Source organism: Perognathus longimembris, chromosome 6 (assembly GCF_023159225.1).
Source record: "Perognathus longimembris pacificus isolate PPM17 chromosome 6, ASM2315922v1, whole genome shotgun sequence".
In the NCBI taxonomy this organism is placed as follows: Eukaryota; Metazoa; Chordata; class Mammalia; order Rodentia; family Heteromyidae; genus Perognathus; species Perognathus longimembris.
In genome coordinates, this window is record NC_063166.1 from 65,897,040 (window position 1) to 65,968,231 (window position 71,192).

At 49.2% G+C, this 71,192-nt stretch overlaps 2 protein-coding genes across 2 annotated transcripts; one reads left to right on the top strand and one right to left on the bottom strand.

Moving 5' to 3' along the window:
* Positions 1-4,405: 4,405 nt before the first annotated feature.
* On the top strand, positions 4,406-9,971 carry Tmem74b (transmembrane protein 74B). The gene is made up of 2 exons (XM_048347437.1): positions 4,406-4,461; positions 8,045-9,971. The coding sequence occupies exon 2, from the start codon at positions 8,086-8,088 to the stop codon at positions 8,767-8,769; it is 684 nt and encodes a 227-aa protein (XP_048203394.1). The 5' UTR covers positions 4,406-4,461; positions 8,045-8,085; the 3' UTR covers positions 8,770-9,971.
* A 10,734-nt stretch (positions 9,972-20,705) lies between these two features.
* On the bottom strand, positions 20,706-42,003 carry Psmf1 (proteasome inhibitor subunit 1). The gene is made up of 7 exons (XM_048348943.1): positions 41,728-42,003; positions 39,152-39,304; positions 36,772-36,854; positions 30,869-31,054; positions 23,323-23,376; positions 22,166-22,324; positions 20,706-21,647 (listed from the first exon to the last, which is right to left on the bottom strand). The coding sequence occupies exons 1-7, from the start codon at positions 41,854-41,856 to the stop codon at positions 21,596-21,598; spliced, it is 816 nt and encodes a 271-aa protein (XP_048204900.1). The 5' UTR covers positions 41,857-42,003; the 3' UTR covers positions 20,706-21,595.
* Between the last annotated feature and the right edge of the window lie 29,189 nt (positions 42,004-71,192).

The following is a 71,192-nucleotide window of genomic DNA, read 5'->3' on the forward strand; positions in this document are numbered from 1 at the left end:
CAAAGAAGTCTGGATAGGAATTCAGTCATTGTGTCTTCTGTCTATGCCTGTTGACTGTGTCTTCATGGGCCATGAACACCTATATCCCTGCCTCTGTGTTCTGTATCCAGCACTGCCAGGACACTCATCACCCACCATGCCCCTGTTCCTACAGCAAGCAGGTGTGACTCCACTCCAGGGACATACTTGGCTGGTATAAAACTGATCAGAAGTGCTGAGGACAGTCCTCGGCCATGCAAAGTGAACCCAGAGCCTCTGGTCCCCTGGGAACTGCAAGTGGGGACATAGAGCTCCTCTCTGCTTCCCTTTTCTTTCCACAGGAGGAAGAAATTTTTCCTTTCCCCAAGGCTGGAAGCACCGGACAGAGCAAGCAGACAGGTTGACTGAAGACGTGTGTGTGTGTGTGTGTGTGTGTGTGTGTGTGTGTGTCTGTCTGTCTGTCTGTCTGTCTGTCTAAGGGTAGGTGCCTGTAGGCCTTTCCTTCAGAGTCCAGGTCCTGGTCACCGGTTCATTTCCTCAAATCTCTGACAAGGCTTCCCCACAAAGATACTAGACTCTAGGGAAAGCAGATGAGCCAGTAGCCACACCCAGCCAGATTCTGAGGCTGGCAGAAACTGAGTGAGGTGGGCCCCAGAAGGCAGGGGATATACCAGCCCTGGGACTCACAAACCCATGTGGAAGACAGGGATCCCACAGTCCGATTGTACTGAAGCCACTTCTGTGTGCCTGTAGGGGAGTCTTCTCTTTGACATTCAATCTCCCCCCGCCCCCAACTGGAAAAAATAAAATAGTAACAACTAAATAGTTAATACTATCAATTAAAATAAGAAATGCAAACAATCTCTCAAGAATTTTGCAAATGCTTTGAAAATTAAAATGAAACCTGACCTCATGATTTAGAGCACTGATGTGAAGTTTTTGTTTTGATTTGTTATTATTATTTTTTGTAGTACTGGAGTTTTAACTAAGAGCCTCATACTCGCTTCTGAAGCCCCACCCTCCAGTCTTTTCATTTTGTTGCATTATTACTTTTTAGATAGGATCTTGCTAATTTTGCCTGGACTATCCTTGAGCCTCAGTCCTTCTACCTATGACTCCTGCAGTAGCTGGCATCACAGGCTTGTGCTAGCACATCAGGTTTATTCATTGAGATGAGGCTGGCTTGAAAACCTGTGAGCCTATATGGAAAAGGAAAATCAAAGTGTATTTCCCATTAGATATTCATAATTCTTCCCAACTGTTGTTAAAAATGATAACAACTTGATTAATTGCTTGAGACAAGGTTGTTTTTTTCCTGAGCTATAGCCCTGACTAGCCTCGAAATCACAATCCTGAGATTACAGATAAGCACTACCATACCCAGAAACAAGTACAAAGATAGTTCCCTAGTATCTCCCCTGCCCAGAGTTTTTTTTAATTATTAGCGTCTTACATGAGTGCTGGACATTTGTTGCTGGTACACTGTCATTGGCTTAAGTTCATATTGCACTCACATTTCATGAGCTTAAGTACTATGACTATTTATTTTGTTGCTCTAATTTTTCTAGCTTTGGCCATTGGAGGCTCATAAATTTGGCCTGTATCCTTTGACAGTGCCTTATCAGTGTGTGCGTGTGTGCGTGTGTGTGTGTGTGTGTGTGTGTGTGTTGCATCTCTTTATTATTAGCCATTGTAAGATGCTGCAGGTTCATCTGGGTATCAACTTCCCCATTTATCCCAGGATCCCGAATTTCTCTTATTGGAGAGTGAGGTTAGGAACCAAATCTTGGCACTAGGTGGGTTCCCTGCCGTGGGACATCACTGCTGCTGGCCTTGCTCACCCAACAGAGCAAGGAGACATAGATGTGCATGTGTGCTGCCTGTGAACATTTTGCTTTAACCGACCTGGAACTGTTTTTCTATGTGACTGTCCACACCTACATTAAGCGAAGCCATCCATCCTGGTGTCTCCAGTTCTAATCCATTGCCACGTGGACCATTCTAGCTCCCTCGTGAGGGGTCACTTTGTCATAAGCAATGTTGCTTAGTAACCTAGAAAACATATGTTTATGTGTTTCTAGGAAACAACTTGACGAGTTATCAAAGGTGAAAAGTCATATGCAGAAGAAGAAAAGGGTTGGTTAACTGCCACCTGCCCTCCAGCCTGGCTCCGGGCCGTGCAGAGGATAAAGGACTAACTCTTTGGCCTACAAGACAAGGCCTGTAAGTACCATGGTTTGCTAACACCCAGTCCTCCATAGAGGCCACGCAGCTCTCTCTCACACCCAGATTCTTACATCCCCCTTCTACCCTGAGGCCTTTCTCCATGAGGGCTCTCTGCTCAAACTTGTCCTTGCTCTCTCCAGCTGCCCTCTATATATCTGCCGGATTTTGGCTCAATCCTCACTTCTTCAGGATCTTGTCCTCAAGATCAGCTCAGCTTGTTTGAAGCCTGTTCAACACAATGTCCTTTTGTTTGCTAGCACTTTCTACAGCGGTGATGTTACATTTACTTAGCCTTTTCTCCTAATGGAATATGATATGAGTTTCTTGATGGGGTCTACTAAGTTCAAGAGGTACTGACAGGTGTGCACGAAGTACCCATTCACTTTATTCTTCATTCAAAGAGTATCTATCAAGGGCCTCCTGGGGTGTTGATCCATTTTCTAGACTCTAAGGGTATGGGGGGGGGGAACAGGCAGAGCCCTTACCTAGTAACTCTCTTTTATTTCTTTGTGGAAGTGACAATAAAAGAAGTAAATTCATGTGAGGAACTGAAAAACGATACAGAGGAAAAAGTCACAGCAAAGGATGCTAGGGTAGCAGGATCTCACCTCTAATTCCACTTCTTCCTACCTCAACTTCCCAAGTGCTGGGATTATAAGTATGTACCACCATTCTCTCTCGGCAAATGATAATGCTTACTCCCTCCCTGCTGGGGATGAAATCCAGGACCTAGTGCGTACTAGGCAAGTACTCTACCACTGTGAGCTACATCTCCAGCTCACCAGACTTGTTACTGATGGTCGGAGATGGCATCTGCGGTGGACAACCTGAGGGAAGGGAGTGAGCTCTGGAGTTATCAGGAAGAAAATGTCCCAAGCACTACAGCCAGGGCTGCAAGGCTGTGAGTGGTGGCGCCTGGCATGCATGAGTCTGGTGCTAGGGCTAGCTTCTCTCTGGAGACCCTAACCACCTGCCAGGCCTTTAGAGAGCTGGAAGAGAAACCGACTCCTTCCAGGGTGGTCTCAGCCCTCCTAGGTCCTGAGGACAACACAGGCCCTTAAAGCCATGTCCATCAGACTCGAATGGGCGATGAAGTCCTGAAGCTCAGAATGAGATGCAAGGGGACTCACCTGAAGCCCTGCGACAGACTCTTCCTGGACAGCCAGCTCCTTCGATGGAGTTTCTGAGCTTGGTCTGGGCCCTCAAGAGGAAGTCTCTAGTTGAGGTCTGTGTTCAACTTAATCCATCCTAGCAAGAAAGGCTCGCTCACACTCACTATCTGCTCACCTGCACACTATGCTGGATTCTGGGGGTGTCCTGAGTGGGCCCTGTTCTCTTAAGAGCTGTCAGGCTGAAGGAGGTAGGCTGGCGCAAAACAGAAAACTACAACCAAGTGGCTTGGTCTAAAGAGCTTGGGGTGTACGGGAATATTCGGGGGCGGGCTTCAGGTGGGTCCCCTGGCCTCTATGTGTCTTTGCGTCCACCCCTGTCCATGGGGATAATGACGGAAGGCAGGGTGAGCAGAGGCAAAGAGGGAGCTTGATAGAGGGGCTTTGGGAGTGCACGGGGGGGGGGGGCTGTGAGAAAGCCAGGGGGCCTAGCAGCTGGGCCACGGAGGGCAAGGGTGTGCAGGGCGGGCTGGCAAGCCCAGAACACGCCTGTTTGCCGTGCAGTCCCCTCGGTCAGAGGTGGGGGTGGGGTGGGGTCCATCGGAGGTTTCCTTTCAACCTTCAGGTGGCGCCCACGAGCCATGGCGCCCGCCCTACGCGCGCGAGGACGCCGCGGGGAACCCCAGGACCTCAGAGCGGACCTTCGGCCCTACCCGGGGAGGGAGGCGTGGGAGCGGGGGAGCCGCGGGGCCGGGCGCAGCCGGAGCTCCGGACGGTGGGGGTGGGGGTGGGGTGGAGGCGGGGCGGGAGGGGTTTGGGTCCCGCTCCTCCCGCCGTCCCCCCACCCCGGTTCCCCGAACCCCGGGGGTGCCGGCGCTCCGGAGGCGCCCCGAGAGAGTGTGTGGGGGTGGGGAGGCCGGGTCGGCGCCCCCGCGCCCCAGCCCGAGGCCGTGGCCCGCCCGCCGGTCCCGCCCCGCGCTAACTCTCCGGGCGCCCTCGCCGGCGGCGGCGGGCGGAGCTCGCTCGGCGGCGCTGGAGGATCGCCGGCTCCCGCCCCTTCCCCGCCCCTCCCTTCCTCCCGCCCTCCCTCTCCGGAGCCCCCGGGCGGCCGGAGCCGCGGCGGTGTGGCCCCGCGCGGCGCGAGCAGGTACGTGCGCCGCGGCAGCGGCTCGGGGCCGGCGGGGAAGGTGGGCGGGAGCCGGGCCGGGCGAGGCCGGGGCGACCGGGCCCGGAGCCGCTGCCCCGACTCCGGCGGGCGGGCGCTGGGGAGGACGCAGCCCCGGGCCGCCCCGCGCCCTCCGTTCCCGCGTGGGGAGGCGGCGGGAGGCCCGGCGCAGGTAGGCGCGCCGGGCGCGATCGGCGCGGGGGGCGGCGTGGCGGCGGCTGGAGGCGGAGGCCCGAGGCGGCGGGGAGCCGCGGAGGACACGGCGCAGCCTGACCTCGCGGCCCGCCGAAGGACACGCGGCGCGGGGTGGGGGGGGGGGGACCCGGCGCGCTCGGATCCCCGCGGCGCCTGGGCAGCTCCGGGGCCTCCCTGCGGTGGGCGCTGCCCGGCCGGCCGGCTCCGGCCTGGCCCGGGCCCGCGGCGGCGTTGGCGGTCAAGGGCAGGGGTCGGGTGTGTGAACTGCGGGCCGGCGGGCGCGCGGGCGCGGCGGGCTGCCGGGGCTTTCTGCGCGGAACTTTGGGGATGACAGCGTGGACCTGCGTGTGCGTATCCGCGCGCGGGAGGCTTTGTGTACAACTCACGCGTGCGTGTGTCAGCCGATCGGGTTTGTGAAGCTTCGCCCAGCCTCGTGGGGTGTCGGTTTCCTGGGGTACCTACGCCATGGGCGGGGTGTCGGGCTCTGGGCAGGTCTGGGTGGACCAGCTGGGTCTGGCTTGGATCTCAGCAGTCCTAGAGGGACCAGGGAAGTCTTTCTTAACCGTTGGTCTGTCTGTCTGTCCTTGTGTCTGCCATTCTCTCTCCACTCCCAAACCCTCCTTGGTACCAGATCGGTGCACGGGTGTGTGGCCCACACTGCTGGCTCCCCATACCTGGGGGGTGTGCCTTTCAGGACCTGCCCCCCTGCAGATGGGTATGGTGGTGGTGGTTGTGGGGTGTAACCAGGGAGCACCAGAACGTGTCAGTTTATGTTTCTGATGTGTTTGGGTAATTCTTGGGGGCATGGCCTTGAGCACTGGTACTCTAATGAGAAAAAAAAAAACACATTCTAAAACCGAGGGTGGAGAGAACTCTGCTTCTTCCCCCCTCCCCCCAACTCTCATCCTACCCAAAAGTTTTGGGTTCTTGCAGGGTGAAAGAGAATCCTAGGCCAGGAATTTGAGTACGCAGATTTCCTCTGGGATCTGGGGGTGTCAGGAAAGGGATGGGATATGCTAGGGGACTGATGGGTAGAGCACATCTGAGCATCCATCACCCAGCTTAGCACCGTGGATGTCGTTTGTGGTGCGAAGAATACAAAGCCAGCCAGCTCTCCTGTCTCTCCTGAGCAGTCACCAGGGGATGAGAGCACCCCAGGTGGACCTTAGTGGCCTGGGTGACCCTTAGACTCACCACAGTCTTCAGGGTGCTCCATTACAGTTGGACCAAGTGGAGGGCGGGCCAGGGCCAGGAGCAGGATAAGCTGGGGAAGGAGGGTGGAGTGCTTTCACCTCACAGGACACACAGAGGTGCACCTGGCTCCCTCCCATGTGCCATGGAATCTGGGCATGTTTCCTGTTCCTGGTGAAGATGAACCAAGATATTCTTCATCCTGAATGAAAGCTGAGTTCAGAGTCTAGCACATAGTGGGTGCTCAGCAAACACTTATTGAGTACTCTAGAAAGAGGAACGAAGTGACAGATATGAGTTGTCTGTAGAAGCAGGTCTTGTACTCAGATGAAAGGCCCTGTGTGTGCTAAGAGGAGCTGTGCGCTGCCCATCCACGTTGTTCGGAAGGTCAGAAGATGGAAGCCCATGCCTTCTGGCATGGAACCTCTTGTCCTCAGCATTTCTGTCTCTATTTCATGTGTGCTCACTTCATTCATTTGCTCAGATTCATGCATACAACCACAGAGCACGAAAGAGCAAACCTGAGAGTGCAGAGAGCATCAGGTATGTGTGCATGCACGTGCATATGTGCACATGTGACGTGACAGCGCCAAGCCGCTCTGAGTCTGGGGGATGGTGTCTCTGGGGTGTGTGAGCGCTTGTGTGCTTGGGGGCCCTGGGTGTCTGTGCCCTCAGCACAGCAGAGCTACCTGCAATGTGTGGCTGTGCAGTGAGGGAAGGGTCTGTGGGGAAGACACTGGATCTGGGTGAGACAGGACTTGGCTGACAGCTGCACCCGAGTGTTAGGAAGGAATGGGGCCAGGGTGGACAGATTCTCCCATTTGGCAAGAGAAGAAAAAGCCAGGCATCCAAATAATATATGTGTGTGTGTGTGTGTGTGTGTGTGTGTGTGTGTGTGTATGTATGTATGTAACTAATTCACCGAAACCAGACAAGAAATGAAACAAAGCAAAAATTTGTGTGAGCCAAATCTGGCCATGGGGCTGTAGATAGGTATTGTTTGAGGGTGTGGTGTGTGTGTGTGTGTGTGTGTGTGTGTGTGTGTGTGTGCGCGCGCGCGCGTGTATGTGTGTGTTGGGACACCCCAGCTTTGCAGCTCAGAGTCCCCCTTCTTGCTCTCCGCTTTTCTCTCCTCCCCCTTTCCTTCCTCCCTCTCCCAGCTCTCCTATTCATCCTGACTCTCAAGTCTGCACCTCCCCCCACCTCTCTTCATCGCAGGGAATGAACACATAGCTCATTCTAGCCCCCATCAGGCCCCTGTTTGATGAGCCACTGCAGGGCCAGCCTGTGCTCAGGGACCAGTGTGATGTCAGCTCCCCCAGCCCATTGGCTTCCTGGTGGACCCTGATCTCCATTCTCTTTCTGCTTCTTTTTCATAATTCTGTCCTGCTGCCTTCTGAAACTCACCTGAATCTCAGCCCTCCGGGTTCTAGCACCTCACCATCACTCCCCTGGCTGCTTGGCCTGGCTTTCAGAGCCCTCTCTGAGCTGCCCTAGGGCCCTTCCTCCTTTCCTTTCCTGAATTCCCCCCTAGATCACCTAACTTCTGGGGAACCCCACCCTTCCTCTGATGTCTGACTCAAGGGACAGTGAGTCTTGGTGGCGTCCCTGGTTTCTCCCCTTTGTTCTCACCCTACCCCACCCTCACTACAGGTAAGGATGTTCATTCATTGGACCAGCCAGGGCCTCGTGTGTGCCTCATTCTTGAAGTCTTCACAGCCACCTTACGAGGGAGATGTTTTGTTATTCCCATTTCACAGATGAGGATACTGAGTCTGGGGAGGCTCCCACATCCCGTGCCTAAGCTCGAGTGCTGAAGATGGCCTCGAAGCCGATGGCTACCTCCCTCCCTCCCTCCATCACAGATACTTCTGTGGGTTGTCTCAGTCCCATGCTAGGCCTGCGCAGCAGGGAGTGCTGCTGTTCTATCACTCCATAAAGGGAGACACAGGCCTGGAGAGAAGTGACTTGCTCAGAACCACATGTCAGCCAGTGCTGGAGCAGGATCTCAGTGTGGCCCACACTGCTGTGTCATTATCCTCGTCCCCATCCCCTCCTCCGTGTGGCCAGCCAACCCCAGGAGGAGCTGTGCACAGGACAAGTGTGATGTCCCATCCCAACAGGCATTTACTTGGCAGAAGTCTGCTGAATTCAACTAATGTGCTGTTTTCTCTTCTAGCTGCCAAGGGGCCAAGGGATGAGCTGGGGTCCTCCTTCCCAATGGCATCGCCCCCTGGACTGGAACTGAAGACATTGAGCAATGGTCCCCAGGTCCCAAGGGGCCCAGTGGCCCCACCCAGAGTGGGTGTGGATAATGCCTGTTTCTTCTCTGAGGAGCATGAGACTCGATTCCAGAACCCTGGGGATGCCAGACTGGGTGGCTCCCCTGGCTCCCCAGGGCATGTTCCCTCTCTGCCTCGGTCTCAGAGGGACGATTTGTCCCTGCGTTCAGAGGAGGGGCCAGGCTTGGAGCCCATAAGCCGCCCAGTGGATTACGGCTTTGTTTCCGCCCTGGTTTTCCTGGTGAGTGGGATTCTCCTGGTGGTGACAGCCTATGCCATCCCCCGCGAGGCCCGTGTCAACCCGGACACAGTGACTGCGAGGGAGATGGAGCGCCTGGAGATGTACTACGCCCGCCTGGGCTCCCACCTGGACAAGTGCATCATCGCGGGCCTGGGGCTGCTCACGGTGGGCGGCATGCTCTTGTCTGTGCTGCTCATGGTCTCCCTGTGCAAGGGGGAGCTCTACCGCCGACAGACCTTCGTCCCAGGCAGGGGCTCCAGGAAGACTTATGGCTCCATTAACCTGCGCATGAGACAGCTCACTGGGGATGGGGGCCAGGCCCTGGTGGAGAATGAGGTTGTCCAAGCCTCAGAGACCAGCCACCCTCTCCAGGGCTCTTAAGTAGAAGCCCACCCTAGATGGCTACTCTGGCTGCAGGTCTAAGGCCCCCAGAGGCCTGAGCTCCACATAGTGCCCCACGGTGCTGGAGAGGGAGACAGAGCCTGAGCCCAGCCACACACATGCAGGCAAAGAGCTCACTGGTCTGTTTTGCAGCTTGAGGTTTTGCATAGGGTTTTGTTTGGGGGAGGGAATGGCTTCTGCTGCTAAAAATACAAAGTTCGGAAACCACGGCTCTTGGAAGATGAGGTCTCTTGGCATTTCCAAGGGCTGAGAGTTGTTTGAAAGATTGCCCAGGCCTGGGGAGAATTCTGGGACCTCCACTAGCCTCATCTGCCAGGTGAGGGTGGGCTGATCTGAGGAGAGGGGGGCTTCGAGCTCTAGCCTTCCAAGATGGCAGATGGCTGCTTGAAAACGGGGACCCCACTCAGCACTGGGGTGATCCCTGTAGCACAGCACTGACTGAACTGTAATCTTCCCTACTACAGACAAGGTGTCAGGCTTTATCCACAAAGTACGAGGTTAAACTGCATGAGCCCGAAGGGCCAGCCCTGCCCTGGACAAGGGGCCTCAGCCATCCCTTTAAGGATGACGGTCCAGGGGGCACTAGGCATTCTCAGTGCCACGTTCTGGCCCATCCTTGGTGATCAGGAAGTGGCGATCGTAGTTCTTCTAGAGTCCGTTGGTCCAGTTGGATTAAATTGATCATTTGCCAAAGCCTTAGTTTTGGTCTTGGGGTGTCACTTCCTTCTGTATGATTTCCCACAGTACAGGTGAGTGGGAGGCGTGAGGGCTTTGCTATGTCTGTGGCACAAGGTGGGCCATTATCCCCCCCTTTCTCAACTGTGTGTCCCTTGGGATTGACCTCTCATTCTGATAATAGAAAAGTTTTGTGTTTTTTTTTAAAAAGAATTCATTTTTTAAAATGCTGAATTTGTAATATTTGCTTCTCTTCTTAGTAGTAAAAATGCAGCCATAATTTGTTTGGGAGAGAAATCAGGCACATTTAAGTAGCCACTCCAGCCATATTGATCGCTGTTTGTTTTTGGTCCTGTGGAATATTTGCAGGCTCCTTCCAAATTCCCTTTACACTTCTGACAAGGAAGGGGTGCGGATTCTGGAGGTGAGAGGCTATGGGTGAGGACTGAGGGCTTTCAGAGCCCCTGGCCAGGAGTTGTGTCAGTGATCCCATGGGGGCTGAGGATCTTGGGCTGTCACAGGGTGGGGGGTGGGTGAAGTGGGGGTGGGGGAGGAGGAGACTGTGGACTGGAGATGCCCTGAGTCCCCGTAATAGGAGCCTTCGGTCTAGGGAGCTGAGCCTCTGGGGCAGCCTCTGAGATGGATCAAATATCTGCTCAGAGCTGATGGCCCAGTGATTGCTGAGGGGACAAAGATGGCAGAGCTTGGCCTCACAGGTTCTGTTGTGGCGTTGAGTGGGTGGGGCCTGCCCAGCGTGGTGGGAGGATCACAAACCCTGGGCTTGTGTGGGCATGTCAGTCTCTCTCAGGCTCCAAGCAAAGGAACAACTCGAGTGCCACCCCCGGTGAACCACCGTGGACCTGGACCATCCCTAATGATAGGCCCAGGCTTTGCAAATCCATAATGATCATAATAAAACTATCAACCCAAGCTGTACTGGTTCGTGTGACAGTGGGGGGCGGGGCTCATTTGGTTCTTAAACCTGTGGAGAGGCCGCACCTGAGATCATCCACTCACATCTGGTGAAATGCAATGAAAAAAAATCTGTGAGAAGATTAAATTCCAGGAATCTCAGGTTTTTCTCTAAACCAGAGAAGCCTGCTTTGCATGCTGATGTGGAAACGCCTTTAGGAAATGTGGATAATGGATCGAGGCAGTCATTACCTTGTCAGGGAATTAACAAAAACGTGAGAGATGCCAAAAAACATTTCCCTAGATTGCGGCTGAGCTCTCCCAAACTGGCAAATCCCAAACAGACTTAGGAAGGAGCCAGGTAGAACACAGATGCCTAAGAAGGTTCCTGTGGGGCTTTTCTCTTCCATCCAACAGGCTACCAGGGTCTCCAAACCTGGCTTTCCTTGCTGTGTCTGAACAGATGGTGATTTTGGAGCCGGTGAGACCTGGTGGTACTTGTGGCCAGCCTTCTGCCCCTTCTCACAGGTTACCCCGACCCACTGCAGATCCTGCTGGTCCCGCTTTTAGTCTCACCACAGCTCATTCTTTGGCTGTTGATACCCATGCGAGGTGCTCTTGGGGGTCATGGCTTTCTTTCTTGTCCCTCCCCCTGCCCCCTCCCCCCCTCCACTCAGCAGAAGCCTATTAAAGGGGCAGCTAGGTCAGGCCATCCCTCTGCTCTACATAATGTCCCTCTTGTTCTAGGCAAAACTCAGCCCGAGGTGGATGGAGACCGGACTAGCATAGCTCGTGTGTCCAGGCCCCTCCCTTGCACAGCCCCCTTCCAAGGCCTGGGTGTCTTCTGTATCTGTCATTTGCCTTCCTTTTCTTCCTAAGGACTGCTCCTAAATCCCATACACTTCAGGCTCACTCCCTCACCTTGGAGGCCACCTTGAAAATCGCCTCCTCGCCGAAGCCTTGGCTGGCCACTGGTTTAACGCTGCACCCACAACCCAGTGAGGACACCCAGCAGGTTGGGCCCTGGGCTTAGTACCGTTTCTCCCTCCTGCTGCCTCCTCCTGGACCATAGCCCCACAAGGACAGGCGGACAGGCATTGCAGTCCAGGCGGTTCATGTGGCTGACACACACAGGAGGTGTTCATTGAGGATGGATTTTCTAAGCCTCCACACAGGGTCCTGGAGCCCCATAGATCCTGCCAGTGCCCTGCAGGCCTGCTGCCAGTGGGTGGAGGGCAGCATCCGAATCCCAAAGACCCCATGGCTGGAAGTGTGGAAGGGGCTTGTCCCTGGCTCCTGAAGCTGCGGCTTGGGAACCCCCTTACTCCCTCTCTGGGGCCTTGGTACAGATTTATGTGGAAAAGTTAGAGGCGTTTCCCTAATGATGGACAGCCTCTTAGTCCTGCCAGAACACAGCCAGGTTCCAGCTACAGCTAGGAGACCTTTTCTGATACCCCCTCTGCCATGGACCTGAAGCCACCAGGCCTGGGCCTTAGGAAGCCTGGTGTCTGTCGCCTCCACTCATCTCAGGGGCTGGCTGGGATCCACCGCTATTGCTCCCTTTCTGAAAAATAAATATTACCTTCCCTGGGATTCTCTTTAACATGCCCTCCTCCTTGCACGTGTGCATCTGCTTGCATGCATGCTGGTGCATATACACAAACCCTTGCATGCACTCATCCTGTGTACACACACACACACACACACACACACACACACACACACAGAGCTTCTTCCTGTCTGACATTGCCCAGAAGCCAAGGACACATGCTCTGGGAAAGCAGCACCCAGCCAGGGCATCCTCTGGATGATTGACGATGTCGGCTTTCTCCACCAGCTACAGGCTGTGCATTTCCCGGCATGCTTCCCTCCCAGCCATCAGGTCTGCCCTCCCCAGGGTGGGCTGTCATCTCCCTCATACTCTCTGCACTGCTTCCCTGCCTCTTCCCTTGGGGCTAGGAGGACAATGTCTAGGACTTTTACCTGGGCACTTCGGGAGGGAACTAGGCACGCCAGGTCCTGCTCAGTGCTGATGTTGGGCAGGTAGTTCTACCTCCCAGTCTTCCAGAGTAAAACTGGCTAGGCGGAGGTCAAGATGTTGGAGTTGTGTGTCAGAGGGCAGAGGCAAGAGGAAAGTGGGGTGTCTTTAGAGAAGGCAGAGAGGCATGCATTCCTGCTGGGCCTGTTGTTTCTTCCCCTTTTTTCTCCACATGTAGACTCAGGTAGAGAGAGGAGCTTGCTGGGAACTTTTCCAGCTACTGGTGGTTAGTCACTGAAGGGATGTTAGCATTCGGGAGGGTGCCATCTATATTCAGGGATGGAGCTTGTGGAGTTTGGTGGGCTTTAAGCAAGAGGCTTCTACTCCTCCTATGGGGAGCTTCAATGCTCCATTGGCCAGAACCTGGCTACAGACAAGGACAACTATGGACTAAACACCATCTTCCTGGCCTGGATTGTCCAGGAGCAGATGGGTAGAGGTACCAGGCTACCTAGGAAGTGCAGAGAATGACAGGATGGCCACCTTCCTCCTCCAGCCTGTGGTGCGCACGCGTGTGCGCGCGCGCGCGCGCGCACACACACACACACACACACACACACACACACACACGCACATGCCTGCAATTGCGCTAGGGGATTCTAGAGCTGAGAGCAGAGCCCTCTGGTGGGACTCAATGAGATCTGTCTGATGGGATAGTCAGTCAATGCCTCTGGACTGCCAAGGTGCTGAGAAGGTGCCCAGTGCCTTGTAGACCGTTTGCTCAGCTGTGTAAGTGGCAGTGTAACTCTCAGCACCTTCGCCCTAAGGCTGTCCAGGAAGCACTTAGCACAGTGTGTACTCACTTGGTGCTTTCTGTGCCAGTGCTTCCTAATGGCTTGGTAAATGTCAGTGCTCATGTCCACTCATCCATCCATTCACATCTAATCTTCATTCTTCACACACAGTCCCTGTCCTAGGGCCACTGCCGGGCTGTCTGAGGAACGGGGCAGTCAGTGGTCCCTGCTGTGGTGTAGGAGGCACAAGGCTTGTGTGTGGAGTGGGAAGTGCAGGGGGTGGTGGGTAGCTGTGTGGGCTGGAGTTAGTAAGGCTGTTCTGGAAGCGGGGTGTCTAGTAGGAATCCCAAACAGTGAAGCTGTACCCAGTGCGGGGTGAGGAGGACACAGCCCCAGACACAGGCCAGTGTGAGCAGAGGCCTCTCCAGCAGGTGGAGTGGGGACGGGGTGGGGGGAGGGGGGTGCAGGCGTGTGAGACGGCACATGCTGGGGTGAGGTGGGGTGGCGCGGGTCCTTGTACCTGGCTCAGGGGTCACTGTGAAGACATCTACAGGTTCCAGGAGTAGCCACAGGTCTGCTTGCTCTTGGGTGGCCACAGATGTGTGGAGCTGCAAGGAGCTGCAAGGACAGGTGCAGTGGCGGGAGGACTGCAGTGCCTTGGCTCGCACCATCGTCCCAGCTCTGCAACCCTGACTCCAGCATGACCCCAAGCTCCCTCATGTGACCTCTTACCTCCAAGGTCAAGGCCACAGCCACTGGTGTTTGGGGCTTTGTGAGTGAAAGGGAGCCCACTAACCAGCTCTGCTGGCAGGAAAGCTGTCCCCAGGGGTGTAGGGGGGGAGCTGCAGAGGTGGCGGCTGCCTTGTCAACCTCTTCCCAGGAGGCATGGCGTCTGGGCCCCTACCGACTCAGAGCCAGTGACATTCAGCCAGCGCCAGCCACCCCTTTCCCATCTTCTCTTTCTTCTCCTCTTCTAGTCTCCCCACATCCTTTGATCCCTGGTTCTGTGTCCACCTCTTTCATTGAAGCTACTCATGAGCGGCCAGGCATCCAGAGGTGAGCTGTCACTTTAGCCAACTCGCCTGCCAGCAGACAGCCACTCCTGAGTCCCTGTCCTCCCCCAGCAGATGAAAGTGGGGGCCAAGCGCAGATGTCTGCAGGGCTTGGCAGGGACATCAATGAGCACAGCAGGTGGTGGTGGCACTGGTGGCAGGCCCGAGGGCATCTGTGCCAGCTCTGGCCAGCTGTTCCCTGTGGTCACCCGAGCCCCGGGTGACTCAAGAGCAGCCGGACAGCTCGACTTTGAGTGGGTGCAAAGATGATACCAGGCATTATCCATTGCTGAGGCCAAAGCTGGGGAGGATGAGAGGCCCATGCTGGGGTTAGAAGAGTGGCCCTCCCCTCCCGAGCGCTTAGTGATGGGGGCACAGACCACGGCAGGGACCCATCCAAGCATCACTCATTCTTTTATTGCAGGTTTTGGGAATTCAGCACTAAATAGATAAAAGCTCAGAGGTAGTCTCCCCACGCCCAGGGCTTTGTGCTTGAGTCATGATCATACCCCCTTTTGCTTTAGTAATTTTCTAGACAGGCTCTCTCGTTCTCTCTCTCTCTCTCTCTCTCTCTCTCACACACACACACACACACACACACACACACACCTCCATTTCACAGATGAGGAAGACCAAGGCATCTGCAAAATGTCACACAGCTGACGAACCAGAGATGAGACTGGAGCTAAATGTTTTGTCATCATGTATCACATCATTTAATAGTACTGAGGTCAATTAGAGCTTGTTTATGGCAGATCTGGGCCGTGGACTGCTACTGTAGACTCTCACAGGTGGCCAGATCCTAGTCAGCTCCATCCTCACCTTGGTTTTACAGATGGGAAAGCCAGAGCACACAAGTCTTGCTCTCAGCATCCATGGCTCAGGCCCGGCCCTTTCTTCATGGACTGACTTCTCATGGAAGCAGGAAGCCTGAATAAAGGCTGAACCTGCTCCTGTGGATCTGAGGGCAAGAATTCTACATGGGAGACAGGAATCCTAGGTGGAGGTTCTGTCCCTTCAGGGTCGCCTGCCTGTCCCTAGGAGTTGGCCATTTTGGGTTGAGAGGAGACGACCATGCAATAACTGGGCGCAAAGGCCTCCACCAGGGGCTGCAGGGCAGGAGGGCGCTGACCAGGGTGCTGAACCAGTGCATTGCTCTCCCTAAGAGTACCAGAACCTACGTGACTGTTTGGCCAGAGTTTGGTGAGAGAGCCTTGGACTTGTAGCCGAGATTTCCTAAGGTTAGTGTGGCTCTGGGAAGGTCATCCTCACTCATCTGTCCTGGACTTGCTTTTTCACTTGTTCGGTGATGGAAGAGTAACTCTGACCTTACTAAACTCAGAAGGCTGCGGTGAGCAGAGCAGCCACTGGGGACAGGCGACTGCTGTGCTTAGAGCCCAAGCCCCATCTCAACACCCAGAGAAGCCTCCAGGGATTTTCTGGGCCTGTCTCCTCTGCAGGATGGAGGCTGTGCCATGGACCAGATGAACTTCTGCTCCTGGCACTCTGGTGCACTAGCTGTTAAGTGGACTGGCTTAGGAGTATGTGGAGCATTTTGCAAATGGATGTTTTTATGACCATCCTTAGGACCACACAGCTCTGTCCTTTTTCAGACAGGTCTTGACTGTTCCCCAGCTTCTGAGATGGGATCGGGCCAGGGCATGAGGTCTAGGACACCTCTATTGAAAAGAATGCTAGGGGCTGGGAATGTGGCTTAGTGGTAGAGTGCTTGCCTAGCATGCACAAAGCCATGGGTTCGATTCCTCAGCACCACATAAACAGAAAAAACCAGAAGTGGAGCTGTGGCACAAGAGGTAGAGTGCTAGCCTTGAGCAAAAAGAAGCCAGGGACAGTGCTCAGGCCCTGAGTCCAAGCCCAGAACTGGTATTTTTTAAAAGAAAAAAAAGAATGCTAGAGCCATAGAACCAAAATGACCCTGTTGTGACACCCCTCTGGGGACATCTGGTACAAATGTCACTAGCTCTGGGACAGTATACCTAGCACACTGGGCACCATATGAATGCTTGTCCCCTTTCTGGGGGGTAGCCCAAGGTTCCTATTCTTTGGTTCATGAAGTCTCATCTAACCTACCCATAAGACCTTTGGCCACTATTACCCGCTGATATGACATATGTGGTGGGGCCAAATGCCAGTCAGGCCTGCAAACAGGGCAATTGCAACTTTGCAGAGGAAGGCCACACTGCAGCAAAGGGCATGTGGGGTCACATTCATGCCAGCCTTCTAGGGTCTGTCCTATCACCAGGGCTGGAACACCACTCTGCCTCCACCCCAACGAGCCAGGGTGTGTCTGTGGCTAACCAAGTCTGGGGGCCAAGATTCTGCCTGGGTCTCTCTAGAGCAAAAAAGTCAACACTAGCCACCAAGCATGCAGGCATTAGGACAGAAAAAGGGAGAGGTATGCATGTGGGGTAGTGAGTCCTATGTTTACCAGAACTGCACCAAATGTATGAGATAGGTGACAGAGAACATGAACTGCTCCACAGATTCCAACTGTTCTCCTGTGAAGATAGCCAGGGGTCTGTAGCAAACGTGTCACTACAACAACAGATAGGGAGGCCCCAGGAGGCTGGGTCCTAAAGAGTAAGTCTGTGTGGGACTCGCTACCCATTCAACTATGGGTCCACATGCACTGACCAGCACAGGAATATACTCGGCTCTGCATACACTATGCATTCCTGGGAGGGGTCTTAAGAGACTCATGACTTAGAATGGAGGCGGCTTGAAGTTCAGGATGAAGGAGGTAACACAAGGGGCCACCGCTCTAAGAATGGGGAAGACCATCCAAGGAAGAGAAAGTAGGATGTGGGTCAGTACGAGGTCTACAGTACCTGAGTACGAACACAATGATTCAGAACCAGACTCATTCTGCTCGTGTAAGCCACGGATGAACTATGACATTTCAAACCATGCAAGGGTGATGCTGTGCAGCTCACTATATCACAACAGGTCACAGGACTGTCCTATATTACACCTAGCCAAGAACCAGCCCCCAACTCCATCACTGGGTAAAGGGAAATTCTGAGTGGCTGTATACTATGCGCATACAGTCTTAGAGTAGATTGTAAGGTAAAGAAAGAGGAGGAGTTCCACATATTAGATGGTTATATGGGGTAGACTGAAAAGTGAAGAGACAGGACTTGCATTTATGACAGGATCCATCTTGGGCGGACTCCATCAATGGTGTCTAAAAGGAAATTCTGAGTGGTTGTATGTTCCTGTAAACTATGTGTTTGTAGGGTAGACTGAAAAGTGAAGAGATGGAGCTACCATGTACATAGGGATAATCTTGGGTGGAGTCCTGTCAGCTCTGTGTAAAAGGAAATTGGTTGTATGCTATGCACATGTTCTCTTATTTCAAATAAAAAAAATGGAAGTATTTCTTAAAAAAAAAAAAAAAAAAGAACCAGCCCCCAAAGTCACTTCTTCTATCACTGGTGATGGCTTGCTCCCATATGGCTGTTTTCAAAGCCATGGTCTGCTCTCCCTGAGGGTGAATGCTTTTATTTCTCTCTTGCATGGCATAAATACAGGAACACACACACACAGAAGCTGAGTCACAGGGCTGGCGAGAACAACTGGAACTCTCCTACACACTTCTGGGTGTGAGGGTGTGGTGCTGTGGAAACGGAGTTCCTCACAAAGTGAAACCCCAGCAAGTAGACTCCTTGATTGCCTAAACACAGCTCATCGGCCCACACAAAATCTTGTACACAACTTTTCATAGTAGTATTAATCATAATAGCCGAAAAGGAGAAACTAGCTAACTATCCATCCGCTGATGGATTAAGATGTGATATATCCCTATAATGGATTCAGCCACAAAAAGAATGAGATAGACCAGAACAAGAATGAGTCTTGAAGCCAGACACAAAGGGCCACATACTGAGTGATTCCATTTATGAGAATGGTCTAGAACAAGCAAATTTTTAGATAGTGGACTAGGAGTTGCCTAGGCTGGGAAAGAGAAAAGGGGGTGAACTGTCCATGAGTCTGGAGCTACATTTTTGGTGGTGGTAAAATGTCCAGGTGGTGGAGGCATAACACTATGAATATACTACAACTCAATGAATTGCAGTACTTTAAACAGGAGAGCTTAAAGGTGGCTTCTCTCTCAATAAAGCAGCGACTTGGAAGGAAACAAAGAGAACAGGGTATTAATGCTGATGTTTATTGTCAAGGCTGTTTGGGGTTCTACAAGACATGGTCTGAAACATGCCACTGCTGCTTGTTCCCATTCATAACCCAGACAGCAACAGCAGCCACAGCCTGCCGGGAAATTCAAGCCCCACCCACCGCCTTACCCCCCCTTCCATGGCATTGCCTGTCCTTGATGCAAGACCACCTGGAAAATGGCTGATTCTGCAAATGAGCTGCCACCTTCAAAAAACGGGACTTTATATAGGATTCTCTTTTTAACCTTTGCTACTAGAAAATCAATGGCCAATTTATTGTTTACATTTCCTCTTTTCCTAGAATCAGAGTTCTAAAAGTGATCTGTATTTGCTGCACCTGTCTGATGGCCTTTAATCTGATGTTCCTCTAAATGCTCCTTTGATTGAAGTGGGTTATTTTTGTTTTGTTTTTTTTGCCAGTCCCGGGGCTTGAACTCAGGGCCTGAGCAGTCCCTGGCTTCTTTTTGCTCAAGGCTAGCACTCTACCACTTGAGCCACAGTGCCACTTCTGGCTTTTTCTATTTGTGTGGTGCTGAGGAATTGAACCCAGGGCTTCATGTATACAAGGCGAGCACTTTACCACTAGGCCATATTCCCAGCCCCATTGAAATGGGTATTTGTACAAGGAAATGGTTCCTTTGAAGTCCTTTAGCTGCAGGTATGGTCCAATTCCAAAACAAAGACAAACATTCCACCCATTTGCCAGTCTTCAAGGACAGCCAGGAGCAATGACGGCATGTGTACCTAGGCCTCATCTCTTGGCCTTTCCTTCTCCACAGTACATGTTCTAATCAAGGTGGTCAGCACTCTGTCTCCAGGGTTTATGCTAGTGTCTAACATGGAACTGCCAGATATACCTGGAAGATTAAGGGTGAGGTTCAGCTCAGGTAGAAAAGTTTGTCAGTCTCCTCCTCAATGGAAGAAGCTGGTCAGAGTGGTGTATACGTCTCAGATGTGTGGGAGGCTTGAGATTGGGAGGATCATAGTTTGAGGCCAGCCTGGGCAGAAAAGCATGAGACTCCATCTTAAAAGAAGCTGGATGTGGTGGCACAGGTCTGTCATTACAGCTACAGTGTGAAGCTGAAAACAGGCAGACCACAGTCCAGGTACCAGCCAGGGCAAGTGAGACCCTATCTTAAAAATAGGGCAGAAAAAAAGCTGGAGGTATGGTTTAGCAGTATAGCACCTACCTAGCAAGCATAGAGCCTGAGTAGTTGAAAATAAAAACAAAACAGATTCAGGGAGCACACTCATGCTAGCCTGGGTCCAAGTCCAGTTTCTACCTGAGACCGGCTCTGGACTTGTTCAGTTTTTCCTACCCATTCTTGGGCAGAGCAGACAGACAGTCCTAGGCTATAGAAAAAAAAGCCTCTAGCACTTCAGAAAAGCACCCACGTTGGGCGCCAAAAAAATGTCGGGCTCGGGTCGCCTCCCCTGGCGTGGAGATCAAGGCTCAGCTACGCTTCTCACAACTCCCTTTCTCACCCTCTCCCCTGGTCACCCGGCCCGCAGGTAAGGCCAGGGTGGGGCGGGGGAGCCAGCACTGACCACACGTGCACGCGGTCAGACGAGAAGGCTTACCCACCTCTTACCAGTAAAGAAAGCCAGGCATACGCGGGTCTCAGAGAAGCTTCAAGAGCTATCTGATTTATTAAAGCCGGGGCAAGGACTAATGATAGGTAGAGAAGGCGATCGGCCAGCACGCTGATAGGTTACGAGCTTCCCATGTGACCCCCTCCTGAGCTAACGTCACTCGAAAGCGCCCAGGGAGAGACTGGGGGCGCCTGGGCTGACGAGAAAGTTGGGGGCTGGGTGCAAAGCCGGTTCTTCTGGTTCCGGGCCCAGAGAATTGTGGCCTGCTTCCGCATTCCCCCAGGGCTGGGGGAAGGGTGGCGTCTAGTCCCCCGTCAAGTCCAAAGGCTGGATCCCAACAAGACCGGCTCTGGACTTGTTCAGTTTTTCCTACCCATTCTTGGGCAGAGCAGACAGACAGTCCTAGGCTATAGAAAAAAAGCCTCTAGCACTTCAGAAAAGCAACAGCTGCCTGTTGCTGCCTACAGGAAAATGCTGTTTCATTTTTGGGGAAAGATTCCAAGGAGGTAAGAAGTGGAAAGACCCATGGTGCTCGTTCCATTCAGCTGACAGTGCTGAGCCCACACCTGTCAGCTCCGGCTGCAAAGTATCCAGAGATATGGTCAGGCAGGACTGGACAGAAGTTTCCAGAGGCTGCCTGAGTCCCAGTGTGCAAACCACACTCGTTGGAGCCTGTGCTCTTGTGTTCTCATCTGGGCCCCAAGACAGACAAGAAACATGGATTTAAGGCCTCAAACTTTTACTCTTTTCCTTTTGCTCCAGCTCCTAGGGTTGTTGCTATCCACAGAAAGAGACTTCAGAATGTTTCAGGGTAGGAAAGGCAACTCTGATTTTACATGTGGCCACAAGACCCAGAGAGGAGACTTTCTTAAGGCCAATTACAGAGCAAAGGCAAGATGACCTGCATGCGTCTTCATTACTCCTCGGTCTCTAGGCCACTGCCACTTAGGCACACGTGAACCCAAAGGGCTGCTCAGAACAGGAACAGGGGGAATTCTGCCCCCTGTGGCAGTCTTTCCAGACTGTGCCTGTCCTGGTGACAATCATCCTGGTGGCCCACTGGGGGTTCCATGCATGTCACCCAACTGGGGCCCATCTTAGTGATGTCAGGAGCAACAGCAACATATGAAAGGAAGGCGCCTGAGAAGCAACAAGTCCTTTAGCCCTACGAAGACACAGACAGACGTCTCCCAATTGGACAGCAGTGTGCACTAATATAAATTAAACAAAGTGGGACTCCGGCAACATGAATTCTGTATTGACATTTGGTTCTTAATTATAACATCCAAAATGCGTTTTGTTCCTCTACCGCTGTGGGTGGGACTGCATCGGGTGGAGGGTGTGTGCTGCCGGAGTCTCCCTTGGAAGAGGGGAGCTGGTGGTGTGTGGACACAATGATTTCTCTTTGGGACCTATATGCAGCCAGGTGGAGAGCTGCGGCAGATGCCTGGGCTCTGGCAAGGGAGGGCGAGGCAGTCCCAGCCGGCCTGCAAACATGTGGGTGGAGTCCCTTGCCCCCAGCCTGCAAGGACACAGTTGCTGACAGGGCCAGTGGCGGCAGCTCCTGAAGAGTGGAGGAAGGACTGGGATGTTACATTCTTGAGGATCTCACAGGTACATGTCATCGTAGCCAGGTGGGGGGAGGTGGTCTGGGTTAGGTCTGAAATGGAAAGGGGGGATGGTGAGCATGAGGGGAGGAGATGGAGGACCGAGGTGCATGTGCAGACATTACCACCTGCACCCTGGCAGCCTGCCCCCGCAGTGCTGCCTGGGCTGTGGAGTTTCAGAGCATGCGCTCTACAACCGGAGAGCCTAAGTGTGAGCCCTTCTGGCTAGGTTATTCGATCCTTGGGTATACATTTATAAAATGTGGATGGTTGTTACTTCTCCAAAGCCCATCACTGTGGCAGCCAGTGAGTTTCTGCCACTCTCTCACTTTTGGTGAAGTGCAGAGCTTCCTCCCCCGGGGGAGCTCTGGGAGCAGGCATGGAGGCCAGGAGCTCCTGGAAGGCTCCAGGGAGGCGGCAAGCAGGGACTGGAGGAGGCGCCGCTCTCTTGGCAGTGGCAGAAGTGGTGACGCTGGGCCTGGTGCAAACAGCTGAGAGGCTGTAGTGCATGTTGAGCTGAACTGAGCTGCCTCCAGATCCCACCACCAGCCGTGAATGAGAAAATACCTACCCGGATGGGCTGGTCCCAATGGGTCCAAAGGGGTCAAAGCGAGCTCCTGGGGGCACAGCGCCGGGAGGAAGCCGGTTTGGGAGGCCCGAAGATGGGTCAATGAGTGCTCGTGGAAAGCCAGATCTCAGGGGATCCACAATCATGCCACCTCTCCGGCACCTGAGGCAGGAAGGAAGCTTGGTAAGCGACTGGGCAGGGATCACTGTGGATAAGTGAGGAAGGAGAGAATGGACCCAGCAGACACACAAGGCTCGGCCGGAAGTGGGCAAGAGCACCAACACAAGAGAGTGCAGGGTCCACTGTTGCTGTGGGTCAGACACCTAGCATGTAGAGGAAGATCTGCAGGGATCCCTGGCTCTCCAAACCTAGATGCTTGCCACATCCTAGGCCCCGAAGGGTTCAGTTTAATGAAGAACAAGAACCAGAACTTACAGCACTGTCTCACGGCTCTACAGGCACCGCTTTAGGTTTAAAGTCTAATAACACGGAGACTGCTCATGATGCCAGTGTTTTTGCTGTTTCCCTTCGGTGTCAGGGTGGCAGCTTCTGCCCAGGTCTAGCTCCACACAGCATTTGTCCCTGGTGGAGTGCATGGACCTGACTACACGTGCTCACGATGGGAGGTATGAGCCACACTCACATTCGCACGTCACTGTTTGGTGGTGAGTTGGGGTCACTGCAGCAGAGGTGACAAGCTCATCTGAATTGTTCAAAACACAGACTGCACAGCTGAGGCTTGAATCCCTCTGCTAGGTGCATGACAAGGATCACAGAGAACCTAGTGGGACTCAAAGGCTCCCATTACGGAGGAAAAGAACCCTGGGAAGGCTCGGGCTGCCCTCAGGCCTGTGGCCCATTGTGTTCTCTGTCCCCCACACCCAAAATTCTTCCATCCAGGGGAGCAGTGTGCCCTGGGTGGGGTAGGGCATGACTGAGGACCTGCCCCAAGCTCAGTCCTTCCCAACACTCAGTGCTCTTCTGGGCTGCTCCACGTATGGCAGAACACAACACGTGGCTGTATTTCCTCAGCCACTCAGCAACAATGGCCTCCTTCACCCCCAAGGAAGACATTGACGAAAGCTCTAAAATTAGAAAGTGAGCTGGCGCTGAAATCACAGAACCAGTTCTGTTGCTGTCACCTTGCCAGCAATACTCACCCAAAGGGGTCTAGGTCTTCTCCCCCGACAGTAAAAGGGCCCAGGGGATCACACCTGAAACAAACAAGGGACAATTACTACAAGTCCCTGAGCAGCTGGGTGCCTGGGCTCCCAGAGGCCCAAAAGATGATGCCTGGGAGGTCGCAAATGCACACTCATACACTGGAGGCCAGGAAGACACCCACCCAACAAGGGACCACAACACAAGGGTATTTAGCACGGATTAACACTGACTCAATTGTAATAGCAATTACAGGAGAAGGGCTGAGCCAAAGCTAAGCTACATATAGGACCACAGTCTGTATAAACAGTGGTAACCTGCACATATATTGTATTTTGTTTACACTTACCTCAAGTTCCTAAACTTTAAAGAATCAAGAACATTTATATCTGAAAAATACTACTCTAAAGCTAAAACCCCAAGCCCCAAAGTTGAGATTTACAATCCAGACATGTGCTGGAGGTTTGGAGTCACATAAGATAGAGAGGGCTGATGATCCTTGGTGCATTACAATCAGCCCTCACAGGGGCCTCTGGACGCTGAAACCTGGTTGTGCAGGTAGCCCGCTGGACGCATGACTACAGGCCAAAGCCTCCGCAACTCCCAAGACTCTCTCCTCTCCTCTATTTTCCTTCACCGGGATGAGATGCTTGAGCTAGGAACATAATGGCATGAGTTCTGGAGAGCAATTCTGATTCAACACACACAGAGTAACATCAACTTTTCCAAAGTCTTATGTCTTCATGTTCTTTGGCCAAATATTCTGTGCTTCAGTATCCATCTTAAAAGAATACAGAATTCAAAGTAAAATATACCCACAAAGGACTTTAATGAGAAAAAGTGGGTTCAGCCTAAATGGGGACCAGTGAGGAGCTCCGTGGTTCAGCCTTCTAGGTAGCCATGGAAACAATAGAAACAAGGTTTTAAGAATGCAGAAAGTGTTCATGCCCTAGTGCTAAATGTGGGGCAAGTGTGTGTGAGGGCAGGGTGTGAGCATTAGAGGGGCGGGTTGTAAGTGAGGAGAGGAAACTAGGAAGCAGCACACTCAAGCAGCGACCATGACAGGCACTTCTGGGGATGGGTTTCTCTTTATGCTTTCCACAAGGGATGTAGATGTGAATGTAATAACGTAAAAGACATGCAGTGTCTTAAATTGTGTGTATGGAATCCTGGCGAACCACATAACCCTGCCAGTCCCGGGGCACAGGCGGCTTCCCGCCAGAACAGGAGAGCCTGGTCAGCAGCAGCCCTGGAGCTCACAGGTAGAGAAGCCCCACAGTGCCTCTGCCCCCAGCAGCCCCACCGACTGGGCTGGGAAGGGTACTGCAATCTGGGCAGACAAGGTGGGGCTCCAAAGGAAGGAACTGAATTGTTCCTGAGCTAGGTTATAGTTGCCAAGCCATGGTTCAAGGAGCCAGACACAGCTTCTGGTGCGCCCCCCCTCTCCAAACCTGGCCTTTCTGGGGACAAACAAGGTGGTGCTGGAGGGAAGCAAGTGTCTTACCTAACTCCCTGAAGTGCCCGGAAAGAGGAGCAGCCACAGGGGTTACTAGTGTCTGGGAAGACACCCGGAGTACAGAGCCTGACTGCTCCTACTCTTCTTGGACCAGTGTGGGGATGAGAGAACAGTAGAGAGGCTAGCAAGATGGCTGCAAGGCTTGTCTCAATAACTTATAGACCTGAAAGTGTCACAGCACATTCACGAGAAGGAACAGCAAAAAGGCTAGCAAGGCCTGTCCCAACGAGTTACACACTTGAAACGGTCACAGCACATCTGGTAGGCTCTCAGTGGCGTCACTGCTCCCTGTGCATACTTCTGGGAACACACTTAGAGCCCATTTAAAGCAAACGGGCCAGGGTTTGTTTTCCTCTCCACATATCCCTTGGCCAAGTCTTAGCCCTAGACATGCTCAATGGGGATTCAGGGATTTAAAAAAAAAAAAAACAACTTTCATACAAGGCTCCTAAATTCAAGTCCTTACTCCTTTCTGGGGAAGAACATTGACAAGACCTTCTGGATTTGTAATGGTCTCTCTTGTTCTTGTCCTCTAGCTAATGAGGCACAAATGAGAGCAGTTTCTTCCAAAGATGCCCTGCACCCATGAGACACACACGTGTTTCTGCTTTTTAAGCAGATAAGACGTGTGGCTCTCCCTAAATACCGCATCTTCCCACACCTCTGCAGCAGCCTCTCGGGGTACTTCTCCTCCTTTGTCACAGATGAGGACACAGGCCCACAGAGGCAGTTTCTTATACAAGGCCACAGACATTAATAAATGACAGGACGGAGCCGGTGCTAGTGGCTCACACCTGTAATCTTAGCTACTCAGGACACTAAGATATGAGGATCATGGTTGAAAATCAGCCCAGGCAGGAAAGTCCATTAAACTCCTATCTCCTATTAGCCACCAGAAAACCAGAAGTGGAGCTGTGGCTCTAAGTGGTAGAGTGCAAAGTGGTAGGGAGCAAAAGAGCTCAAGGACGGAGTGCAGGCCCTGAGTTCACACCCTACAACCAACACTTTTTTTTTTTCAAATTAATAATAAATAAAAGTTGGTAATCCTATCAGGCCCACCCACCCTCAAAAACCATGCTCTTTTAACTGGGCTGTGGAGACTGTTTAGCTTTATGTGATTGCTGTTATGTTTAGATATCGATGTCATTTTATTACTGGATTTCTTTTTTTTTTTTTTTGGCCAGTCCTGGGGTTTGGACTCAGGGCCTGAGCACTGTCCCTGGCTTCTTTTTGCTCAAGGCTAGCACTCTGCCACTTGAGCCACAGCGCCACTTCTGGCCATTTTCTGTATATGTGGTGCTGGGGAATCGAACCCAGGGCCTCACGTATATGAGGCAGGCACTCTTGCCACTAGGCCATATCCCCAGCCCTGGATTTCTTATTGTTCCGCCTCATTTTTTATTTCCTGCTTCCCACTCATCCATTTAAATTTATTGTGATTTTATCTATCTCTATTTGCATAAAATTATTTTTTTGTCGCTGCTCAAGCAATTACAAGTTAAAACAGTATTCTCAGAAATAATCTTTAGCCACTTCAAGGAGAACATAGGGACCTTATGTAATCTCTGTTTCAGCTCTGACACCCATTTTAGAGAGCCCCGGAGAACAGGCTATTATGCCTTTCATTTCTTTTACTCTTCCTCCATTCCTGATGTTCCAGGTTCCCATCTTGTACCATTTCCCTTCTCTCTGAAGAACAACCCTTTTTGAGAAAATTTACTGAATTCTCTTAGGCTTCTTTCAAAAATGAGACAATCTTTAGAAATGAAGGTGAAATGCTCACTGGAATTCCGGGTTGACAATTCTTTATTCTCTATACTTTAAAAAGGTTGTTTATTCCTTTCTGGTTTCCATGGTTTCTGACGAGGAATTCATAATCATCTGAGTATGTCATTTTTCTCTAGTTGCATTTAAAGCTTTTCTTGGTCTTCAGTGTTCAACAGTTTATGAAATGTTTAGGACTTCCAGTTTATCCTAATTAGGGTTTGCCAGGCTTCCTGGATCTGTTGGTTGGTTTTTTATTGTTGCTGTTTTGCCAGATGGAAGAAGTTTCCAGCCATTATTTTCTTCCATCATTTCATTTCTCCTGTACTATATTCTCCTTTTCTTCTAAAACTCCAATGATCCCAGGGTTAAAACCTTTTATAATTGTTACCCAGGCTCTTGAGAATTATTATTATTATTATTATTATTATTATTATTATTTTTTGCCAGTCCTGAGCCTTGGACTCAGGGCCTGAGCACTGTCCCTGGCTTCCTTCTGCTCAAGGCTAGGACTCTGCCACTTGAGCCACAGCGCCACTTCTGGTCGTTTTCTATATATGTGGTGCTGGGGAATCGAACCCAGGGCTTCATGTATACGAGGCAAGCACTCTTGCCACTAGGCCATATTCCCAGCCCCTTGAGAATTTTTAAATACTCTTTTCTCTGTTGTTCAGTTGGATAGTTTCTGTTAATTTGATAGACCCCACCTTAACCAATAAAATCTGTCCTGCTATTCCAGCTACATGAGAAGCACAAATAGGAAGACCAGGGTCTAGGTCAGCCGGGGCATAAACACCAGACCCTATTAAAAAAATAACTAGGGCTGGGGATATAGCCTAGTGGCAAGAGTGCCTGCCTCGGATACACGAGGCCCTAGGTTCGATTCCCCAGCACCACATATACAGAAAACGGCCAGAAGCGGCGCTGTGGCTCAAGTGGCAGAGTGCTAGCCTTGAGCGGGAAGAAGCCAGGGACAGTGCTCAGGCCCTGAGTCCAAGCCCCCAGGACTGGCCAAAAAAAAAAAAATAAAATAACTAAAGTCATGAAAGGACTGGTGGCAAGGCTCAAGAGGTAGGGCATCTGCCTAGCAAGCGCAAGGCCCTGAGTTCAAACCGCAGTATTATCAAGACTTTTGAAGAATCCTGGGCTGGGGATATGGCCTAGTGGCAAGAGTGCCTGCCTCATATACATGAGGCCCTGGGGTCGATTCCCCAGCACCACATATACAGAAAATGGCCAGAAGTGGTGCTGTGGCTCAAGTGGCAGAGTGCTAGCCTTGAGCAAAAAGAAGCCAGGGACAGTGCTCAGGCCCTGAGTCCAAGCCCCAGGACTGGCAAAAAAAAAAAAAAAAAGAAGACTTTTGAAGAATCCCATCACCCCAGGGCCAGCTCGTGCTCTCCAGCACGCACTGGCCTTGTGTGGCTTTCACAATAACCTCTTCTCCTGTCCAAGGGGATTTCAGGGCCCCAGCATTACTCACCATTTTCTTGATCATAAAAAGCCAATTACCCTCAATGCCATGACATTTTCATTGGTCTTTCAAAGCTTGGGCACTGTCTTTGTGAAGTGTTTCTTCTATCCTGTCCTACTGAGTCCTTCAGAGGAACTGCTCCCCTCTGTGCTCAGCACATGCCAGGCACACTTCTGGCACAGTCTTCAAGACTTACGATCTGGACTAATAGGGGCAATTAGCCCTAACTATCTGGAAACAACTGGGGGAACTCAGGGCCCAGCACTGGTTTGACTAGCACTCTACCACTTTAGTCAGGCCTCCAGACTTACTTTTCGTTGTTTATTTTGCAGATAGAGTCTAGCAAACTTTTCTGCCCAGGTTAAGCTCAAACCATGACCATCCAGTTTCAGTCTCCTGATAGGATTATAGCTGTGAGCCACTGGGCTCTGGCCTTTGTTTTTGGTAGTACAGAGGCTTGAACTGAGCCTTGAACTGAGCCTTACCCTTGTTAAGCCACAACCTAGTTGGTCTAGAAACTTCTTGAAGGTTGGTCCACATCTCTTTATGTATCCCCAGGGCATAGTACAGTATCTGACACCATAGGTATGTGAACTGACTGACTTGGGGATAAGAAAAAGAAAAGACTTCTAAAAGAAAATACACGAGAATGTCTCCAGGATCTTGGGATAAGACACAGTTTTTTCAAAAAGAGAAAGTACCAATATACTACGAAAATACTGATAAGCTATATTACATAAAAATGGAGTTGTGTTAAAAACACCTTAAGCCAGGTTTTAAAGAGATTTACAAAATTAAAGCAAGGTTACTCATAAAAGTTTGTAATTTGTTACAAAATGGATCATTATTTTAAAATGATGAGTGAGTATTTAAAATTTTAATTCCCAATGCAGTGCATATTGCTAGATAGACCCCAAACAAGAACTCTTTAGGGTCTTCAATAACTTGAGAGTTCAGGAAGGTTCCTGAGGCTAAAACATTTGATGTCTGTTAGAACAGGGACCTATAGAGCATACAAAAAAAATCAATACATATAGATATTTGTAACCATTCTACTTAAAATTGGAAAGCTGGAAATACTTGAAAAAGCCCTCCATGAATTCATGGAGGTTAGGCAAATCACATCATGCCAATAAAATAAAACTATCAGATACTCAAAAGGCAAGCTTAGTATTTTCACAAATGGATTATGAAAATTTAGAAAGAAAACGTAAAACACAAACTGGAACATTTAAAAAATTACAAGTTAAGATACAGGCTGATCAGGATTAAGTATAAATTTAGAATGACACAAAGAGCTTTATATAGAGATTTACTTTTAGTGAACCTGGTTAAACATAGAAGAAATTGGTTTTTCCAAACAAGGGACAGGATTTGGGGCAAACATTTTTCTAACTATGAGGACAGATGGTGAAAGAGAAGGAGGCTAGATTTACATAGTAATGACAGTAAAAAGTTAGTCTTAAATGACAAACAAACCCACCTTTCCCTAGACAGGATGATTCAGTTCGTCTATCCTACAGAGGACAGCAGTAGGACCCATCTGCATTCCCTTGCTTCTCCTTTGCCATGGACTGTCCTTTCTAACTGCATGCTCAGCACATAAGAACCCTATCCAGCCTGTACACCTACTACCCATTCATGTCCTCTGAACACACTTCATTACTCACTTAGGAAAAGACATCACAAACCTTTCTGTGGTATTGGGGAATGAACCAGGGCCTTGTGCTTGCTAGATGAGCCCTCTACCATCTGAGTTACATCCCAAACCCCAAACACATCCCTTAATGTGCTAGGGCAGACCTTCCAAGTTTCCAGGGGTGGAATGAACAAAATGATCAAGGGGGAGGTGTGGTCTAGCATCCTGGGGGAAGGGGTGCAGAACACCTGCCAGGAATGGGGCTGCTTACTAAGCTACCCCTAAACCTTCCCTGACCTGACAGCTCTCCTGGGCTGATACGTACATCTTACCACCATACTTCAATTTGCAGGCAGCCAGGATGCATGGCCCCAGCACCAGTTTGGCAGGCCATCTTACCTCCATTCCCTTCTATGAAATAAGGTTCTATCAGGTAAGCTGTTCCCAACCATTTTAACCACTTTTTTTTTACTATTATTATTTTCCACTCTCTATAGGACCTACTATCTTTGCCAGACTTGCTGTTTATTACCTACAATAATTGATCCTCATTTTTTGAGCAAAGGTATAAAACTGCAAGCCAAAATAAAATGTTAGTTAACACTTCATGAGCACTTGCCTCCTTCTCTAGCTCTGTCAACCCCATCCTTTCTACCACACATTGTGGGCCCCAATCTGGGAAGTGCTGGGGACTGAGTTCCCTTGGTATTTGTTCCCTCTGCTGATCCTAACACTACCACCCCAATCTGCAAAGACCAGGGATGTGGCTCGCTCCTGCCTGCCATGTGCTGCTCTGGGAGACTTCAGAGTTACAACATGGTCAGGGGCCTCAAGGGGAACAGACAACGCCCTGGAACCATGTCCTGTCCTGGACAGTGCGCTTCTGCACTTTTGCATTTTCCTCAAAAGCCCTGATCAGGGTCCTGCACAAAGGTTTGGAATGAATACCTGGCCCTTGGCCAACCTCAGGGTGCCAGGTAGTTAGTGTGACCAGTCACGTAAGAACTCGCTGGTCTCCATTTTCTACCCCACTAACTACCTTGACAGTTGTGTTGAAGACATGGGGGCCACAGAGGGCGTCAAGTGGCAGGAGGGGCTGGATGGCAGGCTCCTGCAGCAGAAGCATGGGCTGCCCTCGGGGGGCTGTGTACTCACCAGGGAGGCTGCCTGCTCGTCTGTGGGTGGTGTGGGGGAATCCGGAGGGGGTCTACCTCTCTGGCGGTGGCTGGTGGGAACTCCCTCGGAACACTGCTTACACTAGGCTTGTCCCACTGCTCATGGATGGGTGTGAGGATTCCAGATGCAATTCGAGACCGAAGCTCCTCACTGTTTCGGTAAGTCCTGTAGGAAGGAGAGGAGGAGTCAACTTCTTGCAGCTGGCTGGCACTCTTGGGTATAGTATTCCGACGGCGACAGCGGCGGTCCTCAGTGCTCTGATCCTTGCCCTTGGCCTGTTTATAAGGCTGGGAATGGGCCGTCCGGCGGACCTGGGTGAGGGGGGCAACAGCCCGGCGCTGTCTCCGAGACTTGGGCCTAAGCTTCTTAGGCATCTGAGTTGCCCCTCCTCATTTACCACCCATTAGAAAGAGGTGAGGGTGTAGGGGCACAGGGTCTAGACTAGCTGCTACTGTCCTCACAACACCCCTCCTCAGCATCATTGTGTGCTCATCATATGTCACAGGAAGGGGCTTGGAGGGCAAAGCCTCTGTGAGAGGATGGATCAGCTGCCTGGTCTGGGTGGGCAGGGCTCAAGGCTCAGTTCTCTCAAAAACACAGAGGCTGCCCTAACGCTGTCCTGTCTTGCCTTGCTTCTTTTCTCTATCTGTGAGAGGTAATGTGAGCTGCAGCTGAGATAACAGCGAATGGGCAGACCACTAGGACTCCTGTTTTAAAATGAGACAAATCCCAAGCCATAAGCAAACCTCAAGCTAAAATCATATGGAGTCTATCCTTGACCATAAAGAGTCATGCTGGCCATCAAAACCGAGAGGGAGTCTCTGAATCCATGACCAGATAATCCAGAGATCAAACAGGAAGTCCTAAAAACAGCACTGAATTAAAATGAAAATACAACATAGTAAAGTGTGTCAGATATAGTTACAGTACTGTTGAAACCATAAAATGAAAGACAGACGTTAGAAGTGGGAAGACCTCAAACCATTGAGGTCAATGCTGACCTCAAGAATCTAGAAAAGAGCAAATCAAACCAGAAGCAAGCATGTAATGAAGAGCAGAAACCAGCAAAATTGAAAATAGTAAAACACAGAAAGCTGGCTTTTAAGAAAGTGAAAGAAATTGACAACCTCTAGGAAAATTTACAAGCATACAAAGAATGACACACTAATATCACAATGAAATTTGATACTACAATGGATTTGTAACCACTGAAAAAACAAAGAAGGTGAAGAACAAATTCAATAACTTAGAAGAACTAATTACTCATAAATGATAAACTACAACTCAGTCAAAATAAAATACATTATCTGAACAATAAAGTATCCTTTCCTCTAAGACAGGCTAAACCCTGATGTCAAATGCTTTTAGAAAAACAACATTACCCCCAACTCAGCACTGCTGGGAGCACTGCCTGTAGAACTGGGCCCTGCTGGGAGCACTGCCTACACAACTTGGCACCACTGGGAGCACTGCCTGCACAACTCGGCCCTGCTGGGAGCACTGCCTGCACACCTCGGCACCTCCAAGAGCACTGCCTGCACATCTCGGCCCTGTCAGAAGCACTGCCTGCACACTCTGGCACCACTGGGAGCACTGCCTGCACAATCTTTGGGTTTTCCTACAGCGTTTGTTCATTGATTGCCCAGTGCAACTCCAGAACCACGACAAGAAAGACTTTACTCTCCAAATGTCCTTCCCCTAGTCCTTAGAGTCCAGTGACGGGAGCGGCTCTCAGCAGGGCCAGGCCCAGCCTCACCTCCCCACTTCCGCTTGTCTACTGGACACAGCAGATGCAAGCCCTGCCCTTGGGGAGCCTCAGGAAGTGAGGGAAGACTAGCTCAAAGAGCTTACTAGAAAATACTCGTGTATGAAATGTGGGGGCCAGGGAAGCTTCTATGAGGAAACGCCACTTACACCGGAGCCCCAGGGTGATGGGAGTTGCTGTGGTGGGGAGAGCGTTTGAAGGAGGGGAGGAGGGCTGGGATGTGGCTGAGGCTGAGACACTCAGGAAAGAAGCACAGGACCAGGGTGGACAGAGGCACTGGGCTTTAAGGCCCCATCAAGGTCTTTGATCTTCATCTTAAGATCTATGCTCATTGATCACAAGATATATGAACATTCACTGATGAGTATTCTTTTTAAGAATTAAGAGCATTTTTATTGTGACAAAAATACACATAAAACTGACCATCAGGTGCTGGGTATATTGCCTAGTGGCAAGAGTGCTTGACTCATATACATGAAGCCCTGGGTTCGATTCCCCAGCACCACATATACAGAAAATGGCCAGAAGTGGCGCTGTGGCTCAAGTGGCAGAGTGCTAGCCTTGAGCAAAAAGAAGCCAGGGACAGTGCTCAGGCCCTGAGTCCAAGCCCCAGGACTGGCAAAAAAAAAAAACACCCCAAAAACAAAACTGACCATCGTAACCATTTAAAAATATACAGTTCAGGGCTGGGAATATGGCCTAGTGGCAAGAGAGCCTGCCTCCTATACATGAAGCCCTGGGTTCAATTCACTAGTACCACATATATGGAAAATGGCCAGAAGTGGCGCTGTGGCTCAAGTGGCAGAGTGCTAGCCTTGAGCAAAAGGAAGCCAGGGACAGTGCTCAGGCCCTGAGTCCAAGGCACAGGACTGGCAAAAAACAAACAAACAAACAAAATATATATGCAGTTCATTGTCACCGATGTCATTTATATTGTCCTACAAGCATGACTACCATCTGTTTACAGAACCTCTGCACCGAAGTGGAACTCCGTATCTCCTCTGAACATGAACCCCGATTGCCTTCACCCTCAACCACTGGCAATGCCATTCCACTTTCTGTCTCTGTGGACTGAACTATGCTACTTGTGCATTCTGCACAACTGACCCGAGTCTTCAAAATATCAATGTTGCCTGGTGCTGGTGCCTCACACCTGCAATCCTAACTATTCAAGAGGCTGAGAACAGAGGATCATAGTTCAAAGCCAGCCTAATGAGGCAAGTCTCTGAGAATATCTCTAACTAACTAGCAAAATGCTGGACTGGAGGTACAACTTAAGTGGTAGAGCACTAGTTATGAAAGAAAAAGTTGAGTGGTACCATGAGACCCAGTGTCAGTGTGTTTGATTCTAGCACCACAGAAAGAAGAAAACAATTATATGTATGCATGTATGTATTTGTTATTATGCTTTATATACATATCAATGTCTTAGAAATAACAAAATGAAGGTCTAGGAAACTATGCTAGATTAAAATAATTAATGAGACATGAAAATTAATGCAATGTGCAATTTTTGGATAGAGAAAAACCCAAACCTACATGCTGGTGGCTCATGCCTGTAATTCTAGCTACTCAGGAGGCTGAGATCTGAGAATTGCAATTCAAAACCAGCCTGGGCAGAAAAATCTTTTCTTCAATTAACCACCAGAAAACCAGAAATGGAGCTGAGTGCAAAGTGGTAGAGCACTAGCTATGAATACAAAAAACTCAGGGACAGTGCCCAGGCCCTGAGTTCAAGCCCCACAACAAACAAACAAAAAAAGGAAAGAAGAGAAAAACCCAAAAGATTAGGATATAGTTGGTATGACAAAAATTTGAATGTGGACTGAATATTAGATGCTTCATTCCTAAGTGTGACAGTTGTATTAATGTTAGGTCCTTGTGCTGCAGTATTTAGGGGTGAAAGTCCATAGAGTCTATAAATATTCTTAGATGGTTCAAAAACAATGGGGCTGGGGATATGGCCTAGTGGGAAGAGTGCTTGCCTCTTGTTTGTTTTTGTTTTTTTGGCCAGTCCTGGGCCTTGGACTCAGGGCCTGAGCACTGTCCCTGGCTTCCTTTTGCTCAAGGCTAGCACTCTGCCACTTGAGCCACAGCACCACTTCTGGCCATTTTCTGTATATGTGGTGCTGGAGAATCGAACCCAGGGTCTCATGTATACGAGGCAAGCACTCTTGCCACTAGGTCATATCCCCAGCCCCAGTGCTTGCCTCTTATACATGAAGCCCTGGGTTCAATTCCCCAGCACCACATGTACAGAAAACGGCCAGAAGTGGCGCTGTGGCTCAAGTGGCAGAGTGCTAGCCTTGAGCAAAAAGAAGCCAGGGACAGTGCTCAGGCCCTGAGTCCAAGGCCCAGGACTGGCAAAAAAAAAAAAAAGGTATTATGAACAAATTAAGCAAAAGTGGAAACTGTTCAAAAAAGCCCTGGTAACTGTACAAGATAGTTAATTGTGTTTACAATCCATCTCTCTCTTGTGTGTTGAGAATTTCAAAATAAAGAGCTTAAGATATCAAGGGTGGGCTGGGACACAGCGATAGAGTGCCTGTCTAGCAAATGCAAGCCCCCTAAGTTCAATCCCCAGTGCCACAAAACCAAACAAACAGTCTACAAAAAGAGAAGACACGTAAGAGAAAATTTTTGCAAAACACCCATCTAGTAAAAAACTGTTATCCAAAATAGGCAATGAACTCTTAAAATGCAGAAAGAAAAGGAACAGCCCAATTTTAAACTGAGCAAAGAAGAAATGCAGATGGCAAAGAAGCAAAAGGAAAGACGTTCCGCGTTTTCTAGGAAAATGAAAACAAAGAGATACCACTATCTGAATGGCCTACATTCAAAACACTGGCATCATCAGATGCTGGCCAGGATGCAGAATAAGAGAAACCCTCCTTCACCACTGGTGGGAAAATAAATAGTACAGTCACAATGGAGACAGCGCCTATGAAGTATTTTCCAATTGCATGGGCATGGAGACAGTGATGAGATCAGGGTTCCTAGGGATAATCCGGAGAGGGATGTGAACAGGTGGATCACAGAGTTTATGGAGGTGGAACTACTTCCTGCGACACGGGAACGGCAAGCATCCGTCGCTGTCCACAGGATGTGGGGTACCAGGATGAACCACGAAGTGGAGGTCAGGTGGTGAGTGCTATGCTCAGTTATGAACGGCAAAAGATGTGGACTCTGGTGCCAGAGGCTGAGGTTCTTCATGCTCAGGGACAACGTGGGGACTCTCATTTCTGCTCTACTTTACTAGGAACCTAAAAGTGCTCGAAAAATAAAGCTTCTTTGAAAAAAAAAATCTGGGCCTGTCACTCATGACTCGTTTAGTGACTGTAATCCTAGCTACTCAAGATCAAGATTTGAAGCCATGGGGCTGGGGATATAGCCTAGTGGCAAGAGTGCCTGCCTCGGATACACGAGGCCCTAGGTTCGATTCCCCAGCACCACATATACAGAAAACGGCCAGAAGCGGCGCTGTGGCTCAAGTGGCAGAGTGCTAGCCTTGAGCGGGAAGAAGCCAGGGACAGTGCTCAGGCCCTGAGTCCAAGCCCCAGGACTGGCCAAAAAAAAAAAAAAAAAAAAGATTTGAAGCCATGGTGGGCATACAAATCTGTGCCTTTCATCTTCAATTAACTAGCATACAAATCTGCGCCTCTCATCTTCAATAAGCTAGCAAAATGCCAGCGCCACTGGAGAGGTGGTAGTGTGCCAGTGTGAGCAAAAAGATCAAGTCAGAGCTTGAGGCCCTCATTTCAAATCCTGTTGCCAGCAGAAATAAGCAAGTAAATAAATAAAACTGGAGTGGAGGGGGGATCTGATTTGGCTTACCTCCTCTCCAGAAGCCCGCTCAGCTGGCTTGGTTCCAACCCTGTTACCACTGTTGCACCTGCAGACATCTGATTATTTCCTCATTTTATGTCCTGTGTGATTTTTTTTCCTCTTCAAATAAATAAAAAAAAAAACAGATAAGGGAACTAAAAGAATGACTGTGCCCAGGAGGGAAAGTTCTTCCATTTGCCTGCCTTGTACCCTGGGCACTTCTACCTCATCTCTCCTTTCTTGCTGTTGATTTCCTTCTTTTCCCTAGGTTAAAGGCATCATTTAGAAGTACCTGTGGAAGTCACTCAGGTCTTCATCACTGATATAATCATCTAAGTTCAGGGTCAAGTCTGCCACTTGCTGTGAGCCACATTCCTAGAAAAACGAAAATAGAGAATGAGACGGGGATATCTCTGGCCTAAGGAATGCAGGGGTAGGGAGAACATACAACTTAATTCACTCACGTATGTTCATATACATAAGTACTGTTTCTTTTTTTTTTTTTTTTTTTTTTTAATAAGAATTTTTTTTTTTTTTTTTTTTTTTTTTGGCCAGTCCTGGGGCTTGGACTCAGGGCCTGAGCACTGTCCCTGGCTTCTTTTTGCTCAAGGCTAGCACTCTGCCACTTGAGACACAGCGCCACTTCTGGCCGTTTTCTGTATATGCGGTGCTGGGGAATTGAACCCAGGGCCTCATGTATACGAGGCAAGCACTCTTGCCACTAGGCCATATCTCCAGCCCCCATAAGTACTGTTTCTAAAGCGTGAAAAAGTTTCACACTTAGGGGCATCTGTGGTTAGGTATACTGCCTTTCCAGCACCAAATTCCAAGTACATCTACCTCATGGGTCCAGGCATATAACCGAGGTGTCCGATTGATGTACAACAGTGACTTCAGCAACAACATGGAGAAGCAGGCGCTACAAGCAGTAGACCCCTTGCTAATAAGGGTAGCAGTGGAGAATATAAGCATCACAACAGTGGCCAATACGGCACACCAAGCTGGCAGTACTGGAGGGGAGAAAGCAGTGCTTTCTAAGGTCCGGGGCACTGCTTTCTGGAAGCCAGGCACTGAACCTGTTTCAATGGGCTATCCCAGTTCTTTCAGTAAACAACTTTCTGCCTACACTAACTTGAAGGCATTCTGTTGCTTACAATTAAGAACCATATCTATAAGACCTAAGTATACATCAATGAGAAGGTATAGTGAAATACTTCATAGTAGTTAAAACAAATGAGGTATTATGTCTTAAATATGTTCTCCTGTAAAGGCTTGCAAAAAAAGCAAAGTGCAAAATATGCTGTATGATACAGTAAGTTTGACGTATTCGCAGTTTTCACCAAGAACAGTAAAAAAAATTAAACCATTCAAAAGAATAAACTTCGTGCATGCATTACATAGCTCACTTCCCGCATGCATTACACAGCTCACTTGATATGGAAAAGCTTTCAGTCAGACTTACATTATTTGCCAGTTGTGTTTAGATCACAGTGATCTGCTACATGGGCCCAGCCTTGCTCTTAATTTTGTGAAAATCTATCTCTCCAGAAGCAAATGGTATCAAACGGAAAGTTAAAAGTTAATGTAAACTGGATGCCAGTGGCTCACATCTATAATTCTAGTGACTTAGGATGCTGAGATTTGAAAACTGCAGTTCAAAGCCAGCCAGGGCAAGAAAGTCCACGAGATTCTTATTTCCAATTAACCAACAAAAAAAGCAGAAAGTGGAGCTGTGGCTCAAGTAGTAAGGCACTAGCCTTGTGGGGGAAAGAAAAAAAATCAGAGACAGCACCCAGGGCCTGAGGCCAAGCCCCAGGACCAGCACTGAAAAAAACAAACAAATGAATAAACAAGTAAATATGTTAAGGTACTTAAGTGATAAAGTGAACATTTTGAGATTTGGTGAAAGGCAGGTCTTTGGCAGTTCAGTGGCATTATGGGAAAATGGATGGCACATGCACAGTACAGCAATGAACTCTGCATCTGGAGCATGCATGGGCTTTCAATGGCTCTCTCCCTGGAACTGGCAGGTATCAAGGGTCTACTTTACTTTCCCATAAACGTACACAGACAACTAAAACACACCTGACAAGAAAGTAATTGCCCTCATGGCACTTAGAGTTCAGTGACAGAATTTAGACATTAAAGCAAAGCACAAATAAGTACGTAATTACAAGACATGATCTGTAGCAGGCAGGAAGTACAATGAGAGTAAAGAGAGGCATCTTCCTGGCAGCTGGGAGTGAGGAGTTGGGACTGAACTTTCTGAGCAATGAAAAGGGAAAAAATTATGCAGCTGAAAGAATGAAGGGACAGTGGAGTAGGAAGTAGGGGAGGGAGTTAGCATCTTAAGAAATATGAAATGTCAACCCTCTGAGGCAACAAAGAATGTGGTTAACTTAAAGTAGAAGAGCCCAGTGAGGAACAATCCACTGCTTTCTCCTATGATGTCACTGAATGGGTTTATTTAACATTCCCTTGTGGATGAAAGCCCTTGCTTTGTCACACAGGCAGCATTTCTGTAACAAAGACTTTCTGCATTTAGGGTTCTCACCACAGGATAAAGCTCTGGAAGTGGGGTCATTGGGTACTGGTTTCAGGGATGTTCACTCTGCTAATGGTGCTTTATCCTGATGCCCACACCACGGGCAGACCCCACAGATCTCACTCACCAGCACGTTGATGATCATGCTGTTCTCTATAGTGACGGCTTTCATCAGGAGCTTTCTGGAGCCATCTTTGGATTCATACCGGAGAGTATACAGGTCTTTGTTGCTATTCCACCCAGCTGGCAGCAGTTCTGACTTCTTGTCATTGGGACTTGGCTGAGAAGACAACAGGGTTGAGAGGAGAATGATGAGAACGCAGAGCTATAAAGGACCTTCCAGACATCCAGTCCCACCCTCACACCACCAAGGAGGATACGGAAGCCAAGTCACATTCAGCCAGACAGATGCCTCAGACCCAGTGCTTCCCCAGAAAGCTGCTGCCTTTAGGGCACAGCACAGAACCTGGAAAGAACCTGTAGCCTCTCTGTCATCCTGCTGGGAATAAAGTCAAGGGGCTGTATCCTGGTGGCTCAGGCCTATAATCCTAGATACTTAGAGGGTTGAGATCTGAGGATCTCAGTTTGAAGCCAGCCTGGGCAGACAAATCTGAGAGACTCTTATCTCTAATTAACCAGCAAAAAAGCCAGAACTGCAGGTGTAGCTCAAGTGGCAGAGCACCAAAATTAAGCAAAAGAAACTAGGCAAGAGCCTGAGGTCCTGAGTTCAAGCCCCAGTACCAGTACAAAAGGTGGGGAGGAAAACCAAGGGTCTCAAGGAGGGCTGTGAAATTCTAAAGCAATGTCTTCCACAATGAGATCTTGGGTCATTTGTAATAGATCACAAATGTAAAATCAGATCCTAGAGTAGACTCCCCAACAGACTGCAGTGTCTTAACAAAAATTATGAAAAGGCTACCTTTGAGACTGTCTATAAAAAGCTTCTGTTGACTGACAAAATATAAAAGTAGTATTTACTAAGCACAACAGGAGGCTATGAATTGAGAATCACTGGCCTCTCTGGTCTCCCTCCATTTTGAGAATCCACTTGGGGGATATGATCTCAAGTAACATTCCGGAATAACTTAAACCAGGCTAATGACACTGAAATTTGTAAGCCCAAGTGAGAAATGAAAGCAACAAAAAAAACTAAAAGTGAAACTAATCAAACCACACAGCCAGGAAAGAGAAACAAATGCTTCTCTCAACCCAGGATTGTTTGCTGTGCTGCTTCAGTGCTGTGAATTTTTAAGGTTTACTCTGGAGAAGAAGGTTTGATGACAGGCTTTATTTTTTTTTTTCTCTGACAAAGGCCTTTATATTTCTCTTACATCCTCAGTAAGCCACACTTATTCTGTCCACATAAGTTCTCTTGATAGAGGGGATTTGGTCTGCTGAGTACCTCATCTTTGGCTCCCAAAGTTAAGAGTGAATCCCCGCTCATATAAGGTTGATGACCCTCACTGCTGTTCCCCAGAAAACAGAGTTAGGACAGATGGGAAAGGCCCTGGTATGATCAGGCCGAACATGACATATGACTGTCCTTTGGACCCAAGATACAAATACACACACCACCACCACCACCAAATGTCTAAGAAAGCTACCACTGAAAAGCAGCCAGAGGGGACATGGTTGCATAGTTTAACTCTTTTGGATGACAACTAAAACCAGACAGCAGATAAGATTCACAGCAAAATCAAGTGCAGAGTTGAATTCCTGCCTGCCAAGGCTATGGCTAGAGACTTTGACCAGCCAGGTCCACCAAAATACACGTTCCCCCCCCCCACCCCAAAGATAACTGGCATTTTAGGCAACATTTGGAGCTGGAAACATTCTTTAATGGCCACTGAACTCACCCTAGTGTCTCTGGGCTAAAACACACCCAAAAGAACCCAAACAGATAATTTGGGGGGTATTTCCTCTTCTTTCTTCTTAATCCTTAGATTCCCACAATAGAAAGCCAAATTCTCTAACTCAAACGTATGACCACCTCCATCCCCTGGCCACAGAAAGCTCTCATGAGGAGTGGCACCAAATTCAAAGGGTGGACTGTTGGTGAGGCCAGGGGATGCCTTGCTCTTCTTATCAAGTTTTACACACACACACACAGCATGTAAAACTACAAAGCAGAGCAATGGATTAACAAGGAGCCCAGGATTTCTGCGGGGATGTCAGTAAGTCAGAATCCTGGAATGGGGAAAGAGGCGCTGGCCCACAGGGGCCAGCTTTATTGAGGAACCACTCAAGCGGTGCTGTTTTGCACTGTAGTTGCATGTTGGGGACTTTGTTTCCTGCTGTAGTTGCGTGTTGGGGGCGTTGTTTCCTGGAGCTGAGCCAGATGACAGCGGCTAGTGGAGTGCATTGCCAGTTTGATAACGGGTGAGGGCGTGTGCGTGTGTGAGCCATGCACGGTGAAGGGCCCTGGACTGGGGCTGATTAGGTCCCGGCTCACCCTCAGACCAGTGCTTGGGCCCAGATGTCTGGGAGGGTAGAGCTGGGAAGCAGGGCAGTGTCGGGGATCCCTGGTCTACACCGGTGTTGGTGCCGGATCCACCGGTCCTGGCCCGGGACTGTCGGGCAGCGCTGACACGACGTTGTCTCGCAAGCAGAGCTGTGGACTCGGGCGTCCCGCGCCTGACAGGCCCCCAGGCCTCGGGGTTTGGGCGGAGGATGCCCCCCGACCCCGGCAGGCTCGTGGCGTACCTGGTCGCCGGCGCCGAGGCCGTGGTAGCCTTGGGTCACCACCTCCCAGTGCAGGAAGCAGACGAGGGCGTCCTGCGGACAGGTGATGGCCGGCGCGGCAGACGCGTAGAGGACTTCCAGGCCCGCCATGAGCGCCTCGGGCTTCCGCGGGCCGAAGAAGGAAGGGGTCAGCGCTGCGAGCCGCCCCGCTCCGTCCCGCCGCCAACACCCTCAAGTCCGCAGCTCAACCAGCGCCTTCTAGCCTGCTCGGCTACTGCAGCCAAATAAAAAGAGGCCCCGGTGTCGCGCTCGGCGCCGGAAGTGCTCCACGCGCAGGCGCAGTGCCTCGGAGGCGTACGCGCTCCAGGCGCACCGACTGGAAACACGGGTGCGACGCTCCAAGTTCCGCCAAGCAGTGCAGCGGCCGGGCCGGGCCCAGCCTGGCAGGGAAGGCCCTCAAAGATGGGAGTCTTCATCTTCCCTGCCACTGTCAGGACAGTGACGCACAAGGGTGATGGGCCCTCAGGGAGAGACCGCCTTGCTGGCAACTACAGACTTCACACCCTCAGTGGGGGTGGGGTGGGCGTGGATTGAGGGGCTAGGCTAGGGAAACACTTGGGAGATGTGTCTAAGATACATTCCAAATAGTTAGCACGCATGAAGTGCTCACCCGGTTCTAAGTGCTTTACTTGTATTGATTCATTAAGTGCTTCCTACTCATTGATGATAATGCCCAGGTGAGGAAATGGGGGCACCACCAGCTAGTGAGTGGCAAGAGATGGAACTGAGACCTGGTGGTCTGACTCTTAGGACAGCAAGAATCCCTTCATTTTGTTTTTCCTGATATTGCCTTAGTTTGCCCCTTCTGCTTCTAATGTCTTTTCCCAGTTATGGAAAATTCCCATAGATTTATTCATTCCTTTAACACACCTTCATCAACTAGGCTACCATGGACAATAGTGTAGGCAGTGAAATGTTCATCTGCCCCATGGCTGAGCTCCATTCTTAAGTGCCTACTGTGAACTACGCCTCGATAGACAGGGCATAGGGCTGCTGTCTCTATGGAGCTCACCCCAAGCTGAAAACTTCCATACTAGATGAGAAGTGAGGGAGACCATTTGCAAGCCCACAGGAGGTTTCTCTGGCCTGGAGGGCCACTAAGTGCATCTTTGAGGAAGAAATGAACTTTAATGAATAACTAAAGCAACAAAAGTTATTCCAGTGAAAGGAGACAGTGTGTGTAAAGACCCTGAGGTGGAAGAGGTGGGACAGGGCTCTGTGATTGGAGGGTCAACACTACCTCTCTTTCAGGTCTTTCCTGGATTGATCACCCTCTCAGTGATCTGAGCCTTGATGGGGCACCAAGGGTCAGGCTTGGAGGGTCAGTGAGGAGGGAAGGTTCATCATTGCAGTTGGTGAGTACTTCTGGTTCATAGTGATAATAAAGGCAGACCAGCGTTTGGTTCTTCTTACTGCTTGTAAAGTTGTTGTTGTTTTTACAAATAACATACCCTTGCTGCCTCCCCCCTGCGCAGCTAGCTCCTGCCTCACCCTTGCCCTGTGGTGTCACACTGTGGCCTACCAATCATGGCTTGCATCTCCCAGAACTTTGGTTTCCTGTTAAGCCTCACCACTCCTGTCTTAGCCTAGGCTCTCTCAGAAAATTCAGAGGTGAGGATTTGAGTGGCTTATCTGGGAGCAGGAGCAGGAGGGGAACAGGGAAGGGGAAGGGGGTAGGTAAGGAAGTGGCATGGCCACAGACAGCTGGAGCTTAGCCTGCTGAGAACTCCTGGAAGGAAGGTCATGCAAAGTAGGTTCCACTCACACCCTTTTGCAAAGAGGTGAGGAATTCAGAGACCACAGCTCTGGTGCTGACTGGTGGTGACTACAGTGTGTGTGTGTGGGGAGGTAGAGGGGCATTGAGTGCTAGCTGTGGTAGTTCTGCCTCCAGCTAATGGTGACCAAAGAAGTCTTCTTCGAGTAGCCAATGCAGGAGATGCATTAACATCTGGGAAAATGAAGTAACCATGGTTTCCTGCACCAGGCTGAGAGTTTCCTGAGGGCCAGGGCTGGATTCTGTCCATCCTGAACCCCAGCATCCATAGATGGGGGCACCTAGGAGGGTGCCCAGGACTAAAGTTGTCTACATTATGCCTGGTCCCTCCATTGCTTTATGGGAACTTACCTACATCAGTGAGAGTCCCAGGATGGCTTGGGAGGCCTGCCGGAGCTAAGAAGGGAAGCAGATGGATGGTGCCTCCCTGGCTGGCCCCCTCTACCTGACCAAAACAGAGCCCATGCCAGAGCTGAGAGCCCAGGAGAGTGGGAAGGACTCATCCGGTGGCCGAAGCCACCAGTTCCTTGTTGCCAAGTGACAGCAATGCGGGTATTCCAAACTCCCTGTCTCCTTGGGAACTGTGAAGATGTGAGTGAAGGCTAGGGCCCAGATGGCACTGCAGCAGGACCATTCACTATGGGAATCTCTCTTTTGGCATAACCTAAACACAGCCATCTCAGCTCCTCTGGAAGGCCTCTCTGATTAATAGTAATCTTTGTTGACACTAAGTGGCTAAGTGGTAGCTAAGAGTTCCCAGCATACTTGACACCAAGAGCAGAGAACTTTTGAAATATATATTTGATGTAATATTATTACTTTAAAAAACCAATGGAATCCAGATGACAGTGGCTCACACCTATAATCCTAGGTACTCAGGAGGCTGAGAGCTGAGGATTATGGTTTGAAGCCAACCCAGGAAGGAGAGTCCTGAAACTCTTATCTCTAATTAACCACCAAAAACTAGCAGCAGCAGCAACAACAACAAAAAACCCTGAACGTAGAGGTTTGACTTAAGGGGTAGAGCACCAGCCTTGAGCTAAAACGCAGCACCCAGGCCCTGAGTTCAAGTCAAGCATAAAAAATCAATTGTGTTAAAATATTTGTGACATAAAATTAACCATTTAAATCATTTTAATGTATAGTTCAACTGCATGATATACATCATACTGTGTACAGCCTCACCCTCTAACTATCTTATAAAACTGTACTCTGAAGATCTTTATTTTTTCCAGTATTGAGGATCAAACCCAGGGCCTCAGGGCATTCTAGACGAATGCTTTACCACTTGAGCCATGCTCCCGGCCTGCAAAACTGAAACTCAGAGCCCATTAAAAAGTAACTCCCCACCTCTTTCAACCAGTGGCCCTTTCAACGACTTCAGCTTCTGTAATTCCAATCACTGCAGGGGCATCATGTACATGGAGCCCCGTAGCACTTGTCATTCTGTGACTTGCTTGTTTCATGGAGCACACCATCCTCAAAGACCATGTCTGATGGTGCAGTGTGTGACAACGCTCCTTTTTAGCATAGTGGTTTGCCACTGCGTGTAACACATGACGTTCTGCTGATTTATCCAGGCGTCAAAGGACATGTGTATTTCTCCCACCTTTTGGCTTTGGTGAATGATGCTGCAGTGAACATCTCGGTGTACAAGTATCTCTTCAAGACCCTGCCTCTCAGGCTCTTGGGCTCTAAGAAGGATGGCTGCATCATATGCTAATTCTAGGTGGGCTTATATTAGGGCTTGAACTCAGGGCCTTGCACTTTCACTCGCCTTTTTCACTCAAGGCTAGTGCTCTACCACTTGAGCCACAGTGCCACTTGCAGCTTTTGTGGGTTAATTAAGATAAGAAGAGCTGAAGGAGCCATGACTGAGGAAGAGTGTGTGCGTATGTATGTGCGCGTGTGCCAATATTAGAGCTAAACTGAGGGCCTAGGCCCTGTCATTTAGCTTTTTTCACTCAAGGCTAGTGCTCTACCACTTAAGCCACAGCTCCACTTTTGATTTTCTAGTGACTAATTGGAGATATGAATCTTGTGGACTTTCCTGCCCTGGCTGGCTTCAAGCCATGATCCTCAGATCTCAGTCTCATGAGTAGCAGGGTTATGGGTGTGAGCCATTGGTTCCCAGCTTGAGGACCATTTTTTTTTTTTTTTGGCCAGTCCTGGGCCTTGGACTCAGGGCCTGAGCACTGTCCCTGGCTTCTTCCCGCTCAAGGCTAGCACTCTGCCACGTGAGCCACAGCGCCGCTTCTGGCCATTTTTTTTTCTGTATATGTGGTGCTGGGGAATCGAACCTAGGGCCTCGTGCATCCGAGGCAGGCACTCTTGCCACTAGGCTATATCCCCAGCCCCTTGAGGACCATTTTTAAGGCCTCAGTTGGGGTCAGAAGAGTCTAGGAACTAGAAAAAGGGTCGGGTGGGGATGGAGAAATGATGAGGGCATGGGAAGCCTCTGGAATCTCAAGAGCCCTGAAGGGACTATGCAGGGACAAGAGAAGCCACAAGAGGGCGCCCGGACCCACCCAAATGTCCACACAGGGCAGCAATGCAGGGGAGAGGGGTACAGCTCCACAGTGCACCTGTGACTCCATGTGGAGGGAGGGGAGCCCTGGACTGGAGCCTCCAGGAGGCTGTGCACACACCTGGGAATACCCATTTTCCTCTGCGGGCATCACTGACCTCTGGGAGGGACAGTTGTGAGACAGCCCTGGTGTGTCTGAGGGCATAATCCTTCTGGGGCCCCCTCACTGAAGATAAGCAAGGGGGAAGGTGAGTCCTGGTTCCCATAGCTACCGGAGTAAGAATTGGGCAGTGGTTTCTAAGTGAGGCCCTGTTACGTGATAATTTTCAGGAACAGACTAAAATCATGACTCTCGGAGAGCGAAGGACATGACCACATTTTAGGATTTTTATTTTGCTTGTGAAACAGTGGCCGAACCACAGCTGCTACAACTGGTTAGAAGGAAAAGTCATAAAAGCATAAAATGCTATTGAATTGTGAATAAAGGCCAAGCCTGACTTCCCACAAAGGGGAAGGAGGAGATTTTCCCAAGGCAGCACAGACTTTTCAGCACAATTGTTGATCTACAATCTGCAAAGTAACTCCAACACAGGGGACAGGGCTGGAAAGCCCAGAGGTTCCAGGACTCTTAGCCTGGACCAGCACAGCCTTCTCAACCTTTCCAGGTCTCAGTTTCCTCCTCTGTAAAACAGAGTTGCTGATTGAATTCCTCCTAGGGTGAATGGGAGGATGAAATGAAGCTAGTAGATTGCTTAGAAGGAGGCTCACATATACTATGTTGTTATATCTCTCTCTGTTTCTCTGTCTCTGTCTCTCCCCCACCCACCCAACCACCCACCCCAGTCTTGAGGCTTGAACTCTGGGCCTAGGCACTGTCTGTGAGTTTCTTTTGCATATGGCTAGCACTCCACCACTTGAATTACAGCACCAGTTCTGGCTTTTTCTGTGTTTAGTTGGAGATAAGAGTCTCCTGGACTTTCCTGCCTGGGATGGCCTTGAACAGTGATCCTCAGATCTCAGCCTCCTAAGTAACTAGGATTCCAGGAATGAGCCACAGTGCCTGGCTCTGCTATCTCTTTTTTAGGGTGCAACACTGTTCTTACCAGGAGACCCATGTCTGGTCAGGCACCTTTTGTCTGTGGTGCTTTGTTTCAACCTCCCTACAGCCCTATGTGAGAGAAACTATGCTTAAGGGCCCTGGGCTCATAGGGTGGGGGCAGCACCTGACTGAGGCCATTTTGCAAGTAGTAATAAACCAGCTTAAAACTCAGGTCTGTAGCTGGGGACCAGAAGCTCCTTCTTATAATCCTAGCTACTCAGGAGGCTGAGCTCTGAAGGATCATGATTTGAAACCACCTTGGGGAGGGAAAATTCCCTGAGATTTTATCTCCAAAGAGACTTTATTAGCAAAAAGGTGAACTGGAGGAGCGGCTCAAGTGGTAGAACACCATACCAGCAAGCAACACTGGTGAGTGTGAGGGTCTGCGTTCAAGTCCCAGTAACACTAAACAAAAGCCAAGCAAACAGAAGATTTTTAGAACCCCACCCATGCCTGTGTGTTCTCATGAGCAGTTGTGATGTTGCTGACCCTCCCCGCACCCCACGCTTGTTCTTGGGGGTCTGCTGCACTCCCTCCACTACGAGGGAGGACACTTCGTGCCTGCCAATCAAGCCAGGCCACAGGCTCTGGGAATGGTCTGGAAGGCAGGTGGCATGGGTGTGGCGGCTCAGGATCACTGCCTGGCAGAGGTGGAGTCCAGCCTCCAGCACGCCAGCTTCAGCCTGTCCAGAACCGCCATACTTTCCACCTTGCTCACACGGCCTGGTGGGCAGGGCAGGGCCGGCCCAGCAGCACTTTAACAAGAGGAAAGGAAAAGACATTTCCCAACCACTGGGTCAAACCCAAGTGGGCAGCGAGGGTGGACAGGACCGGGCAGAGGCCAGTCCCATCTGTAGCTACGGCCCCTGTCTTGTTTGTGGCACAGCTGTCTCTCTGCACACCACTGTCAGCTCAAAGCATCCCTGTGCCAATGCCAGCAGCTGGCAAGGCCTGGTGCCATGGGCCAGGGCCTCTGAAGACCAGCCTCCAACCAAAGCCTTGCAGTGGGGCCAAAGGAGGAGCCCTGATCCTCGCAGAGATGTGGTTTGCAAAGGAGGGACAACTCCAATGAGTTTGGACAACAGAGTGACAGTGATTTATGTAATAAAACTGTACCAAGAGCAAAAGCAAAGCAGGGAGCAAGGCAAGTCCGTTTTAATTATGGAGGCTCAGGAAGGCTTCGTTGACATGGGACATTTTAGTAAAGACCTTAGGAAGGTGAGGGAGGAAGTGTTCCAGGTAGGGAACAGTAAGTGCAAAGGCCCTGAGGTGAAGTGTGCCTGGCATGCATGTTCAGAGGCCAGAGGGAAGCAAAGGATGGGAAACGAAGCCGGAGAAATAGCAGGGAAGCCAAATATTAGCAGAGCCTTGAAAGTTAAGAAAAGAAGGAGGAAAACAATTTTTAAAAGAAATATTTTACCCTATGGTTTGATAGTAGAGTCTGGTTCTTACGGCTTTAGGGGGGAGAGAGATGAAGAAGTCAGAGAGAGAGATGAAGCAAGGCTCTTCCTCCACCAGTCCTCAGCCTCCACAGGCCCAGCCTGGGAGCCAAAGAGAGAATTCATGGTATAGGCTCTGCTGATAAAAGGGCCCTGTTGGTGAGCACTGGTGGTTCACTCCTGTTGACAAGCTAACTCAGGAGTCTGAGATATGAGGATCATTGTACAAAGCCAGCCTGGGCAGAAAATCCCATGAAACTTTTATCTCCAATTAAACACCCAAAGCAATCTAGAAGTAGAGCTGTGCTCAAGTGGTAGAACAGTAGTCTTGAGCAAAAAATGCTCAGGGACAGAGGCCAGGTCCTGAGCTCAAGCCCCAGGACCAGCACACACACACACACACACACACACACACACACACACACACACACACACACACACAACAGATGACCAATATCTGAGTGGAAAAGATAAGGGACATCATCCAGACCCTGAATTCAAACCCTAGCACCAACACACAAAGAAAGACAGATTGGCAGAAGGAGAGAGAGAGAGAGAGAGAGAGAGAGAGAGAGAGAGAGAGAGAGAGAGAGAGAGAAAGAAGAGGAGGGTAAAAAAGAAGGAAGAAAGGAGAGAAGGAAGAATGGAAGAGAAGAAGAAAGGAAAGGAAGGAAGAAAAAAAAAGTCTTGCAAGTTGTCATTACTTAGAGACAGCCTCATTTTCTTGGCTCCTTGGGTCCCTTAGGATGTGAAGGGGAGAAAGGGGAGAAAGCTGAATGATGACTGTAAGCCATTGGGAAGTTGTTAGGAAAGGGAGAGAGAAGGTAAGGAAAGGGAAGTGAGGCAAGGTAAGGTCCCCAGGAATCATACATACCTGTACGTGCACACACAAGCCCGCTTCCATGTGCACGCACATGCATGCACACACATGCCCACATGCCTGAGTACTGGCATGCAAGCATCAAGGTGGTCTTCTATCACAGTGTCCAGAGAAACACAGAGGCCAGTTAGCTAAAGTAAAGACTGCATCGTTGGTGTAAATCCCAACCTTGTCCATAGATGCTCCCATTTCTTATTATGCCTGTGGTCACCCCCAGTTGTCACCCATGGAAATGGGGAGGGACTCTAGCTCCCCCTCTTACCTGTGTGGCCACATTACACAACCCTTAATGCAGCCTCTGACAGCCGGAAGCTCTCACTATCTTCCTGGTCCTTCTACCAAATCAATCCTGAGGTCACTACAAGAAGACAACAGAGGACTCCAGTTTTAGAGCGAGCTCATTCTGCTAACAGCTCATGAGAAGCCCCTGAACAACAGAGATGAGCGCTAAGCCTTTCCTTACTGCTTCCTTAGGAGTGCCTCCCTGGCTGGCAGACCCTCTCATGCCTGCATTCTGTGTGTGTATGTGGGGGGGGGCGTCCAGAGGAGCCTGTGGAGGTGAGGTGGTCAGCACTGGACAGTGTTCAGAGAAGAGCTTGTTTGGACTCATGGTTCTACGTGTTCCTGCTGAGGATCGGTGGTTCTACTGCTCTGGGCCTCTGGCTGGAACAATACATCAAGGTGGGAGCACAGGAAGGAGACCAGAGAGAACAGGAAGAGGCTGAGATTCCAGAATCCCCCTGGTTTGCCTCCAATGACTGGAGAAGGTTTCTCTTAGGCCCCATCCCCCTACGGCCCACAGTATGTAGCCAGACCACAGCAGCACTGTCGGTGTGGCAGATAAGAGCCTGAGGGATTTCACCTGAGGAAGATTTATGGTGTAGCCAGCCACTCCCTGCACCTCTGCCGCCCATCTGCAGAAAGTGGACAGGAGCTCTTAGGCTGGACAATTTCTAAGCCTCCTCCTTCAAGCCCAGCTTAAAGTGCTAGAGGGGAAGAAAGGGGAAAAGAAAGGGAGAGGAAGAAGGGCAGAGTGTTGAAGGGGAGTGGTTTGGATTGTGGCTATTCTTTTTTAGGTTGTAACGAGGAGAGATTCAAGCCAGATGTGGTCCTGGTGACTTGCAGTAGCCAAGAGGGGGATTGTGTGGTGATAATCCCACATTAGCATGAAGCAATCTGTCCATCTGCAGCCCGGCTTAGGGCACAGCAGTTGGCGTTGGCATGACATGATGTACCCACATTGGAGTTCAGCATTGGAAAGGACTATCGACCCCAAATGCGCTCCCAGACTCTGCGAGACATTGCCGAGTCTTTCATGTGTCCTGCCCAGCACGCACTCACACCTCACTTGTGGGGCACATCAGGGACCATAGCCACTCACTTGGCTACATATTTGAGGTCGGCTGGGGCGGCAGGAAGAACGGCAGCTCAGCAGAGCCAGGCCAAGTGGGGGCTGATGGAGCTGGGCCCAAAGAGCCCACAGAGTCACAAGCTACATGGTTATTACTTTTTAATTAAAATGGCGTCTTTTCCCCTTATTACAAAAGCCATGTCTGTTTATTGTAACAAAATTAGAAAGGACAGACAAGGAAAAAGAAAATTTTTAAATGACCCATGACCCAGAGAGAGCCATGTGAGAAGCCAAGTATACTGGCGGGGGGGAGGGGGGGGGAAGATGGTCAGGAACCAAATGCCCAAAGGTTCCAGGCTGTTCGTGGAAATGTGACATGGGTAGATGGCATTAAAATTAATATATGTGTGCATAACTCATAAAACATATATGAGCCAGGTGCCTATGGCTCGTGCCTGTAATCCTAGCTACTCAGGAGGCTGAGATCTGAGGATCGCGGCTCAAAGCCAGCCTTGGCAAGGCAAGGAAAGTCCATGAGACTCTTATATCCAATTAACCTCCAGAAACCTGGAAGTGACGCTGTGGCTCAAGTGGTAGAGCTCTAGTCTCCAGCTGAAGAGCTCAGGGACAGCACCCAGGTCCAGAGTTCAAGCCCCACTACTGACCAAAAAGAAAAACAAACCCAAACCAAAAGCACCATAGATGATTATAAATATTTATTTATGTATATTGTATATAATAGATATTATATAAGTTATATAACTTAAATAGTAATTTACGCACAATAAGGTATTATAAATACATGAACTGTGGTATTAAAACCATCAGAAACTTTGAATCTGTAAGTAGAGTACAACAGGCAGAGTAAGAGGAGCCTGGATGTGAGGGCTCAGACCTATAACCCCAGCTACTTGAGAGGTAGAGATGGGATAGTCATTGTTCAAGGCCAGTCAGGGCAAAAGTTAGCTAGATCCTACCTCAAGCTGGACATACTAGTTCACTCATAATCTCAGCTATTTGGAAGGCAGAGGTAGAGAAGATCAAGATCCAACGTTGGCCTGGGCAAAGTTTCCATGGCACTCCTATCTGAAAAATAAGTTGAAAGCAAAAGGACTGGGGTAGAATACTTGCCTAGTAAGTGGGAAGCCCTATGTCTAATCCCTAATACCCGCTAATCCCCCAAAAGTCAAAACTGTTTAAAATACTGATGTAGGCTCTATGGGGCCACTGCTTTGAAATTTCTGCTAAGAAACATTTCACACTTATATAGACAGAAATATACATGTTTGTAAATACACACAAATATGTATTTATAGGCATATATACAAATATACATGCACATATACCTATATATGTATGTGTGTATATGCAAAAACACATAAATGTATGCACATATAGGTTTATACACATGTGTGTACATGTATATACACATGTGCACACATATCTAGGTATATATATGCACACATACATATGTATGTGTATCAAATTGAATTTTATGTGTATGCTGAATATAATGTGCATTCATACATCTTCTTGCCCCATCTTGGGCCCAAGGACTCCTTTGGGAGCATTACCCTGTGACCTTCACACTCACCTCCACATCTTGTCTGTCCCTGTGCCAGCCAGCCCTGCACATTGTCCAAAACATACTCGGGCTCCTTTACTAATTCAAGGATTGATTTAGTTAGCTACTATTCACTATACCCATGTATACTGCTTTGTATATACTGATAGTATACTCTGTTACAAATTATAAAATATAATAGCTTAAAATAGAGACTGGCCCACTATAATCCTGAGGCCAAATCTGACTGGCTGCCTGTTTTATAAATAAAGTTTTATTGCAACACTACCACACCCCCTCATTTGTCTGTGGTTACTTTTAAACCTAGTTGAATAGTGGTGTCAGAGACACTATAACCCACAAAGACCAAAATATTTACTCTCTGATCCTTTACAGAAACCACTGGTTCACTCCTGCCTGTATCCTCCATGTAGGAGAACCAGGTAGCTCCCTCAAGACCTAGGGGAGGCCAAGTGACTGATAGCAAGGGACCAGGGACAAAGGCACACCCTTCACAGGCACGCTCTAGTGACCCACTCCTAGCTCCACTTCCTCATAGCTTATTCAGCTATGAACTCATGGCTGTGTGAGGCCATTGAGGGGTAGTGCCCTCATGACTCTATTAGTTCCCAATAGCTGGGGACCAACTTCAATATCCCAGTCTTTGGGTGGAAGTTTCATTCCTAGCACTTGCCCTAAGAGCATCATCTTCCTTTGAAGGACTACTCTGCTTAGTTTACTTAGTTGAAACTTTGAAACTTTACCCTCCACAAAGGTAAGTCGTTATTTACTTGTTTATTTGCTGCTTCTCCTATAAAACAATCAGCCCTGGAGCCTCCCTCTGCGTCTGCACAGAGATAATAGCAAATGAAGAGTTGAAGGAATGAATCGTCTGTGTAAACTATGCCCTGTGCTCAGCACCGTGCATGACGCGTGCTAGGTGAGCCTGAATGAATGAATGAGTGAGTGAGTGAATGAATGAATGAGTGGATGAACAGACTATGGCTTCCCCATCCTTGGCCATATTGACTGTAGCTCTGTCCCAAAGTCAGCACAGGGCCTGTCTAAGGGACTGGGACCATTGCCGTGTTTTCGTCCCTCTTTCTGCAAAAATCTCCTGTGATTGTTTAGAGCCAGGAAACAAAATCAAAGGACTCTGGATCCAAAGGATGCTAATTACCTTTCAAAGAATTCCCCTTGGCCCTGGCCACATGATTCGGTGCCTTGTCTGAGGCTGTGGGAGTTTGTGGTTCCTGTGTTGGGCTTTGAAATGGGGAGGGATTACTGGGGCTTGATTAAACCACAAATGTCAGGAAGTGTGGAGGACAGCGAGGAATGCTGGCCACCTCCATCCTGGGGTGGGCAAGGTAGTCACTGACCTCAGCTTCCCACGCTGGGCTTAATCTTCTGATAAAAGGACTGAGGGGGAGAGCATCTCCCCATGATTCTCCAGGGTACCACTTCCAGGTTTATGATGACACGCATGGATGCAGACAAAACTGACGTGTTGATGGGAGAATTTGATTTTGCCTCCCACTAATTTTCCATGGTCTGAAGTCTAGATAATCAATCATTGGGGGAAAAACATCTAATGTCTCAAACTCTCACAGCCTGCATAGGCAGGCTAAGGGTTCTATCCCCACATGACTCAAGAAAATGCTGTGTTCTTTAATGGGCTAATACTGGGGGCAGAGCTCAGAAGAGAGACTGCATCCTAAAGCACCCCCCGCCCCCCCCCCCACACCACACACACAACTTTGATTAGCTCACAAAATGCCTTCAAAGAAATACAATCTGTGGAAATATTTTGAGGAATTCACATGTCTAACAGAACAAGGGAAAATCAATACAAAACACAGATGGGTTATTTATAAAATGTTATTTATAAAATTTTTATCCTAGTGAAGCATAAAAATGTCAGTATTTATCCAGGTGAGGTGGTGCACACCTGTAATCCCAGTATTTTGGGAGGTTGAGGCAGGAGGATTGAGAGTTCAAGGCCAGCCTAGGCTACATATGGAAATACTGTTTCTTTTGGTCCTTCAGTCTTAACAAAAACTTTTAGGATACAGATATTTAAAGTTTAACGAAAAACTCATATTGGGATTTTCTCTGAAATAGTATTGTATTATAAATGGAAAGGTAAAGTGCTGTGTTTATGATATTGACTCTCCCATCCAGACTTATGTTTCTCCACTGAGATTCTGTTAGATTTGCTTCTAGAGACTTCTGTAGATTCTGTGGATGGAGTAAATTGGGTTTCTTAAAAAAAAATTTTATACTTTCTAGCTTATCATTGTTGGCACATAGAAATGCTACTGGTGGGGCCAGGAGTTTGAGTTTGGATTACTGGTAGAGGGCTTGCCTAGCAGGCATGAAGCCTTGGGTTTGATTCCTTGGTACCACATTCACAGGAAAAGCCAGAAATGGTGCTGTGGCTCAAGTGGTAGAGTGCTAGCCTTGAGAAAAAAGAACTCAAGGACAGTGCCCAGGCCCTGAGTTCAAGCCCCAGGACTGGCAAAAAAAGAAAAAAGAAAAAGAAAAACTACTATGAATATTGGCCATCTATATGACAACTTGGTCTCTCTCTCTCTCTCTCTCTCTCTCTCTCTCTCTCTCTCTCTCTCTCTCTCTCTCTCTCTCTCTCTCTCTCGCAGTACTAGGGGACTTAGCTTACCACCTCATGCTTGCTAGGTAGTCCCTCTACCACTCCAGCCATGACTCCAACACCTTTTTCTGTCTGTTACTTTCAAGGAAGGGTCTTGCTTCATGTCTGGCCAGCCTGGGTTGTTATTCTCAGGCTGTGCTTCTTCATACACAGTTGCATGGCCCTGCATCCAGCGACTGTGTAGCTGGGATAGAAGGCATACACCACCACACCATTGGGTTGCCCTTTAACCACAATTGAGGAACTCAAGTCTCTCAATCGGGGGAGAGGGCTCATATTAGAGTCATTGTGGGACACTGTCCCTCCTTTTGTCTTTGCCAACCTGTTTGGTTTATTGGCTTCATTCTCAAGCAGGCATTCTTCACATGACAGTAAAGACAGTTGCCAGAGGCCCCTTACCAGTGGCAGCCTGAATCTATCTCTCCTTGCCCTGACAAGCACTCTGGTTGGTCCATCTGGCCTTGGGCCATCCCACATAGGACCACATGATTGACAGCTCCACTCCATTAGCCAGAAGAAAAGAAGACAGAGGGTGGTGCTGCATGGGCAGAGTGAATGGTAAGTGACTGGGCCAGGCATGCACTCCGGAGGCCACCCCTGCATTCTGGGCTGGCTTTCCCACGAGCCCTTTGCACATGGTGACTTCTAGAACTCTTTGCATCTCTGACAAATGCAGAGCCTAAACACAAGAGTGGGAACCAAACGGGAACTGCCTGGAAGAAATGGATCTGCCACAGCAAACTGTATCACTGCACCCACATCGGCCTTCAGTAACGGAGCCATCCCTCAGCTCTAGAGTCTTGAATGGCTCCCCACAGCCTGATTCATTGAGTTCATGACTGAGGAGTTTGCAAGGCTCTTGAGTGAGGCCTCACCTGGTCCACCTTCCCCTCTCTCTAATCCACTTCCTCCACTCAAAAGAGATTAATTTTCATGGTTCTGGCCCCGCTGTACTTCAGAATCAGTTCCACAGCTCCCCCCAGGATGAACCCTTCCCTGTACATTCTCAGACACTCGGTTCACTCATCTCTTATATGGGTCCAATCACTCCGCAGGCTCATTGTATTGTGGGAAAAAAAATGGAGGTCAGGAAGACAGCATATTTGTGTGCTCTTCCATGCAGAGGTGGGGCTTGCCCTTGAGTCTGCGCACTTTGTGGTTGTTCTGACTAGTAGGATACAGTAGAAGGGAACTCGGAGACCAGAACCAAATCCACAGTATCAAGCCAAGTGCCAGTGGCTCATTTTGTTTTGGCTCTCCATCATTACGCCCGTCATCCTAGCTCCTCAGGAGACTGAGAGCTGAAGATCGCGGTTCAAAGCCAGTCCTGGCAGGAAAGTCTGTGAAACTCTCATCTCTAATTAACCAGCAAACAAAACAAAACAGTAGCAGAAATAAACAAACAAACAAAACCCAAATAGGTGGAGCTGTGGCTCAAGTGGTAGAGTACTAGCCTTGAGTAAAGAAGCTCAGAGACAATGCCCAGGCCCTGAGTTCATGACCCAGGACCAGCACACACACACAAAAGTATGTGTACCTTCCACCTGGCTCTCCTGCCTTGAGGGCGGTCAGACACACCATCCCAGAAGCCAGCATCATGCTCAACAGGCCTAGGCCAACTGAAGAGCCATGGTAGGGGTGATTCTAATGGACAGTTCCAGCCACGCCTGGCCTGAGTCATCCCAGCCTGGGCACCAGACATGTGAGTGGAGAAGCCTCCAGAAGGTTCTAAAGCCACTTATTTGAATTGTCCCAGCTGAAGTCCCAGACATAACAGAGCAGAGTTAAGCCTGACACAGAGCATCTGGGGACATCGTAAAACGCTTGCTTTACGTCACTCGATCTGGGGTGGGTTGTAACATGGAAATACTAACTTCCAAACTGCTTGATCCAGTCAGCAACATTTAAAATTGGGAGATTAAAATTGGGTTCTTGGTCAAGGCCTGTGTGCATTAGGCAAAATTGGGTCATAGTTACCTCTTCGAGTGTACCCAAGTTTTCTCAAGACTGTTGATTCTCCTGGAAGGCTTGGGCACTCTGACTTCTCTGGTTACCCCTCCCCGCTTTTCTCCCCAGAGGGACCTACAGCTATTGTAGCACGCAAGGTTCCATTCTTCTCTCTGCTAAGAGAACTGCTTATGTGAAACACAAAGCAGGCAAAGGCTGGGGTGGTGATGTGTGTGTGTCTGGAGTCCACTTGTCCTGTAAACAATTTCCTGGTGATAATCTTTTTAATTATCCTCTCCTCCCCTCCCCCTCCAAGGCTGGAGCTGCTCTGTGAAATAAAGCCAGCTTCCCTTGGCTCTTCTGGGGCATCATGGAGTCATTACAGTCTGGCTTTCGATGTCAGGGTGAGCAGGGCCACAAAGGCTGGCAGCACGGCCACCATCCTTGACACACACCACTGTGTTAGGAAGCTTAGGAGTAATCACAGGGCAGACAGAGGCTGCACAGACAGCAAGACTTAAAATCAGTTTCTCTCAAACACCCAACATCTAAGAGCCAGGAATAAACATGTTTTTCTTTGCTTCCTCCTATACACAGTAATTCACTAGATACCCATCTATCCATATAGGTAGCAGATGTTTTATTAATTCAACAGATGTTTATCAAGGGTTCCTATGTACCAAGACTTTGGTTTTTATTGGCTCTCTCTCTCTCTCTCTCTCTCTCTCTCTCTCTCTCTCTCTCTCTGTGTGTGTGTGGGGGGGATGGGGGACATAAGTATAGCTAAAAATCTCTGCTACTGTGGAGCTTAATTTGCAATTCAGTGGACAAGACAGATGAAAAAATAAAAAACATGAAAGAATGTTGCAAGTGCTGATAAGCACTCTGAAGAAAATGGAAGCAAGGGGAAGGGGCAGGTATTAATGAAAGAGTATTCCTTTGTACAGGAGAGACAGGGAAGGTGGCCTTTTGAGATGACATTTATGTAGTGACCTAGAAGATTTAAGAGAATAAGGCCCAGAAGGCCCTAGAGGAAAAGGGTTCATCTAGCTGAGGGAATAGGATGTGTAAAGGCCCTGGGTTGGAGCAGCTTGATGAGAAGTGAGAGAGAGTAGGAACAAAGTTTGAAGTCTCAGTCAGCTTATGATTCCTTGGTCCCACCGGGTGAAGCCTAATTCCCAATGGGACGGCGCACCCAGTCCTACACAGCCCCCTTGCCCTGGAAGCTCCTGCCCTTGACATTTCAGCCAGGAGTGTCGGCCTTTGATGTGTCCTATTGTGTGGGGATCTTGTTGGCACACAGTGAACACACACCACTGAGAGTACTCTGCGTGTGAGGAATGTGTGAAGCATGGAACTAAAATTGATGGTTGCATCAGAGTGATGTCTCCATTATCTGCCAATTAATTTTGTTTTGGCATTCCATCCATCTCTGGCCCGGAGCTGTGGTGTAAAGAGAGAGCATCCTACAGTACCGTCTAGCTTGAGAAAGATCAAAATTGGAAGGATGGTTGTTTTATCCCCTTCCCCTCCCTCCCCCCCTCCCTTCTTCCCTTCCTCCCTCTTTCCTCCTCCTCCTCGTCCTCCTCTTTTTCTTCATCTTTCTTCAGACAAAGAATGAACCCAAAGCTTCATGCAGGCTTTCTACCACCAAGCTACACCTCCAACCCCACATCTATTAAAGATCCACAGTGGCTCCACTCTAGGAACCAAGGCTTTGCCATGCAGGCTGTGAGGACAGTGCTGTAGCCACACTGTAGCCTAAGGTTACCATACAGTCTTGACTCCTGACCGTCCTTAGCTTGACTAAGTTGCTCAGCTCCACTTTGTGCCTAGCAGAGGGTGGATCTTCTGTGGAGGGATTTATCATCTGGAGTCTCTGCATAGTGAGTGACATTTGATTAAAGTGACTAGTTGTGCTGTAAACAGAGCCATGGATCTGAAGAAAATGGGATTATATAGAAAGCAGGAACAGATACACAGTCATGATTTCTAAAATATTAGCATTAATACGGAATAGAAGCAGAGAATTAGAAGCCATTTGGCAAAGAATTCAATGGTGGCTCTAGAATAGAAAATCTTAGTGACTGAAGTTAGAAATCCACTAAATGTACCAACAGCCAATTAAACACACAGAAGATAAGACTAATGAGCTTTTTTCTTTTCTTTTTTTTTTTTGCCAGTCCTGGGGCCTGGATTCAGGGCCTGAGCACTGTCCCTGGCTTCTTCCCGCTCAAGGCTAGCACTCTGCCACCTGAGCCACAGCGCCGCTTCTGGCCGTTTTCCATATATGTGGTGCTGGGGAATTGAACCCAGGGCTTCATGTATACAAGGCAAGCACTCTTGCCACTAGGCCATATCCCCAGCCCTAATGAGTTTTTGTTTTTTTAAGTGAAAATTGCCAATCTGAAGTACATAACGAAGAATAATGGGAAACACAGGAGTGCTGTATGGAGGATACTAGCAGTACTTACAGGCATGTATTTGGTATTCTAACAGGAAAGGAGATGGAGAACTAGGAAAGGATTTGCAGAAATAGGATTGAGAGGTTTTCTTAAACTGATGAAAGACACCAACCCGCAGACTCAAGAAGCTCTACAAATCCCAAGTGGGATCAACACCACGAATACGTTCACAGAGAAGCACGAGAGGAAGAAAGCTGCAGACCAATGCCGAAGAGAAGCCCTTCAATTCCTGCGAGATGAGTGACAGGTTGCCATTGGAAGAGCACTGGTGGGGCTGACAGGGGACTTGTCAGCAGACACGATGGAGCTCCCTGGAAAGTGCCGCAGGAAAACACAGGCCAACCTAGGATTTCACAGCAGCGAAGACATCCTTCAGAAACGAAGGCAAACACAGAGGAGTATGGCCGAATGAGACTTTAATACCAGGAAATTCACAGTGCACTAAATATACAGTAAAGTGAGTTCCCAAAGGCCCAAAGAAAATGATCTCGTGCTAAACAAACAAACAGCAAACCTCCAGGGAAGAATAGAGTGGAAAGAAAAGTTCAGATTCATTATGCTTCTCACATCAGGGCCCGTGACCATGGACAGATGATGTATCAGTGTTCTCATTTGTTTGATTTTCCTTGTCTTATTGCTGAGTTGACATATATACTTTCCTTCCTCATCCTCTAGTCCTAAGAAGGCCCCCACCTCAGAGTGCAAGCTACATTTTCTCTAATATATACGCAGCCTTAAGAACCTAAAAATGAGGTGTCTATGTATTTTAAGTATGCAAGTGAGATTGGGCTGCAGTTCTCAATGTAAATACATAATATCAGATGATAAGAAATACTCTGAGCCAGGCACTGGTGGCTCATGCCTGTAATTCTCGCTACTCAGGAGGCTGAGATCTGAGGATTGCAGTTTGAAGCCAGACCAGGCAGAAAAGTTCCTATGAGTCTCTTATCTCCAATTAACCACTCAAAAACTGCAAGTGGAGCTGTGGCTCAGAGTGGTAGAAGGCTAGCCTTGAGCAAAAAGAACTCAGGGACAGAACCCTGGCCCTGAGTTCAATCCCCACAACTGATAGAAAAAAAAAGACTGAAGAAAAATAAAGTCAGGGACGAAGGCATCTTTGAAGAAGTGAGATTTCAGTACTATCCAAATGTCTTTCCAGTTGGAGGAGAGGTAGCGGGATCCGTAAGTGCAAAGGCCCAGCTGCAACGGCACCGTTACTATGTTCTGAATGATTGTCAGAAGTTTATTAGAGTCACCACTGCCAGACCTCACTGGATAGTGTATCTTGACCAGTGACTCATTTGGTTCTAATTTTGATGATTTGTAACACCTGGTGTGAGGGCGGGGCTGCCTCTGGAGTTGTTAATGCCTTGTAAATCTGTCCCTATAAGTGGCACCATATGCATATACTTTGGCCCGGCTATAATTATGGTTTCGGTTTTCATTAGAGGAAGCCCCCTGGAACATTAACTGGGTGCTAGCAAAGGCAGCTGGGCATCTCTCTGCAGTGCGCCATGTCATCCAGACTCTGCTCAGGCCACCAGGGTGGGCTCTCCCCTGGAGGGTGGGGGTCACCTCGGAAGTCCAGCTTCCCTGTGGCTGCAAGATGCCCACCGGGGAGGGTGGCACCAGCCCTTTCCTCAGGGTGGATTCCTTAAGATGGTAGCAGCTCTGTGGACAGGGAGTCAGAATGGCTTGCCCCATTTAATGGGGGCGGGGGATGGAGGGGGAGCCTTAGACTTCCTTCAGATAAAGGCAAGTATTGTTTGAATGTCAGGCCGTTTGTGTTGTTCAGGGAGCATTTGCTGAACCCCTGCTCAGGGCAGGGGCCACAGGAGTGCTCAGGCTGCACAGTCACCACTCTCAAGGACGCAGTGGCATACCCCCATCCAGGCTGAAGTGCTGGGATATTGTGTTTCTACTAGAAGCAGTTCTCAGCCATCACACGGGATCCTTGAAATCAAATCTCTAACCCGGACCTCCCCTGGGGTGGAAGCGAGAGTTGTCTGCTGGGCAGTTTATGGGTTCTTGCATATTGCCAGGCCTTCCTTCCTTCTCCTCCCCTCTTCTTGGTGGCTTTCCCTCACCCTCCCTCCTTCCCCAGCCATTCTGGGAGCAGCACCCCCCTGCCCCCACCCTACCCCGCACTGTGTGTCACAGGTGCCTTCCAGGAACTCACTGTCCAGTGATTTTCTTAGAACTAGACCAGAAATTCACAAATAAAACGACTAATGGCCGTGCTTACATGTAGGAAGGTGCTGAGCAGGACTCAGAGCACATATCAGAATAACAGATGGCTCAGGGACATCCCTCCGCAGAGGTCGCGACAGACAAACCTAGAAGAGGAGCAGTAGCCACCCGAGCAGAGCTCCCAGGAACAGGAATCTTGGTGCCTGGACCAGCAGACTTGTGTAGGGGAGGGAGGAAAGCCAGCATGCCTGGAGCACCTAAACTGGGGGTCGGGTGGGGAGCCACATAAGATTGAGAAGGGCTCAGGACCTCATCAGCCATGAGCAAGAGCTGGGGTCTTATGCCAAGGATGATGGGAAAAAATTTTCAGGACTTCAGACAGGTGTGTCATGGTCCAGCTTATGATAGGAGGAGTTCCTTCTGGCTGCTCTGTAGGGCTGCCTTGGCCAAGGAGTGAAGCGTGGAAGGAGGCAAGTCACTTGTGGGTTGCCTCTCTCCCCCAGGCTAGAGCTGATGATGTTGTGACCCCAGAGGTAGCCAGCAGGGCAGGTCGAGAAAAGACTGGGTGGGAGTAGGGACGACCTGGGATGACATGATGGACTGAGTGACCAGGACTGTAGGTACAATCTGACTAGGAAGGGGACAAAGACAGCAGCAAGGTTTTAGCCTGAGACACTGGAGGGATGGGGCTGCCATTTGCTGAGATGGGGAACGAGAAGTGCATGCTGGGAAGGAGGAAGTAAGGGTCTGACCTGCAGGTGGGAAGCGTGAATGCCTGTGAGCAACCCAAATAGAGGTGCTAGGTAATAAGCATTTGGGTGACCCAGGCTGACCTCCAAGTGTGGAAAGGGGGGAGAGGGGCCAATGAAGACCAGGCAGCATGTAAATGCTCCCCTCACCTATCTCCACGGTGCCTATGGCATAATGCACATGACTTAAACCAGGATCTCTGGGGTGTGAAAGCCCCAGATCAGATAAGTATTATTACAAAACAGCCTGGGCGAGTGCAATACATACCACCTTGTAACTTGGGATGTGATGCTTGGAGCTGTGGCAGGAATCCTGTAACCATGAAGCAACAGACCTGCAGATTGAAAAGCAAGTGATGGATAGATGGCAGAATGGAAACAAAATGGTAAATGGGAAGAGGACGGGGAGAGAGCACACAGCAGGGGCTTAACCACATCCTTGAGCCCATAACCAGGCCCCAGAGGCTCCTGAATCTCTGTGGTAAGATAGTATTGTGATGATTTTTTTTTTTTTGGCAGTATTGGGCTTTGAACACAGGGTCTCCTGCTTGCTAGGCAGGCACTCTACCACTTGAGCCACACCCCCAGCCCTTTTGTTTTTTAGTTTGTTTCTCAGCTAGGATCTCATGCTTTTTGCATGGGCTGATCTTAGACCTTGTTCCTCCTATCTCCACCTCCCCAGTAGCTAGAATTACAGACATGTGCCACAGACCCCAGTAATATTCTTGTTTAAGTTCTGGTTCATTTAGAGTTCTGCAATTTGCAGCAGCAACCACTGGTGACTGACGTGGAAAGTACTCTCACTTTGGTGAGGGGAGGCTGGAAAAATGGGAGTAGAAAGGAATGGCGTTTCTTAGGGTCTTACAGCAATGAGTATGTAAGGCTGGGCCACATGCATTTGTTCTTAGATCATTGTCTGTAGGCACAGCTTAAGCCTACACAAATCCTGGGGAGATGATTCTGCAGCTGAAAGCTGAGAGGGGATGGAGAAAAGTGTTCAGACCAAAGGCATAGTGGGTCCCAAAGGCTGCAAGCCTACGAAGGATGGAAGAGCGCAGGCATTAGTATCACCCTTCAACCCTGGCTCAGTGAAGAAAGGAAGCCCCCTGCATCCTGGCAGATCCGATGATTCCTCATTGCTCAGCTTTTGCCATCAGCTTCCCCCAGTATCAGTAGAGTATTATTTTCCCCCACTCTATTGTTGCTGAACTTGGTCATGTGACTTTCTTTGGCCCATAAAATGTTGGTAAGAGTGGCAGATAGTTCTGCGCTAAGGCCTAAGTGGCTTTGTGTGTTTCCATGTGTTTCCCAACATGACATCTTCTGTGGCCATGGGAAGAATACATCACACAGGTAGTGGGGTCAAGGGGGAGGAAAGCTGTGTGGAGCAGACCTGCAACCTGATCTTGAAGCCTACCCCAGACCAGCGGAATCCTAGGTGATCGACAGTCCCAGAAGGCAGAACAAGTGTAGTAACAGTTATGCAGCAGTGTTTCTATGGCAACAGCTGACTGAGACTAGGGAGGAGGGCATGTAGCCTGCTCAGATGGCCTCACGATCTATGAGGGAAGTAGACTTTCCGAGTGATTGGCATTCAATCATGGAGGCCAGTTCCCCTATAAGGGAGGATGGGCAAGGAGCCAGGCCTCGTGAAGAGGAGCAGCTGGAGAAGGCTTCAGGGGGGCTGAGGCGGCAGCATGGCGATGGGTAGGATGGGGCAGGGAGCAGGGCCAGAGGCTTGCATTGTCCTGAGTGTCCACAGCATGGTGGCACTGGGAGAGGAAAGTCCCCAGCGTAACCAGAAGTTGCTTTCTTGGGATGGACCACCCTGCTCAGGAAAATGACTCTGTCTGCCTTAGGATTTTTTTTTCTTCCCGTATTGCATGGAAATCCTCAACATTTTTTTTGTGTGTGTGTGCCAGTCCTGTGCCTTGGACTCAGGGCCTGAGCACTGTCTCTGGAGCCACAGTGCCATTTCTGGCCATTTTCTATATATGTGGTGCTGGGGAATCGAACCCAGGGCTTCATGTATATGAGGCAAGCACTCTTGCCACTAGGCCATATTCCCAGCCCCTGCATGGAAATCCTATGGGTAAAATGTGCCAACTTGTGCTCAGGTCCATTTGTCTTGGCAGCATTTCACGTGAACACCCTTTGCCTTGTGGAGAAGGCTTGGTATGTCCCTCCGAGGCTCCCATCCTAGGTCCCCACATTGTCCTGGCAAGAAGAGGTTTTCGGCCATGTGGGGACAACTGAAGAATTCGATAGTGGATGCAGGTGAAGCATGGGGTGAGGTGCTAAACGTATGTTCGTGTTAGTGCCCAGGATGTGGTGCCAGCTCTTCTGGGACGAGCGCAGCCAGAATGCCCCAACCTTGGCCAGGGAGGGGCGCGGGTGGTGGTGTCTAAGATCTATCTCATTGTTTCCTCTGCATCAGAGCCATGGGTGGTGCCTCTGTCACCTCGTTACGCTGTGTACTTGTTTGATGCTTGCCCCATTAGCCTGGGAGTTCCCTTATTCCTTGAGGTAAAGAGATGTTTTACTCATCGTTTCTCTCCTTTTGTCAGCCATGGGGCTTGAACTCGGGGCCTGGGTGCTGTTTCTGAGCTTTTTCTCTCAACGCTAGCGCTCTACCACTTTGAGCCACAGCACCACTTTCAGTTTTCTGGTGGTTAATTGGAGATAAGAATTTCATGGACTTTCCTGCCCAGGCTGGCTTTGAATCATCATCCTCAGATCTCAGTCTCCTGAGTAGTTAGGATTATAGGTGTGAGCCACCAGTGCTGGGCTTACTCATCTTTATATGGAGAAGATGTAGAACAAATGTCTGGGTCTCATTGTCTTCCCACTTCCTGCAGGGTGCCTCTTGTTTGCTTGGTTCCTAAGCCTGGTGATGGCCACAAATGGTGGTCATTGGTGGGGGGGATAGGTGGTGATTGCATTCCATAAAGTAGGCGGAGGAAGAGCAGCAGTGACTGCAGATGCCCCAGGGGGCGCCACCTGGGAGCAAAACCACTTCAACTTGGCCTTGGAGACTTTCCAGGGGTGGAGGTTGGGAGGTGGCAAGGGAGCTTCCCTGTGAGGAGAAGAAGGGCTGGAGGGGGAGGCGCTCTGTGCAGATGCATTCTGGGTAGTGTGTCCTGCCTTCCCAGCCCCCTGCATCCCTCTGGGAAATGCCTCCCGGGTCTCACTCAGTCCAGATGAGGGGTTCCCTTTTCCACCTATGAGCTATCAGGGACTCAAGCTGGCCTTTAGAGCAATTTGGGGGGTAAGCACGTGGCCTAACCAGACCCACCAAGGCTAATCTGCCTCAGGATATTTTCTCGAACATAGAGGAGAGAGAACAGAATCTCCTATTTGGCCTGTCCAAAGCACAGGAAGCCTTTGTCTTTGTAGTTACAAGATGGTGGCTTCAGATCCAGGCAGGGCTCAGGTGGAAAGGGAGAATGTCCCCTCTGTGGCTCTCTACATTGGCCTCATGGGCCTGAGGAAGCAGCAGTAGACACCCCCTTCTCAATGGGGGCAGTGCTGTTTGCAAGGATAGGGCAAAATATCAAACATGGCAATGATTTGTGGCCCTCCAAAGGACCACAGCACATAAATAGGTATATACGCAGTGTTGGAATTTTCACAGGAACTATTTTAAAGAAAGAATTTCTAAAACAACATTTTAGGGAGTCAATAATGAAAAGATTAAGAAATCCTCCTCTGGATGGCTCCCTTTCAGCTCACCCCATTCCTCCGGCCAGTTCCGGTTTGTCTCTGCCCTGCTTCTCCGGCTGGCTCCAATTTGGTTCACCCTGCTCCTCCAGGTTGGCTCGGGTTCGACTCTGCCCGCTTCTCCGGACAGCCTGGAGTTGAAAAGTTCTGGAAGTCTGTGGAAAACATGAAGAGTAAACAACCAGAACTCAGCTGAATGTGCTTCCTCCTCTTTAAACCTTAGTTTCCTTTATTAAGAATATATTTTGAGGAGAAAGATGGCGCCGAGACAATAGGGAGGCACCCCGACTCGCACCAACTGAATAGCGAGCTGGGAACTCCAACACCCAACACTCCACCAAGAACCCAGCAAAACCAGCATCCAGAAGCAGTGGAGAAACGCAGGAAAACAAAAAGGAGCAAAAAAGAAGAACCGAAAACCTACACGGAGCCGGAGATTAATCGGGGCACCCTCCCCCCACCAGCCGGCCCTGGCCCAAACAGGGTCAGGCTGGGAAAGGGAAACCCAGCGATCGGCAGACAGGTTGCCAGGAGCGCAGAATCCATATAGCGGGAGACCCCACGGACACAAAGCAGGGTGCGGACCAAGACACACCCAGCAGCGACGAGAAGTTCGGGTCCACACCGGATTCGGACAAGGGAACCCAGCGCGGCAGAAAGAGGGAACGGGGGAGCCACCACGACACTTCGCCAACCCCTGAAGGGCCAACGGCGGTGCGGGACACGCACACAAAGCAGCAAAAGTGAGTCCCCCATAATCCCTTCCCCCAACGGGAGACCCAAGCCCGACAAAGACGATATATCTCCCTCCCTCCCCCTCCCCACTCCCGTGGGAACAAAGATTCCCCAAATCAGGCGGGAAGCTCCCAGCAGGCACTGGGAAGCCAGTCTAGCAGGGGAAGGGCGGAACAGCCCCAAGCCCCCAAAGGTTCCTGAACTGGCAGAACCGGCCCCGTCCCCTTCCCAACAGGGGCCAGGGACGGCCGGCAGGGCAAGCCCCACCCGAGGCGCCTAGACCTTGCGGACTCTTACAACTAAAATCACAGGCGCTGGTGGGCAATACCAGCCCAGCAGGGTCACCTGAGCCTGATCTCGTTCCCCCTCCTCGAAGCGGAGGCGAGGTCTGAGGGTGCCAAGCCACACCCGGACAGTCGATCCCACTGGGCCCCACACATACTGCTTCCCCCCCCCAACGGACTCGCGGGAGGGCGCAAGCACAACCCAACAACCCAGGGCTCGCTCTGGGAGGCAGACCCCACTTAAGTGCCTGTTGTAGGGGACTCACAGTGCACAGGAGGGCGGGGCCCCGGCGAAAGCGCCCGCTCTGATAGGCGTGCCCTGCACTGGTGGGCGGGGCCACAGCGACAGCACCTGCTGACGCAGACACGCCTACACAGAAGGGAGGGAAGAACTACACAGACTTCCAGATGCGCAAATCACAAAGAAACATAACTCAGTTCATCAAAGGACAAGCCAACTCGCCAGCTCCAAAAAGCAGCACGACTGGAGAGGAGATGGAGAATAAAAAAGCAAATGAGGACATGTTAACAGGAATGATCGAAACCGTCAGAAATGAAATCAGAAAACAATTCCAGGAGTTTTGAGCGGAAATCTGGAAGGACACCCAGGAAGCCAAGAAAGAAATGGAAGCAAAACTGGATACAATGCAAGCCTCGTTTAAAGAAATGGAAGCAAAAATGGATACAATGCAAGCCGCCTTTAAAGAAAATCTCCACACCCTGAGAATTGAAATGCATGAAAAAATAGATTTAAAATACAACTCTTTAAAGGAAGAAATTTCCACGATCAGAGCTGATATGACAACCATGAATAGCTCTCTGACATCCATAAACTCCGCAATTGAAACCATAACACAAAGAGTGGACCATATGGAATCCAGAATCTCTCGCCTGGACGATGAAGCAGCTGACAACAACCAGAAAATGACCACACTCCAAAAAAAGGTGAAGCTTCAGGGAAGATTACTCCAGGAACTAATGGACAAAGACAAGAGATATAATCTGCGTATAATTGGAATAGAAGAAGGAGCCGAATATCAGAGCAGAGGGCTTAATCATGTTCTCAATAAAGTTATTGCAGAAAACTTCCCCAATCTCACAGGGGACCCCATCCAGGTAACCGAAGCCTATAGGACACCTGGCAGGCCAGACCCCAGGAAAACCACCCCAAGGCACATAATATTCAAGACTACAGACCTCAAGATTAAAGAGCAAATTCTGAATTCAGCCAAAGCGAAGAAGGAAACTTTTTTCAATGGGAAGAGGATTCGAATAACATCCGACTTATCCACACAAACTTACCAAGCTCGAAGTGAGTGGAAGAACACCATCCAAGTACTTCAGAATAACAATTTACAACCTCGGATCAAATATCCAGCGAAACTGGAGTTCACATTCGAAGGGAGAACCAGATCTTTCCACACCAAAGAGGAGCTAAAGGAGTATGTGAATAAAAAACCAGCCCTACAGCGAATATTAAGAGGGGAAGCCCACCCAACAGAGATCGTAAAAGACACACAGACAGATTCAGAAAGAAACTTCAATAGCCAAAATCCAGCAGAAACACAAGCTCACTAAAGACAAGAAGAAAAAAAAAAAACAACAGGAAAAAACAGCCCAACAAGAAAATGGAAGGAGAAAAAACACCCTTATCCTTGATCTCTTTAAATATAAATGGCTTAAACTCCCCGATCAAGAGGAGCAGACTGGCAGAATGGATCCGCAAGCAAAAAGTTGACATCTGTTGTCTACAAGAGACCCACCTTACAGCAAGGGACAAAAACAGGCTTCGAATGAAAGGATGGAGCAAGATCTACCAAGCAAATGCACCCACCAAAACGGCAGGTGTAGCCATCCTGATCTCAGACAAGCTGGATTTCTCTTTAAAGTCCACTCAAAAAGACAAAGAAGGACACTACATATTGATACAAGGAAAAATCCAGAATCAAGACATCACGGTGATAAATGTATACTCACCGAACAAAAGAGGCCCGACATATGTCAAGCAAATTCTCACAGAATTACAGAGCAAGATAGATGCAAACACAATCATAGTGGGTGACTTTAATACTCCTCTCTCTCCAAGAGACAGATCCAACACCCAGAGGATTAGTAAGGGAGCTGAGGACCTAAATAACACCATTGCCCAAATGGATCTAACAGACCTATATAGAACCTTCCACCCTACAGAGACCCAATACACCTTCTTTTCAGCAGCCCATGGATCATATTCCAAAATAGACCACGTCATAGCCCACACAAAGAACCTCAGCAAATACAAAAGAATTGACATCATCCCATGTATTATATCTGATCACAGTGGATTAAAGGTAACCCTCAACAACAAAGGATACCACAGAGCCTATACACACTCTTGGAGGCTAAACCCCACGCTGCTATCCAACACTTGGGCCACAGATCAAATTAAAGATGAAATCAACGAATTCATAAGCCACAATGACAAAGAAAACACATCACAAAGAAACCTATGGGACACAGCTAAGGCAGTACTGAGGGGCAAGATCATTGCACTCAGTACCCACATTAAAAGAATGGAAGCAGAGCAGGTGAATACCCTCACGATGAAACTAAAACAACTGGAGAAACAAGAAATGACAGAATCTAAAACGACTAGGAGGGGAGAGATTACAAAGATTAAAGAAGAGATAAATCTGATTGAAAATAGAAAGACCATTCAACAAATAAATAAGACTAAAAGCTGGTTCTTTGAGAAAATAAACAAAATTGACAGACCCCTTGCAAGACTCACAAAAAAAAGAAGAGAAGAGACTCATATACGTAAAATCAGGGACTCCACAGGAAAAATTACAACAAATACACACGATATTCAAACAATCATAAGGAGCTATTTCCAAAACCTCTACTCAACAAAAAACAATAATTTTACAGAAATGGATCAATTCTTAGAGAAGTACAAACTGCCCAAACTGAACCAAGAAGAAATAAATCAACTAAATAAACCAATAACTTACGGTGAGATACAGGAGGTAATCAAGAACCTCCCTACTAAGAAAAGCCCAGGCCCAGATGGATTCACCAATGAATTCTACAAAACCTTTAGTGAGGAGCTAATTCCAATACTCCTCAAACTCTTCCGCGAAATAGAAACGGAGGGAAAAATCCCGAACTCATTCTACGAAGCTAATATCATACTCATCCCCAAACCAGGCAAAGATCCAACAAAAAAAGAGAACTACAGACCAATATCACTAATGAACACAGATGCAAAGCTCCTCAATAAAATATTAGCTAACAGGATCCAGAAAGTGATCAAGAATATCATACATCATGACCAAGTAGGCTTCATCCCTCAGTCACAAGGATGGTTCAACATCCGTAAATCAATCAATGTAATTCACCACATAAACAGAACTAAAATCAAGAATCACATTGTTATCTCAGTCGATGCCCAAAAAGCCTTTGACAAAATACAACATCCATACCTATTAAAAGCTTTGGAGAGAACAGGAATAGATGGAACATTCCTCAAAACAATAAAAGCCATATACAACAGACCAACTGCTAATATCATATTAAATGGAGAGAAACTTAAATCATTCCCCCTAAACACAGGAACAAGACAAGGATGCCCACTCTCCCCACTTCTGTTCAACATAGTACTGGAATCCCTAGCCATAGCAATAAGGCAAGAGGAGGACATCAAAGGGATCCACATCGGCAAGGAAGAAATCAAGTTATCCCTATTCGCAGACGACATGATCTTATATCTCAAGGACCCAAAAAACTCAGTACCCAAACTCCTACATCTAATAAACCAATTTGGCAAAGTAGCAGGATACAAAATCAATCCACAAAAGTCAGCAGCTTTTCTGTACACCAGCAATAGACAAACAGAAAAGGAAATTATGGAAACGATTCCATTTACAGTAGCCAAAAAAAGAATAAAGTACCTAGGGATCAACTTAACCAAGGACGTGACGGACCTATTCAATGAAAACTACAAAAATCTAATAAGGGAAATCAAAGAAGACACAAGGAGATGGAAAGACCTC

Coding starts and splice junctions, on each gene's coding strand:
- Tmem74b (XM_048347437.1), top strand. CDS start 8,086: ATGGCATCGCCCCCTGGACTGGAACTGAAGACATTGAGCAATGGTCCC.
- Psmf1 (XM_048348943.1), bottom strand. CDS start 41,856: ATGGCGGGCCTGGAAGTCCTCTACGCGTCTGCCGCGCCGGCCATCACC. Junction 31,055..36,771: donor GACCTGAGTGACTTCCACAG/GTACTTCTAAAT, acceptor TCCTTCCTACAG/GACTTACCGAAACAGTGAGG. Junction 22,325..23,322: donor GAAGACCTAGACCCCTTTGG/GTGAGTATTGCT, acceptor TTCCTGCCTCAG/GTGCCGGAGAGGTGGCATGA.